This window comes from Cupressus sempervirens, chromosome 5, assembly GCF_028749045.1.
Source record: "Cupressus sempervirens isolate cs-2001-9-10 chromosome 5, ASM2874904v1, whole genome shotgun sequence".
In the NCBI taxonomy this organism is placed as follows: Eukaryota; Viridiplantae; Streptophyta; class Pinopsida; order Cupressales; family Cupressaceae; genus Cupressus; species Cupressus sempervirens.
Genome location: NC_143122.1, coordinates 269,881,234 through 269,953,322, shown reverse-complemented (window position 1 = coordinate 269,953,322; position 72,089 = coordinate 269,881,234). Strand labels below are relative to the sequence as shown.

Here is a 72,089-nt window from a genome sequence, read left to right as displayed (position 1 = left end):
ATATTTACCTTTGGATTTGGTTTTCTTTATACAATTTTATTTATCGTAACACTTTCCTGGATTCTATCTAGTGCTCCCATAATATCCTCTATGTTGTCCAGTTGTTATTTGTGTTGTGCAATCTCTTTTTGAAGATGCTCCTCCTTCTGGTATATTGTCACAAACTCCCTCATGTCTTAAATTTTGATCAAACTTCTAAATATCTACCTCTACCATATCTAAAATCAACTTCACATTGTGTTGTAACTCTAGCATAGGTGTTTGATTCTCAATAGATTTCATTTCAGCATTCAAATTTTCAAGATTGGTCAACACCCTCACATGTGGACATCTCATGTCAAGAACTTTTTGTATTTTTTCAACACCATGTTCTTACTTCTGAGATAACAATTCTTTAGGTGCATTTTTATGTAAAAGATTAATTTTATTGAACAATTGTAAACTCTTAGAAAATGCATTCTTGTTTTCTATTACCATTGATGGGCTTCCCTTTAACAAAATCAAAAGGAAGAGGCATAAATACACCAAATTTTTCTTTCAAAATCATATGTGCATATATAAACATTAAGTACAACATGTCCAATATTTTTGCAAAAATACATATTAATTACACCAAATCTTTCTTTCAAAACCATATGTGCAAATATGAAAATTAAGTACAACATGTCCAATATTTTTGTAGGTATACACATTAACTACACCAAATTTTTCTTTCAAAAACATATCTGTAGATATAAACATTAAGTACAACATGTCCAATATTTTGTAGATATACATAGTAATTACACCATATTTTTCTTTCAAAACCATATATGCAGATATAAACATTAAGTACAACATGTCCAATATTTTTTTAGATATACACAAAAAAATCAATGACAATACAAGTATAAGTAATTCCTATGAAGAAGGATCATATTAGATAATACAGGGTAATTTGATCAAAATAGGGTACCGACAATGGTAATTGTCAGATTTGTCTTCCTCAAGCAAGGAAAATGTAGGAATGGAAGAAGAAAGTGAGACATTTAGTATGTCTAAATCAAGGAGATCGACTCAAGGTCAAAATATCATAAATAAATTCAATAAGCACATGAAAATTTTTCCTTGCTCAAAGGGGGTCATGTTCTTATAATGAGAGTAAAGGTGTCTCCAATGTGCCCTTTAGGTACAATCATCTACAAAAACAATGGGTCCCCAATGAACTTCCTCCAATAAACATTGATTTTGGTGTTGGAGAGAGGATATATCACATAGCACCATCCTCATAACATGGTTTGGAACTATATTCCATGGATGGCATAAAGGTCTCTTACAACAAAGTTGTTAAATTGATGGATTATGTTGGACCTTGCTATGATTACAATAGTTGGATGCAGATTGTTAGATTTAAAAAAAGTATGTGTAGGTATGCACTCGCAGAAAATTATATACAACAAAAAGTTAGTGAACAAAGTAAAACTATAGCTATGTACATTGATGGAAGGTCAAAAGTATCAAGGAATATTGTAGGTTTTATAAATAGTATATGACCTATGTCAACTAAGAAGTGACCCATTCAGATATTTGAGGCACACAATGGAAATCATGTATTTGTATGTGTGATAAAATCAATACATGGAGGCAAAGAGCTTCTTATTGATTACAATTTGAATCACATAGATACAAACAAAACCATTATCATGGGTGAGGTGGTATGTACTATGCACATTTAAAATCAACTCCAATCAATGAGTCCAACACACAATTTATTTATTTTTTATATTTTTTCTAACTTGGAATAATAACACATGTGTTTTAACATGTCTTAATGATTGTATTTTGAAATACAAGGGATCAACGGCCATAGGATATGCACAGTGGTGATGGTTCTTCTTCTCGACAGGTAAAACTCATTGTTGTTGTACAAATTAGATACAAGAAATATGTTAATGCATTTTTATTATTATGTTTTATTCTTCACTACTATTTTGGATTGATTTTAAATATAGAGCTAATAAGATTTCTCTCGCAACCGAGTGCTGAGCAGGATAAGGGAAAGGAAAAAGTAGTTCATGAAGAGGAGCCACAAGATGAGTTGGATGAATTTATTATTGATTTTGTGTCAGTCATTGATCCTATGGCTGCAACAAAAAAGGTGATTCATGCCTATAGGAAGAAGGATAATGCAATTGGCATCAACTCAACCTCAGACTCCTAAATTAAAAAAGCTGAAGGATAGGTTGATGAACCTAGTTTGTACAAATATAATAAGTATTAGTGTAGTTTTTAATTATAAAAAAAGTTCAATAAAGGTTTTTATAGTATACTCTTTAATTTATTTCATTAAATAAAATGCATGTGTTATTTTTATAGAGGATTTTGAGAATGTACAGGGACTATCCCCCGAGAGGATGACACTTAAGGTTGTTCAAGTACATCGCATGTTCTTTCCTACAGTTGTGTTTTTCTTGAACAAACAATCTTGTTTTATTGTGCTCTAATAATCTCATTTCTCAGCTCCTACCATTGATCCTCTATTCACTACGTCGCCTTCTACAAGGAACAGAACCAAAGAGGCACCACCGACTGCAAATTCAAAAACACATACCACGATGACAGATGCGGTGGTAGGGCCTATTGGTCAGTATATTCCTCTTTCTCTCTCTCATTTTCTGTGTTTATTTCACTTGAACTATTATTTCTTAGGGGGCATTTTGTAATATTGGATTCATTTTATGTAGGAGGCGATGAGGACCTTCCTAGCTAGTTAGAAATGTAGATGGTCTTCCCCTAAAAGTACCTCAACTTCTAAGTACTTTAAAGATTGTTCCTTTCTTTCACTATATAATATTATACTCATAATCAAATGCACTAACCTCTTGTGCAATCCCTTGCAATAACTACTAATCCCATTAATACTTTGTAGGGAATAATATATTTTATGAAAAACTTAATGATGAATGTTTACATATATTTGGGCCGACCATATGCACAGGGTATCATATTTTAATTTCATTGCTAGATCATGTTTCCTTTGGTCAATTTCTTCAAGTAAATTAGAAGGTACCTTCAGTTCATTTATGAATCTAACAGTTTTTTTCTTTTCTTAAAAGGTGGAATTTGCAAACGAAAAAATTAAAGAACCAACTCATTGATGCCATGACAACACTTTTTGGACCTAACGTCTTTCAAAGACTTAGGCTCCTTCAGAAAGTGGGCCAAGCTTTGAAGTATATTAGGCACAACTACACTATCCAAATGAAAAAACCATGTTATGAGCGGCCCTCCTATATTCCTATTATTGAGTGGGAGAATCTTTAAAAGGATGTAATTGAGATAAAAGCAATAGATGATGGAGAAATGGTACCACTAGAGAAAAGAAGGTATGTCATAATATTAAGAATGAAATTATGTAACAATTACTCTTAATACTTATGTGATCTAGCATATTTCAAATTTCACATAGGTTATCTGAAATGTCAAAGGAAACCAAAGCAAGAAAATAAAAGCATGGCCAACACAAGCTCGGCTCGGGTGGATATTCAAAACTTGCTAAACGAATTGCAAGTATAAGTAAATGAAAAATTATATGCAAATATTTCTAAATTATAAACAATTTGGTCTTGATGAAATTGATTAGAAAATAATTCATGATACCAAGCAAAAATATAAGCCATGGATTTATAAAAAACAACTTCTCAAGAGGACAAGAAATTAGGCTACACAAAAGGTTATATAGTCATGGTTGAATGACTTTGAGCAATGAGCGTGCAAGTTTCTTCTGCTAGATCCATCAATTAGGTAAATAAATCAATTGATTTTTACTAAAAATTGAATACTTCAGCAATTATTGTATTTGATATTGAGTTCCAAAAATATAAGTCATTATGTTTGTTTTAAGTGAGGATTATATGTTTGTTTAAAACTTTAAAGTGAATATATTTATATGTATCAAAATCAATGATTAAGATTTCTCGCTATTTATCTTGTACACACACACACACACACACACACACACACACACACACACACACATAGTTGATAAATGCACTAATTATTTACATTGGATTGCAGTCTGCAATTCCTGATACATCAGTTGAGCACTGTGGAGGCGGCGATTCGAATGTGGATCCTAGTACTCAAGGTATATATTTTCTATTCAAATTTTGATTTTTGAATTAGTAGTGCAAGTAAACATTTTAAATTTAATTTGGTGTAGTAATAAAAATTTAACTATGTTATGTGTTGGGATTAAGAAAACATCTTTTATTGTAGTTGCAGGGGATGTAGAGGTTGTTCCTGATGAGCATGTTGAGGTCCAAGACAATAGGCAAGATGATGTGGTTGGACAAGGTAAAGAGCACTACAATGTTCTTTAAAATCTTTAAAGTCTCAACTTCTAAAAATTTAACCCTTTTATTTGTTATTGCAGAGGACCCACCTTTGCAAAGGATAGCGAGATCACATCCACGAGTGAGAAGAAATATCAATGACGACATGGATATGCCTTTGAAACAATATAGGGAAGGACAAAAAAAGAAAAAGAAAATGATTCATGTGAACTTATGTAACTTATTTGATAATGACTGATGTTTATGTCTAGATATTTTATTTACATTCTATTGAATGTTCATGTGAAATTTTTAATGAATCTTATGTTTTAATGTTAATTTGAATTTTCTAATGAAACTTATGTGTTAATGAATGTTCTCATGTGATAATTCATGAATGTTACATTTTATTAATAGAATGAATGAATTTTAGATGTTAAAAAGGAATTTAGATGTTAGGGGGTGGGGGTGGGGGAGGGGGTGGGGGCCAAATGAGCTTCCACCTTCATGTGGATGACCGTGATTAATAAAGAATATTAAACTATTCTCTAAACCAAGTGAAACTCAACATTAACCTATGATTGCATGACAACTAACTATGTGAATGTCTTGGTTTCAGGCAATGCAGAAGGATGCCATAGTCAAGCTCAATACATAGAAAGATCATGTTCATAGCTTCTCATGAGACACCATTAATGTGGAGCTTGGAAATAGATGAGATTGGAACTAGTCATTGTGCTTCAAAGGTAGAATTTTTTTCTTGTATATTTAGATCAAATGGATCTATTTTTCTAATGGAAAGAAAATTAAATGATCTTATCCTTTCTTATTTTGATGCAAGGGAAGGTTCTTCTTATATGTCAAGAGGTAGTAGACTTAAAGGTTGAAACTATATCATCTTAAAATGGAAGCCCTTCCATGTTAAGAACATTTATTCCTATGAGTAAGTGGTCTGGGGTCATGTCAAGTGCCTTGAATTGGTCTTTGCATGGATCTAATTGTTTTCCCCCTATTCTGCTTCTCTCTCTATTTACAGCCTATTTATGATAAAGTACTCTATGAAACTAAGGACTTTGGCCCCTGGGTCAAGGTCAACTTCAACCTTGACCTAGGTTAAGGATGACCTCAGCCTTGACCTAGGGCAAGGTTGACCTCATCCCTTACCCTAGGTCCTATTTTTAATTTCTAGAATTTTCAGGATCTCAAGCTTTAGAAAGTTGCTTTTCCTGCTTCTGGGTCACTTGTTTTGGGTTTTAGAATGGTGGAACCTTAAATTACATTTAATCTAGGTCTATTCCTAGGGGTTAAGGTTAAATGGGATTTACCCTCATTTTGAATCTATTCATACACACATATTGAAAAGTTATCTGATTATAATGTGAGCATCTACCATTCAAGTGTTCAAGCATCCAATTCATCAAGGATATCCATTGTTAGCCATTGAGCGATTCAATCTCTATAGAGCCCTCTTGTTGAAGATTTCTTTATCGACATTAATCCAAGCTTTCTTCTATGCAAAGATAAATTCGAGATTGGTGTTGAAGATCTAATGACATTGATTTGAGACATCCCCCATACTTTTGGAGCATTTGTACTTGTGGATTCAAGGATTTGAATCCTCCACAAGAATTTCCACAGAAGCAAGGTAAATAGTTCCATTTACTTTGTTTTTGCATATATATTGTTTCAATTATATTTCAAAGTTAATTCCAAACTGGGGTTTGACTAAGGCAAACACTGCCCCCCCCAACAAACAAACCCTTTTTCTTGCAGATATAGGTGTGGAACAACGAATTGGAGAGAAGATTCAGATACCCTTTTTGTTGAACTTGTGAATTCTATGAACAAAAAATTCATTGAAGAAGTACAAGTCGAGGTCAACTTTTCGGGGTACAATTGTGCTCCAAGGTAATAGTGTGCCCCACCAACAGGGTCAAGGTCAACCTCCCTTAAAAAATAGAAAATATTTCTAGATTTTCTCTATCTTGACATTTTCAATCGGGATATGGATGCAAATTTTCTAGAAACTTCATACAAACATTAGAAATCAGCATTTTCAAGATTCAAGGTGAGTATTTGTCTTTTATTTATTTTAGGTCTTTGGCATATACTCTCCCATAATAGAAAGATTACACACACCCGCCCCCCCCGCTTCCCTGCCCTTTCTCCCTATTTTTCATCACTTGATCCATTTCTACGTTGAACACCTTCTTGTGTTTAATCAATTTGGATCTTTCCTTTTGAAAATTATAGTTGTGAAGAGGGTTCCCATTTTCTTTCTATTTAGAAACAAACCTTCTAGGGTATATGAATACACCATAATTCATGTGTTTGTGCATTCTATTGTTTCACAGTGTTCTCATGAACTATTCTCATTATTTCTTTTGAGTGTGGTGATATGTTGAGTAACATTACAGGGAGGAAGTAGAGGATCCTAAAGTATGGTCAAAGAGTTGTCTTCAAAACATGGCCAAATTAACAAAGGAGGCCACCACATTATGTTGTGTACTTGAACCTATGTTTCATTTTTTTGATAGTGGGAAACATTGGTCCCTTCATAATGGACTCACACTATGTGTTCTATATGACATGCAACACTTAATGGAGAAAGCAGGTAACATTTATAATTTCACAATTTATAATCCTTGTTGCAAATTACAATATGCAAAATTCAAACTTCATTAGCTACATCTCTAGGTTTATATATGATATCTACTTATTTAAATTTTGAATTTTACTTTCAAAATACTTTGGTTAAATTATAATTTATATGTGAATATTTCAATTACTATTTCCAAATGCCAAGTTCACCTTTTCATTTTAATATTTTATGATATTTCATGCTTTTCTACTAGTCAATTTGTAGGCCATTCTACTCATTTTCTATTGTTCATTCTCATTAAACATCTTGATCACAATAATGTGGTGCAACAACCTCAAATGCAAATTAATATTATTGAAATTTCTACTATCCTTGCACAATAGTCAAAATCACAAGCTTCTACAACAATGGTTGGTGCCATGTCTGATCTGGCAAGGCATTTATGCAAGAGCATGCATTGCAATTACAAAGCTTCCAATCTCAATGATGATATAAACAAGTGGAACAAGTATTTTTAGGCTAAATAGGAGTGTCTAGTGCAATTTGCAAAAAAGGTGATAAACTTAATAGTTCTTTTCCTTTCTTGAATGTAGATGTTTTTAGACACATATGAAATTAGTATTATATATCCACTAATATGTAGAGTTGGTCAATATAATTGCAAAGTTCAACTTGTTTAGATACAATCCTAAAGAGGTGCCAAGAAATTGTTTAAAAGAATATTTCTCTACAGGAACCTACCATGGCATCTTTGATTAAATTTTGGGTTTTCAAGTTGGTGATGCTGGTCCAATTCTTGACATGATGGTTGTCTCATTGGAGAATCTTTCTACAACCACTGTTGTAGCCAGAAAACAATTGCAAAAACATATCTTATTGCACATATTATATCATATATACCAAATCAGTCATATTATGATAAGGCGTGTCTTTGTTTCTTATATTCCTAGTTATTGCTAGCATCACTAGATAATTACTCAAATTTTTGGTCTTTTCTTTTTTTAGCATTTGAGGCACAAGGGTTCTCTAGACATAGGATCTCTCTTGTCTGAGCTTTTTCAAGAAAAAAGCTCTCTAAGGTTGAGCACACATCAAATGGTGCTTTTACTTTCCTCACTATTTACTTAGGCAATATACCTTGAAAATACACCATCAAATTTTGAGGTAGTTAGAATACTTATAGTCTTGCATTATTGTTCTCTTGTGTCAAGGTAATCTATGGTTTAACTTTTAAGTTATATGCCTAACTTGCTTTTTAATTGTGTCAATGCTTTGTTTGAGGAATATTGCTTACTTAAAATGATCATGTTTTCCTTTACAAGTTATTTCCTAAGTATATTGTGCATTTCTTTACTTGGACATAAAAGTTGGATTATGGAAAGTGCTTTCCTTGGGAGTTACATTATTTATCACAACCTTGTAAAGGTAGGGTCAAAATTGGTAAGTTGAAGAAAATGGATATCTATTTGTTTATACTAATTGATGTTAGATTCTAAATGTGTGACAATGATTACAATGGGTGGGATTCATCAATAAAGCTATACTTATATTCTTGTTGACCTATAACTTTAGTACAACATATACGTATAAGTTAGAGGAAGAGATGTACAACACTGTACTTGTGCCCTTTCCATATGATAATTTAGACATTTTCAGTCCTTGGGATACCACTTCCTCCATTGGCACAATTAAGTACTGAAATAAGAGTATTGCATTTTGATTAATTTTTATGATTTGATTTCAATTAGCCTTTGTTGAATATTAGTTTGATCTATATTCATTCACTAGGGCAAAGACATTTTTATATTGCTTAATGAGGTGTGGATGTACATGGAACTATTTTGAATGAACTATTATAAATTTATGACATATAAAAGATAGCCATACGTATGGAGACCAAGAAATCATTTCTTGAGGTGAGTGATTTTGAGGATGGGGTGAACACTATTTTGGGAAAGCCCGAGGATTCTTGTGTTGTATTTTATTTGCCAAAGTGAGGCCATGCTCATGTGGAGAACAGAGCTTATGATTATGTCATTCAAGGCCTTAGTTGTAATGTTGATAGGCATGTAAGGCTTAGGAATAGTAGGTTGAATGTGGGTAAGGATTATGTGTAGCCTTCTTTGGACTGGTTAACCAGGGATGAACCTTCTCTTGCTCTTTCTCTCAAGTTGGATTACCAACAGGTTCTATCTTAGTGGTCTAGCCAAGGTTCTCTTTATATTGATGATGCCCACTACCACAAGTTTGAAGATGATCAAGACTATCATGCTGTGAGTTATTTTTCAATGTTTTTTCGAAGCTTATTGAATTAAAATGTTAAGAGTTTTTTCATACAAAGATTCAAATGGATATTTAATATATAATTCATATTTTATTATAGTTAGTTTCTATGTGGAGATGGTTTTTAAATAAGTGAATTTTTAAGTTGTCATTCTGGCCTTTTATAGATGATTTTCATTTTTAAAAATGATTTAGATATTGGATGTTGTTTTCACAAGAGTATGGATTAGTTTCATGTTGATGCTCATTGATGCCCATTTGAGGAGATAGTTGGCTTCTAATATTTAGTTGATTTTTTATTTCTAATATTTTTTATCAAACATATAAATACATACATACATACATATATACATATAAACATATATAGATATACATGTATGTATGTATGTGTGTGTGTGTGTGTGTGTATGTATGTATAAAAGAGCTCTTTTTTAAGGTGCTAAGTGACTTACCTCAAAATCCTACACAAAAATAATTTTGACTAGGAAAAATGGGCAGATTTCACAAGAAATTTTATAAAAACATGTCATAGTAGATATTTTTAGAAAGAAACAAGTCATAACCCAGTTAAATGGGTCTAGTTGTTAATTAGTTGATTTTATTACAAATTTCTGTAGAGTTGTCATCAGATTAACTACAATAAAACAAATGAGATGCAGAGATCACAAGGTTAGGACAAAAAAATCCTAGATCTCCATTGATATATACATAAATACATACATACATACATACATACATACATATACATACATACATATAGATATACATACATACATATACATGTATATGTATGTATGCATGTATGTATACAAATAGATCCATTTTAAAGTGCTTATTACATCTTAGCACAACAAAAAAATTGATCCAACTGCATACATATTCCAAAATCCAAATAATAAAACAATAAAACTCACTCAACCCGTGCTAAGTGACTTACCTCAAAATCTTGCACACAAATAATGCAGTGTTAATGGGCAATCTATGTGTGTGTGAGAGGGAAATATAATTCCCATTAACAATGACATTAACTCAACCCATTTTTCTTGGTCTGTATATCTATGTTTATACATACATACATACACACACACACATACATACATACATCTGCATCCTTTGCATGGTTTAAAGGTAATGTCATTGTGGAAGCAACTTTTGCAAGGGAAGGTGCCTCATGATTAGGGCATTTACACAAAACAAATGGAGAATGATTAATGTTGTGTTTTCTTTTCTTTTTTGTTTATTTTATGTAGTCATCCATATGGCATTTACATAGAAGTGGAACTTGCTTCTTCAACTCCTTACACTCAACTCTTCACTGAAGTTATTCTTCTAGCAGTAAGAAGAGCTACTACAAATTCCTAGGAGCCAAGGGCCCTTGAACCTATGCTACATTTTCTAGAGACATGGGAGGAGTTTTCATAAAATTCTGGATCATATAGTGATGCTCATATTAACAGCAACAATAGATACTCAAGATCCTTACAAGGAGAGCATGCCAATACATACATGGTTACATTCTTGGCTTCCACTATTGGGCCAATGTATGGAGCCTTTATTTCTATATACATATATACATACATACATTTTTTTTATAATATTTTTTTTGGTAAAGCTAAGAGTTGTCACAATTGCGATGTCTTGCTTGACGGGAAGCCATCACTCTTATAACATTGTCATCGCACACCATCGCACCTAAGATGGTAACTATCGTTGGATGATTGTCACTCGAACAACATTGTCATCCCATGTTGATGTTGTTGTGACATCCCATAACAACAAATCTGTCACATGTACAACAAAATACTGAAAGTGTAGGTCATCATAATTGCCACTGTTAGCTGTCCAAATTACAATAGCATGAAGATGTACTCTTCCCCTTTCTATTTTCCAAATTGTAATGGCTTTAGGTGTCCTAATTGCAATGAACTAGCTTTCCATCACAATTTGTTACAACAAAAGTTTGATGTCTGTCTGACAAGGGCCAATTTATGCTACCATCGCTCAGGCGATGGTAGCAACAGGTAGCCATCGCAATTTGAGCCAAAATGTGCCAGTGAACATTTTTCTATGGAGAATGTTAAAGCTGTCAACACACTTTTACCTGGTCATTTGAAGTTGACTAAGGAGATGTGTCCAAAGACATAAGAAAAGGAGGATAAGATGTATGAGGAACCTTATGCTTTAGCTACAAGAAGCTTGATGTATGTTATGGTATGTACAAGGCAAGATATTTCACATGTAGTGGGAGTTGTTAGAGGTATATGAGTCATCCAGGAATTGAGCATTGGAATGCAGTCAAATGGAATCTTAGATATTTGAGAGAAACATCTAGTAAATGTTTATACTTTGGGGGATCTACTATTGACTTAGAGGCCTATGTTGACTCAAATTTGGCAAGGGATATTGATACTAGACAGAGCACAATAGGTTATTTATTTATTGTTTGTGGGGTAGTAGTGAGTTGGGTTTCTCAGTCGTAGAAGGTTAAAGCTTTATCTACTACAGAGGCAGAGTATGTTGTTGCTATAGAAGCAACCAAGGAGATGATATGGTTTTAGTTCTTCATGAAAGAATTGGGACATCCACATAAGGGTAATTATTTTTCACAAATAGTTAGAGTGTCATTCATCTTGCCAAGAATTGAGCTCTTCATTTAAAGACAAAACACATATAGTTGCGATACCATTTCATTTGGTTAGTTTTGGATGATGGACAGTTAAAGCTAGAGAAGATACATATAGATGATAATCTAATGAATATGTTTACCAAGGCAGTGACAAGGGAGAAGCTAAACTCCTCTTCAGCTTTGGTTGGTCTTCTACACTAGACGGGATAAAAGACAAGTAGAGTCTAGGATGGTTTGATGTTTGAGTGAGAGCTACAGGTTTAATGGTGCTATGATCAGTCTCTAAGTGGGTGGTTATTGTTGTGGAATCTGATCAGTCTCCAAATGGGAGATTATTGTGAAATGGAGCCTAATTAGACTCAAAGGTTTATTCAAGAAAAGCTTGTATAAAAAGGTTTAGGGTTAGGGATTTCATAATGTATGGCGATATTGTAGCTTCTTGCGATAGTATTGAGTTGTAAGAGATTGTGGATTGTAATCATTGGATAGTAATAATATTGGACTTGTTGTTGTTGGCTTAAGCCCAGGGATTGGGTGAACCACTTTAAATCTTTGTGTCTTGTGTTCTCTTATGTGCAATCTATTATTTTATGATATTCGTTATATTTACATGTAACTTTTATTTATGTTTGTGGTCAATCCTAACACAATCTTGATAGAAATCTATCTCAAAGGTACCAAGACACAAGTAATACATAATTCTAGAGGCAAGAAAGACACATAGGAAACCTACTATGCATGAGGGCAAGTGTCATCACATGAGCCAACTCTAAGGTTTCCCTAGAAACCTCTCTAGACTTCAACCCCCTAGTGACTCTAGGTGGCTTCAGTATCCTTTCATATAGACAAGGCATACTAATGAGGCAATGTCGCAACCAAGCATCCTCTCTACTCCCATCCTAGCATGTACTAGCACTCAAGGCATGGGCAAGGTAAAAAATTGACTCTTGTCAATTCATTTTAACCCATTTAATGAAATTTTATCGCTTATTAAAATGACTTAAAATGAATTACCCAAGCAACCTCTTTGGGGCTCTAGGCTCCATTGCAATACACTTCCCAACATACATATAGATAACCTACCCTAAGCTCGTAAAAGTTCAACTTGTAAAATCACAATATTCACCTTAGTCATATAAAAGGAACTAGAAAGCACCAAAAGATAATTAATTGAAACATCATAGGTTACATCAAGAAAAACACAATATTCACCTTAGTCCTATACAAGCAACTAGAAAACACTAGCAAGTATCTATTCAAAATGCATCACAAAATAATGTGAATGCATCACAATGGTTGGGAATAAAAGATCATGACTAGAATAATAAACATAACATCATCATAGATCAAACAACTCCCAAGCCTCTGGCATACATACCTAAATTGATCAACGTATTGTTAGTGAACAGATTGTCCTTCAAGAGAATATGTGGAAATCTGACCCTGAATGCCCAAGTGAAAGGACAAACCAGCACCAACAGTTGGATAGGTTATCATGGATTGATAACCTTCCTCTGATTTTTTTCGGGTATAGCTTCCCGTGGAAGATTTACAGTGAATTAAATGTGAGTGCTTTTACCAGAAAGCACGAAAGGATATCTAACATCTACCTGTAAACACAGAGTAGATGCGAAACCTAAGAACCAAAAAGAAAGGAGACAGAATAAAATAGATTACACAAAGTTAACCTGCTATATAATGCATTTCAAAGGATAAAAGTTAAAGAACAATTTCCATTCTCCTGAGGAAAAATGAATCAAAGCTTCCAGAAGATCCTGATATCAAATGCATATAGAAAACAACAAATCTGATCCACTTAAAGAAAACTAAAAGTTACAGCAACATAACCATCAGTGGAAAGAAAACTACATGGACTCAAAGTTCCAATTTGTAGATTTCTTTCAAACCTCCCTTCTTTAAGATGTAAAAGACTACAAAGATACTTTTACACATGCAACAGAAAATGAAAACCATCTCTCCTACATTACATTTCAAAATCAAAAGCCTCTTTAATCACTAACACAAAGTTTAGCAAATAAGCTCTGTTATGTATTCCTTTCCCTCAGGATTGAAAAATCTCCCTCTGCCCACAGCACACAGTCTGTAGCTTTCGGAAGCCAAAAAATGGAACCCTCTTTAACTGTATTCACAGTTCTCCCAATCCTACTGCTGCTCAAAGTCTCGTAGCAAAACTCTGAAAAACTGGAACCCCCTTGCTAACAGCACACAGTCTGTAGCTGCTGGAAGAAAAAGTGGAACCCTCTTTAACTATATTCATAGTTCTCCCAATCCTACTGCTGCTCAAAGTCTTGCAGCAAAACTCAGAAAAACTGGAACCCAGAAGATGAAACTATTCTGTCAAAATTTCCTCCTTCCTTGCCTGAAGCCCAAAGTCTGCAATTTTGGAAGTTGGAAGAATTCGAAACCCCCTCCTTCACTTTTTGTTGCTTATTTATTCTTTCTCTGTCAGTTGTGAAAGTTGTTTCATTCCTCCCTCTTCCGTTATGAAAACCGATTCTTTTATTTATCATTCTTTCATCATAAATTCCTTAGGAAATAAGCAAATGTAACTGATAACACTTGCCACATGGAAATTCTTTATGACTTCCTGCAGATATACGTTGTCCTTATTTCCCCATATTACATGCACAACCTATTACATTATGAGCCCGAGTAGCCTTATGACATGCTATGGACAGGTGGCATCTAACTGTCGTGTTTGCAAGGTTCGCATAACTGATATTGAGTATCAATATCCATTAATCTTATATATGTTTAAGATACTCAAATTTTGGCATAAGAGAAAGCAATGCCAGTTCCACATTATAACATGCCTCTATCTTTTCTGGATAATCAACATTGTTGATTGCAGATATCACGGTCAATAACTTGATGCGGTTTAAAGTAGGGTCTCCATTCCGTTATGTAACATCAGGTGTCCATTATCTTTTTCTATATGCAGTTTCCTTGTAAACTAGACCACAGAGTGTACACAATATTAAGATTGTTGGTTTTATTTCCTTGAATGGAGCTTGCTTTTGTTGGTTGTGCACAATCCTCTAGAAGGGATTCAATCATATCATCTATTATCTTTCCCTCACGTATTCTCACATCTACGTGTGTTGAAGATAGCTTATCCACATGGAACCAAATATCCTCCGTAATGCCATATTTGATGAGCTCTTCATTTTTATGTTTATCGAGACCCATGTAAACATTGTAATCTCCTACCTTGGGCTTGGTCTTGAAGCATATGAAACTTTTAGATCATCACCCGATGAAGACATGAAAATCTTTGTCAATGCCTTGCGCTTTGCCAACTCTATGTTCTCCTCCATTATCATTTTGTTCATTCCATAGCAACTAATGCACCAATCTGCACATGTTAGTTAAACATTTCAAAGCACTCGTGGGCTTATTTTCTTCAAAGATTTATTCAATGATTGCACTGCTGCTTTTGATCTGAAAGTTGTGGTTTTTAATTACGATATTTCCTATAGTGGGATCCTCTAATCTTTATTTGAATTGGATCTTTCAATGAAGATATATCTTTTTCAACTTCCCACGCACATTCATTGTATTGAAGCTCTATTCATTTGACCACATATTCCCATATTTTATCAATCATTCTATTATTAATAATTCTACCCACAGTTATCCACAAAGGTCAAATTGGAAACCAATCATTTTCATAGGGTCCATTTGCCGATGATTGATAATGAATCATTCTAGTAGTATTTTGTGTTTTTCCTCATCTTTGTGGAATGACTGGGGTTTTTTATTATTTCCGTTCACCATCTGAATTGTGCATATTTGATGTTCATCATTAACCATGACTTTATTAATGTCACTACATTCCCTCAATGACAGATGTGAAGCTGAAATATGTGAACTCGAAAAAAGGATCTCGAATCTTCGATTATCTGAATCAACATGACCTTTGAATGAAACCTAAAACTTGAATGAGGAATAGAATCACCAGGCAATAAGACAATCTGCTTAGGACCATTATGAACCATTGAACCAGTTATACCCCTGCATCGGATCATCAAACTTGAAGAGCCTAAATCTTTTTTCTTGTTTCTCGATCTGCATGAGCATATTGAATCATTTCAAACCTCTGAAAAGAACTTTGAAGATTCACTATAATGGTACTTTATTCCTTGACCAAGGAACATCTCCAAAACATGGCCTCTGAATCTCTATACTGAACCATTGAACTTTCTAACCAATCTGTGTTTTGAACCCATTTGAACTGCTTTGAAGCACTTTGAACTAATTCAAACTTCAGTTCGAAGTGGTTCAAAAACTCTAAACTTGAAGTTTTGAAACTGTGACCATATCAGGTACTAACAGGGGCTCTAACTGTGGGACTGATTTTGATGCAAAATTAGAGAACTCCAGCAATCTCTGGGAAAAGAACAGTGCCTTATCCATTGGGCAAATAGAGTCAGCAAGAGAATACCGGGAGCTGCTTGCAGAGAGGGCGGAGGGGAGCAGGGAAAAACCAGCAAACTCAAACCAACCATAAACCAAAACTACCAGCAAACCTGAAGCTTGCGCATTATTCCAACTACCGCTATGCACCACAAAACTTATTTACAAAATGTATACAAAGGTAGGAAGAGAACCTACCATGAGAACCAGAAGAAAGGAAAGGGATCATGCAAATCCATTTACCGGTTGGGAGAAGTAGCATCCTTTCCGGAACAGCAAGTCATGTCTCATTGGAATAGCTCCAAACCATAGCGTGTTGACGACTCTTTCAATGCCAAACTTCAAACTAACTGAGTGCATGCATATGCTGATCCAACCTTCTTTTCTGAACAGCCACAATTCATCATACTATTCTCCTTCACCTAAAAATGGATCTTTCATGCTAGCAAAATTTGATTCCACCTCAAGCTGAAAAACATGATATAAAAAATCCTCACCAAAAGATGATATGCAATCCTCAGAAACATTGTCATGTAGATTCAACTCTAGTGTATGGTCATGATCATCTCGCAGCCATAATGACGCCTCCTTCAACATAGGATCAATCCCTGGATATATGTTTTCTCTATTTCTTCCAAGGAACCAACTATCATCAAACGTGTCGCAAATTCTATTCTTTTCTTTTCCCAAAATGTCATCAAACTTTTCAGCATTTCTGCCACAATCCCAATCAATAACAATATGCGTAGATGGATGAAGAGGAAAGATATCAAGAAGTGTTTCATTCTGAAACTAATAAAAATAGGTACCTACGATATTATTAAAGTACCCTGGATTGAGTGATGACAAAAATGTGTTTACGACCTCCTCTTCTTCATCAAGAATTGCATTCTTTAACGCATATGCAGAATCACTGCTAGATTGAAGGTCAGCTTCATATTTTTCTATCTCAGCGAGAAATTCAGCAAAGGTGTCTTCATCTAGAGGTATCTTTTTCTCGTCTCTATGGAAGAATGAGTTGCCATCAAAAGGACTATTTTGAGAGAAATCTTCCGGCTGAAGATATAACAAGAATTTGGCAATGGTTTCTTCTTGCTGATCAAGTGACATTCCTCTCCATGCTTCAGCAAGGTAGTTTTCAAACTGAATACTTATTTCAGTATCTTCATGCATTTTCACCTTGTCATAGTTACATATTTCATCATCAAATAAAAAAAATCTTTGCAAGAACTCATCACTGGTTTGTAAGCACAAGGAATCATCTTCATTCTTTATAATGATAGGAAGTTCATTTTCAGATTGCATGTTATTCTGGATTCTTTCATCAAGAAGACTTTTCAAAGAAAGATGATCAATATCAAAGGTGAAAGATTGAAAATATAGAGGCAAGTTGTCTAGTTCCTCATCAATAGGAGCTTCTGAAATAGGGAGACTGTCAACATAGTTAAAATTAAAACTCTCAAGATGTGGAGAAAAAGATTTGAATATACCTCCATGAAAATCAGCATCATCCACAGGGCTTGCTGCTGTAAAATCTTCAGAAGGAAAAGTTTCAAGGATATGATCTCTTCTAGCGTTTTCATTCAAAGAGCCAATGTTTTCACAATTCCTCATGACATCTAAAGATTCATTTACGAGTAAAGCATCACTAGACAACATTCCAACAGAATCATGAAGCAAAGAACGAACACCGTGTTCTTTTACTAAAAAACTTTCTACATGGGATGAAGACAAATCTTGAGATAAGATTTCATCATTATTGCTTAACCCTGTTCCACATATATTTTCATCTATTGAAACTGGATCAGCATGAGGCTGGAGTCGCTCTGGCTATACTTCTTGATTACTCATGACAAGAAGGTTGAGATACATGGGTGAGATTGAAATAACGGGAGGTCCATCATCATCTTCTTTCAAATGCTCCTTTAACCAAGCCACTTCTTCTTCGAGGTTTTGCAAGTGTTTCAGCTTATGAAATCTTTCACAGAGGCCTTTCCATAGCAGCCAAGAACTTGTATCATCTTCAAAACTCAGATTTTTCTGGATACCTTTGGAAATACTCTTTCTGAAACTATCCATAAAATCATGTAACACTTTATCATCAATTTGACAAAGCTCTAAGAGAGAAGGATCTGGCCTTTGTTTTCTCATGACTTCCATGTCCGGCATGGTCTTCGCATAGAGTCACCAATCTCCTGCACACGGAGATAATTATAAAATTGAGGAAATAAAGGTAGGCACTTAGATCTTTACTTTGATTCCCAAGCAGAGTCGCCAAAAATCTGTTAGTGAACAGATTGTCCTTCAAGAGAATATGTGGAAATTCGACCCTGAATGCCCAACTAAAAGGACAAACCAGCACCAACAGTCATGATAACCTTCCTCTGAATTTTTATCGGGTACAGCTTCCCGTGCAAGATTTACAGTGAATTAAATGTGAGTTCTTTTACCAGAAAGCACAAAAGGATATCTAACATCTACCTATAAACGCAGAGTAGATGCGAAACCTAAGAACCAAAAAGAAGGAGACATAATAAAACAGATTACACAAAGTTAACCTGCTATATACTGCATTTCAAAGGATAAAAGTTAAAGAACAATTTCCATTCTCCTGAGGAAAAATGAATCAAAGCTTCCAGAAGATCCTGATATCAAATGCATATAGAAAACAACAAATCTGATGCACTTAAAGAAAATTGAAAGTTACAGCAACATAACCATCAGTGGAAAGAAAAACTACATGGACTCAAAGTTCCAATTTGCAGATTTCTTTCAAACGTCCCTTCTTTAAGATGTAAAAGACTACAAAGATACTTTTACACATGCAACAGAAAATGAAAACCATCTCTCCTACATTACATTTCAAAATCAAAAGCCTCTTTAATCACTAACACAAAGTTTAGCAAACAAAGCTCTGTTATGTATTCCTTTTCCTCAGGATTGAAAAATCTCCCTCTACCCACAGCACACAGTCAGTAGCTTTCGAAAGCCAAAAAATGGAACCCTCTTTAACTGTATTCACAGTTCTCCCAATTCTATTGCTGCTCAAAGTCTCGCAGCAAAACTCTGAAAAATTGGAACCCCCTTGCTAATAGCACACAGTTTGTAGCTACTGGAAGAAAAAGTGGAAACCTCTTTAACTGTATTCACAGTTCTCCCAATCCTACTGCTGCTCAAAGTCTCGCAACAAAACTAAGAAAAATTGGAACCCAGAAGATGAAACTATTCTGTCAAAATTTCCTCCTTCCTTGCTTGAAGCCCAAAGTCTGCAGTTTTGGAAGTTGGAAGAATTTGGAACCCCCTCCTTCACTTTTTGTTGCTTATTTATTCTTTCTCTGTCAGTTGTGAAAGTTGTTTCGTTCCCCCCTCTTCCGTTATGAAAACCGATTCTTTTATTTATCATTCTTTCCTCATAAATTCCTTAGGAAATAAGCAAATGTAACTGATAACACTTGCCACGTGAAAATTCTTTATGACTTCCTACAGATATACGTTGTCCTTATTTCCCCATATTACATGCACAACCTATTACATTATGAGCCCGAGTAGCCTTATGACATGTTGTGGATAGGTGGCATCTAACTATCATGTTTGCAAGGTTCACATAACTAATACTGAGTATCAATATCCATTAATCTTATATATGTTTAAGATACTCAAATTTTGGGATAAGAGAAAGCAATGCAGGTTCCACATTATAACATGCCTCTATCTTTTTCGGATAATCAACATTGTTGATTGCAGATATCACGGTCAATAAATTGATGCGGTTTAAAGTAGGGTCTCCATTCTGTTATGTAACATCAGGTGTCCATTATCTTTTTCTATATGCAGTTTCCTTGTAAACTAGACCATGGAGTGTACACAATATTAAGATTGTTGGTTTTATTTCCTTGAATGGAGCTTGCTTTTCCTGGTTGTGCACAATCCTCTAGAAGGGATTCAATCATATCATCTATTGTCTTTCCCTCACGTATTCTCACATATACGTGTGCTAAAGATAGCTTATCCACATGGAACCAAATATCCTCCGTAATACCATATTCGATGAGCTCTTCATTTTTATGTTTATCGAGACCCATGTAAACATTGTAATCTCCTGCCTCGGGCTTGGTCTTGAAGCATATGAAACTTTTAGATCATCACCCGATGAAGACATGCAAATCTTTGTCAGTGCCCTGCGCTTTGCCAACTCTATGTTCTCCTCCATTATCATTTTGTTCATTCCATAGTAACTGATGCACCAATCTGCACACGTTAGTTAAACATTTCAAAGCACTCGCGGGCTTATTTTCTTCAAAGATTTATTCAATGATTGCACTGCTGCTTTTGATCTGAAAGTTATGGTTTTTAATTATGATATTTCCTGTAGTGGGATCCTCTAATCTTTATTTGAATTGGATCTTTCAATGAAGATATATCTTTTTCAACTTCCCACACACATTCATTGTATTGAAGCTCTCTTCATTTGACCACATATTCCCGTATTTTATCAATCATTTTATTATTAATAAGTCTACCCACAATTATCCACAAAGGTCAAATTGGAAACCAATCATTTTCATAGGGTCCATTTGCCGATGATTGATAATGAATCATTCTAGTAGTATTTTGTGTTTTTCCTCATCTTTGTGGAATGACTGGGGTTTTTGATTATTTTCGTTCACCATCTGAATTGTGCATATTTGATCTTCGTCATTAACCATGACTTTATTAATGTCACTACATTCCCTCAATGATAGATGTGAAGCTGAAATATGTGAACTCGAAAAAAGAATCCCGAATCTTCGATTATCTGAATCAACATGACCTTTGAATGAAACCTAAAACTTGAATGAGGAATAGAATCACCAGGCAATAAGAAAATCTACTTAGGACCATTTTGAACCATTGAACCAGTTATACCCCTGCATCAGATCATCAAACTTGAAGAGCCTAAATCTTGTTTCTTGTTTCTCAATCTGCATCAGCATATTGAATCATTTCAAAACTCTGAAAAGAACTTTGAAGATTCACTATAATGGTACTTTATTCCTTGACCAAGGAACATCTCCAAAACATGGCCTCTGAATCTCTATACTTAACCATTGAACTTTCTAACCAATCTGTGTTTTGAACCCATTTGAACTACTTCAAACTTCAGTTCGAAGTGGTTCAAAAACTCTAAACTTGAAGTTTTGAAACTGTGACCATATCGAGTACTAACACGTACTAAGTTAAACCCAAGCCCCCCACAAAAATAAATCGTACATCTCATCAAGCATTTAATAAGTGTAGTTTCATAGTTCATTTGATTTGAAATGATAAAAGTTTGATTTTACAAATGGGTTCAAGTTTTTGCTTTCAGAGTGTCATATTTGATAAAGTTTTTGAGTTCAAGAGTGTTTCAAAACTAAACCATGTAAACAATTTTGAGTTTTATTAAAATAATCAAACTCCCTCAATTAAAAAATAATTGAAATACAATTTCCAAATTGTGTGTGTGTGTGTGTAAAAAAATTCACAAAACTATATTTTTAAATAAAATATTGTTAAAATTTACTAATAACTAATTCTAGAGGCAACAAAGACACGTAGGAAATCTCCTATGCTTGATGGCAAGTGCCATCACATGAGCCAACTCTAAGGTTTCCCTGGCAACCTCTTTGGACTTCAGCCCTCTAGTGACTCTATGTGGCATCAATATCCTTTCATATAGACAAGGCATATTAATAAGCCAAGGTCACAACCAAACATCCTCTCTGCTCCCATCCTAGTCTATACTAGCACTCAAGGCATGCCCAAAGTAAAACATTGGCTCTTGTTAATTTATTTTAACCCATTTAATGAAATATTATCACTTACTAAAACAACTTACAATGGGTTACCCAAGCAGCCTCTTTAGGGCTTTGGGCTCCATTGCAAGCCACTTCATAGGATACATATAGATAAACTATCCTAAGCTCATAAAATTATAGCTCGTAAAATCACAATATTCACCTCAGTCTTATACAAATAATTAGAAAGCACCAAAAGATAATTGATCAAAATCTTATAGGTTACACCAAGAAAAACACAAATATTCACCTCAATCTCATACAAGCAACTAGAAAACACTGGCAAGTATCTGATCAAAATGCATCACAGAACTACGTGACTGCATCATAATGGTTGGGAATAAAAGATTGTGACCAAAATAATAAACATAACATCATCATAGATCAAACACCTTCCAAGCCTCTGGTAGACATACCTAAACTGATCAACATACTAAGTTAAACCCAACCCCCACACAAAAATAAATCATACATCTCATCAAGCATTTAACAAGTGTAGTTTCATAGTTCATTTGATTTGAAATCATAAAAGTTTGATTTTACAAATGGGTCCAAGTTTTCATTTTCAAAGTGTCATATTTGATAAAGTTTCAAGTTCATGAGTTTTTCAAAACTAAACCATGTAAACAATTCCAAGATTTATTAAAACAATCAAATTCCCTCGATTAAAAAAAATTGAAATACAATTTCCAATATATATATATATATATATATATATATATATATATATATATTCACAAAACTAGATGTTTTAATAAAATATTATTAAAATCTACTAATAACTAATAAATTACTAATAATAACAATTATTAAATTATTAATAATTAATAATTATTTATTTTTAATAATAATAATTACTGATAAATTTATTATTATTATTAAATCTTGATTTAATAAAATTATTATTAAATAAATTAAATATAAACATACTAAATTAAAAATTAACTTACCTTACCATATATTTTTCAAGCTTGTAAGTTGCTCGACTGTCGTGATAGGTCTACTGAAGCAATAGTAGAGTACTAACTACAACAATGCCTGTTGCTACGGTAGAGAGTTTGTCATGTAGTAGGCTTGAAGCCCGCTAGTAGCTCATGTGGCTGAGCATGGAGAGACAGAAGGAGAGGGGGTGGGGGTGGTGGCCCTACTTGCCCAAAACATATATTATTATTTTTTATAGTATTTTTTTAAAGAAAAGCAAAGCCTCCAAACAAAAAATGAAATCATTATATATTTAAATACAATTACTACTGTACTTTTTCAATTACCACAATAATTTTTCAATTACTATGGTATATATATATATATATATACATGCATGCATGCATACATACATACATACATATATATATATGTGATAATTGAAAAAGTATCATGGTATACACACACACATGCGCATATATATATATATAATAGATTTGATAGGGAAACATAATTGAAACAGTCAAAACTAATAAATTAAATCTGGTTTTTCTTTCTTTTTTTCAAATGCTATCCTGATCTTAATTTTATAAAGCAATCCAATTTTCCAATAAGAATTTCAATTGATTTCTCTCACAGTCAATTCAATATAAATAACTAAATTTTTCAAACAAGGGTTTCATCGAGAATTGATCTCTGAAAACAAGATCTACAATCAAATATGAAGTAGACAGACATGAAATTCATTGTAATCTATTGTAAAAATTTTGACAAAACTCCTACCTCAATCTGATGCTAACCAAACGAACTTTTGGAAGTTACTGGAATTTTTGTCTTTTGAAATGCTTTCCAAAAATTTGCTCCTCCAAACTTGTGTATGGAGAAATAAGCTCTAATTTCCTATTAAAGAGATTTCTCCATTAGGGTTTCAGTTTTACAAACACAAGAAGCCTTTTCTTTTATTATTTGAAGTTATTCTAATTTCATGTGCAATTTTTTTGCATTTTAATTAAGATAAACTTTATTTAATTTAGTCTCTCTTGCATTTATTAAATAACAAGATGTGTTTTAAAAGTATATTTATTAATTTAACTAATAATAATATTTAGAGTTCATTATTAAAATGGAACTCCCAAATAAATTATTATTAAATCAAATAAATATAATTACGCCAAATTTGGAACATTAATTAAATTTTTTAAATTTAATTCTTCTATTTAATGAATTTCAAAATTAATTAATTAAAATTAAATTTTGATTTTCCTTCATAAATATTTTGTTAAATTAAATCATTTATTATTCTCCTAATTTGATTTAATTATAATTGAAAATCACAACAAACCCACAAAACTAAATAAGAAAACTCATTTTAAAGACAATACATATTCAAACTCAAGGGTCAAAATCTAACGTCACTTTAACAAATTCGGAAGAGTGAATAACCCTGATACTTGTCCTATTTTTAGGACAATTGGCTTAGGTTTAGAATTTTGAATCAAGAACTATCTTCCCTCTTTACCATTGAGCTACTATGATAGGGCACACTCATACTGGCGATTCAGGGAAGTTGATGTTTGGTATTTGCAATCTGCATAAAATTTGAGCATGTATATATGCATATAAATCTAAACTAAACATGCAATGACAAGGAGTGATGCATCATGTAAACCTCGGCTAGCAAGTGACTATGACTCCCTCCCTCAACCACATCAAAAATGTCAAATATAAAGTAAAACATACATGTACACCATACACATACAAGTATGGGGTAAGTAACCATAGAAAACTGCACATAATTCATCTAATTACAACCATGAAATAACTAAAATCACTATATGAACATACGAATCATCATCATCGAAAGAATAAACATGAACAAATGAAATAACCGAGTATCAAGTAACTCATTAAATATATAAATTGAGTATGAAATAATGTCCAATCAAATTAGGTAACCAATTACCACTAAATCATAAAACATAATAATAAAGCTTGCCTAAAAGAATTCAACAAAACAACATGAAAAGTAAACTAGGGGTAGGCAATACACTCTAGGTCTATCTCTCTCTTATTGTTTAGCTATGTTGCTAACTGATTGTGCATTTAGGTCTAGTTATCTTGATGTGCTTTGTTCTTCAAAGTTAGATTTGTCTATCTGTTGCTTGCTTTGACTCTTCATTCTTTGACTTAATGTGTTCCTAGATTGATCACACATTAATAAGTAGGAACAACAATTACAATACAATCTTAGATATATGTTTTTAAGAGCCTTCACACTATTAAAGGATTTAAAAATAATTCTAATGGAATAACAATGTCTCTCATAATCTTAAACATGTCATACAAAATGAACTACGACACCATACAACTATAAAGCTCAATATGAAGCAGTAGGCTCCCATAATTTTAAAAATCAACTTTAATGCCTAAGAGGTAGTTTGTGTAAAAGACAAAACTATTTTCAATTCTGTGGCATGTTGCACATAGAACATTTCTAAAGATCTAACACCTATCTCATGCAAAATGGTTATCATGCTAGATGCAATACACACTTAACATATAATCCCCCATAACCAAAAATAGGCACATTCCTTACTTGCACCACTTGTCAAAAGTGGACTCAACTATAATACCAACTAATAAGATACCACTCCATTCCAAAATAGAAAATGAAAACTTAGACTCTTTAGTCAAATTAGGAAATTGCTAAATCAATTTCTATTTCAAAATTATATATATGACACCATATTCCAAAATTGTAGAATCTTCCAAGTGGACACCAATAATCTAAAAGATGATTATGCCATGCCATGAAGGATGTCACCTCATTAAGAGTTCCCACAAAGTGAATGACAACTTAGGAAATTTATGCAACAAAATTAAATTAATTAAAATCAAATAACTAATGTTAGGAATCCAAGGTTAAGATACCTTAATCCAAACATTCTTCTACTTTTCGAAGAGTTGTAAAGAGTCTTCATTATATACTACCTATGTGCTAAGGCTCATAGGAATGGTACCCCATATGAACTTCTTAGCAACTACTAGCTTTCTCAGTGCATCTACACTATTCACCAAAAGATCATCATTTCTCCTACTTCATCTTCCATCTTTGACCATATGAAAAGAAAAATGAAATTGTACATAAATATGCTTTGTATTGGCATGAACAGTGGGATTCTTAAATAAGGTAATGGTAGTATAAATTTCAAAAAAAAAAAAAAAAACAATCTATCATACATTAAAATCAATATCATAACACAACCTCTTAAACCAAATGGCTTCCATACAAGCATGATCTTCTTCCACATGCTCTAACTTTTAGTAACTTTAACTTATCACTTTCTCATCCAACTTCAATAGCACTATTAAATATTGTTAAAAACATATACACTGGTGGATCTTCTATTGTTAGATGTTACATAAACAATTTGGATCCAAAAACCATGAATACAAATGGAATGTTAAGGTTCGCTAGATAACTATCAAAATTTATGAAATGCTTGAAGTACCTCACAAATATTTGAACTCTCTTAACTACATCCCAATGTACTCATCCAATATTGGCCATAAAATAACTCAAGAGTTCCACTACTTTGGAAATGTTTAGTCTAATACAACCCATGAAATATATATCACATTTCTTACAAAACTTGCATTTGGTACTTTGGGCATGTCCTCTATCTTGATAGGAGATTTTGGGTAATCCTCAACTGATAGCTTTGTTCCTTGCAAATCAGAAACTACCAAGGATTCACAAGTGACATATGAATCTTTTGAGTGATAAGCTCACATATTTTCTTCAACTCAACCAAATCTTTGTATTAGATCTTATATGGATCTAATATATATCCCCTTGATATCGTTTGCTACACTGATCGTTAATATCAAATTGTGTTAACAACTAATAACTTCAAATCTGAAATTAAATTACAATTCCCAAAATATAGCAAATCATCTATGTATAATGCAATAATGATAACGTGACCATTTCTACTTTTGAAATGCACACAATGGTAAAAGTTAGATATCTAAAATCCCAAATTCAAAATATAGGTGTCAATTTTTTTGGTACTACATCATAGGTGATTATTTCAAACCATACAAATATTTCTTCAACTTACATACCAAATTTTATTTACCTTCAACCAAAAAATGCTTAAGTTGTGACATGAACCTCTTCATCTCAATCATTATCAAGGAATGTTGTCTTCACATGCACATGCTAAATTTGTAAATCATATGTTGTTGCAAATGATAGTAGAAAATGAATTGATATCACCTTTTCTATGAGAGAGAAAATCTCACCAACATTAATTTTCTCCTTTTGTGAATAACTTATCTTGAGTAACCATGCCTTTTTCTTTTCAACACTATTGCCAAGACCTAGCTTCTTTTTGAATAGTCATTTACAACCTATATAGTATAAATCGTGAGTAATTCTAGGAGGTAGATCACTCTTCAAATTTATCTAACTAATAAAAAAATTCATACTGTTACTATCACTATTAAATTTTATACTATCACTACCAAAGACAAATTTTATAATCCCTTGTATCTAGAGAGTGGGATAAATGAATGAAAAAGTGTCAATAGTATCCAAAAATAATCAAGAACTTATACTAGAAACTTAAAAACCTATAATTAAAACAAATAATTTGAGTTTAGTAATAGCCTCCCAATTTCTTGGTGACGAGCTGCAGGTCCTCTTTCCACTTTTCAACTTCTTCCTCCTCTTGTTCTGAGTCCATCTCTTGTTGATTTTTTTTTTCAAGCACTTCCTTATCTTGCTTTTACCTTTGAGCACTTCACCAAAATTTTTTGCATGATGACATAAAATAACTTATATAGAAAGGAAACTTCTATATTCAATTCTTCTAAACTAACAATAAGGAGAACCAACTTCCCAAAGGCCAAGATTCTATTCTAGAGAGTTTCTATGTAGCCTTGCATAGTTGCTTCATTAAACTAACATTCCTTGGCATGCTTGGGGCTTCTCTTTCCAGTACTAGAAGCTATATTAATGGGGATGTGTAACCAAAGTTATGCATCTCTTGCATGCCATCCTCGCTTATCCCTATTTCCACTAGTTTTTTCTCTTTAGTGTCCTCAACCTCCTCCTCCTTATTTATGTACTCCTCATCCTCAACATTGTCTCTATCCTCACAATCACTAACTTCATATTCTTGGTCCATTTTCATGACCACTTCTTCTTCCTGGGCCTTTTCTTTTTCCTTTTTGTCTTTGATCCTAGAGGATCGTCTCTCCCCAAAATTACCCTCCAACTTATTTTCCTTATAGTGTGTCCTCGTTGTAGTCTCTTTTGATGACTCCTCATCTATCAAGTCATCTTAATGCATTTTAGTGTAACTTATACCTTTATTGTTGGTCTTTCTAGCTTTGATAGAGGAAGTTTTTTTTAACAAGGGCCTTTCTTCTACGAGAGGTGGTATGCAACAATGTTCTTGAAAGAAAAAATATACATGGTTTCCTTTAAATGGCTCGCTATTGATGAGCTCATTTTTTATGGAGCTCTGGGGGTTCTAAGAGGCTTGGGGGTAAGTCAAGTAGTGGACAATAGAATTCCTTGGTTTAAAGTATGTTGGTAAAGAGGATGATTTTACCCCTTATCAATATTATTACAAATGAAAGAAAAGAGGAAGAAGAAAAAACATTGATTTTTTCTTCTTGTCAAATGTGGTCCAGCAATGAAAAGTGATATCCATGGAAAGTAGTAAAACAACCCTCTAGACTAAAAAAGTCATCACAAAGAGGGAGTTGACTAGTGAATTAGATGGAGGAGGAAGGGAAGAACTATCATATCCATTTCTCATAGGAAAATCCACAAGTTTCTCATCATACTCATTGAATTTTTGGTGGATTTTATAATAACTGTCGACACTTTTCTTTTCAACGCATTCTTTGGAGCAATTCAACCTAGTGGCTTTCACTATCAACTATAGAGTAACCATTAACTTAGCACTACCATTAGGAACATAACCTTTATGCTATAAATTAATGAATTTCATGGACACTCGGCTATGAAATACCCTCATTGCCAATATGTAGGAAGACAAACCAGCCCTTTCAAAGATATCCTAGATGTTTTCATTCTTAGAAAGCTCTTTGTAGTCGCTTGATTCAACTTTCTTAAGTAGACCCCCATGATTCTAGATTCTAACCAAATTAAAGGTAGAATCTAATGCAGATTTCAACATAACCATGCTCACCTTAACAAAAATTTGACACAATATTGAGTGGTAAAATGGAAGTGCACAATAGGATAGGGCCTCCAATTACCACTAACATTCAATATGCTTCCAAAAATAATTGTCTATATAACCCAAATTAGATCAGCAAAACCCAAGGAAATAAAGGGATGTTAATGCTAAACCCAAATTATATTAAGAAAATATGCAACCAAGTCCTCTTTTATAGAATGTAAATTTGATTAAGGATGTATAAATGTAGAAGTGCAATTGACCTAATTTATTAAATGAGAAGTGTGAGATAGGTTTAGGTGCAAAATGTAAGCAACCAACCCAATTAAGATACGAAAATAGGTCTAAACTAAAAGATGAAATAAATGATAAATTATAAACCTCAAAATGTGTAGAGGAATATGCCTTTTCAATCCAAAAATTGTGGACCTTAATTTGTGAGGAAACTTTCAATTGCACAACATAGAAGCCCATAAGAGAAATACAAATAAAATCCCATAAGAATGTCACAAAATTTACTCTCCCTTAAAGATGTCAATAAATTTACTTGAATTATAAAGAACAATCTAGTGATTATTTATTATCTTTTAACATAGTAAACCCCTCATACGGTATATCATCAAAAGTGATCAAAATTGTAGCCCTAACATGCACTTTATTGTTGCAGTAGTGAAGATTTTGTGGATATCATCCCCGTTGTAGTTTTACTTTCACCTTGGATGGTTTCTGCGTTACCAATTCTTGTATTATGCATTGATCAATTGTTTATGTATTTTATTCATGAAAGTAGAAATTAGATCTAATATTGCATAATGTTTAATGATTAAGGTTAACAAGGAGTTGGTGAATTATTGTTGAGTATGGATTAAGTTTGACATGGATTATTGTGAATTATTGTTGAGTACATATTAAGGTGAATTAAAGTTTATAGAGATCCTAATTCACCCCTTCCCCCCCCCCCCCCCACCACCCCCCCCCCCCCCCCCCCCCTCCACACACTCTCAACATCTCACCTTCCAATTAGATATCTTGTTTTTCTTCAACAAGTGATACATCTAAGGTTATTGGTATCCCACCGATGTAAAAAATAGGTTGCTTTATTCTACTTACAAATTGTTTTGTCTCCTCATCTTCGTCTATCTTTATTGTTGGCTCATTGATGGTTATACCAATTGGTCTCTTCTTAGGTTTTTTATTTTGTGGGTTTGGGACATTTAGCACATATGTGCTTTTTTTATGTTTCTAATTCTACCTCCTTATGCAATTCTACCATTATCTTGATATTTCTCATTTTAGTTCTCAATTTTGGCTTGACTTGCTAAAGAACATTTTGACTATCTTTATAGTTGATTAGAGCACAAAGTTCTCCAACTTTTCCTCCCTTATCTTTATGTCTTCTTCTATTGCTCTTAGCTTCTTCTCTTTAATCTTATTATATAAATGGTTTGGAATGTTTCCTTTTAATTCTATCGAACTCTTGCTAAAGTTCAATAAATGTTTAATCAATGATGCTTCAAGCATACCTTGTTCATCCTCATTGTATCTGCAATAAATTTTTTGTAGTTGATCAATATATCCATCATGCTCCACTCTTGTTGTTACCTTTTCAATATCTAGTTTCAACTTCCTTCCTTTTGCTTCCAAGATTATCTTTGGTCCCTCTACAATTGGTTGCTCTGCTTCTGATTCATATCCTTCTTTTTGTCCTTCACTTTCTGGCTCTTCTTTTATATTGTGATCTTTGGTTTTTTTTTTTGCTAGGCCCATGTGCCTTAGCTTTTGGCCTTTTAGCCTTCTTTGGCTCCTCTTGGACTCTACTATCTTTGTTTCTTGTGTAGCCTTAATAGGTTTCTTTGGTTGATCTTCTTTATTCATAGCATAAGAAGACCTTGTAGACCTTTTAGGTGTGATGCAAACATTAGTTACAACATGAACTCTTGTAATCTAAACTTCATCTTTCTTGATGTCCTTTGCTTGTGTTTCTATACCAATAGCCTTTTTTTTAGGCTCCTTTACCAGGGTATGTCTCGATGGTTCAAGATTTCCCTTAGCATGTAATTCACTTGCCATTTTCTTTACTTCCTTCCATTAATCTTTACTCATCCCTCCTATATCCATTCCATCTTTTCTACTTTCCTCTTTCTAGTCCCAATATATGATTATTCTCTAACTACACTAGACTTCTCTTGACATGTTCCCCCATTTTTTTCCATATTATAACTATAGGTGAATCCAATTTTACCTTGTCATCTCCTTCTAGCATCTCTATAGTGAATGCATATCCCACAAGATGAATAAATACTTGTCTAGGTTTCACTACCTCCATGCAAGTTAATTTAGTTTCCACCATAAAACAAATAGTCTTGGCATATTTCTCAATAATCCCTCTAGGTATCCTCATTCTTTGTTTCATCTTCATCATAAAACCTTTAAGAATTCCATACATATCTATATTAATGTGTGTTCTCATCTGCATGTTGTAATAGTCAAAGATGATTTCCATAGTACACTTGTTTGTAATCCATGTTGAATGTGGCATATTGGGAAATTTATGCATAATGTGGAAGAATAGATACATAACTAATGATCCTAATTCAGAATACATGATTTTTTTCATGCTTTATCCTCCTTATATTATCAAGAACTTACTATCTTAGGATCACACAAACATCAAATTGTTCTTTATCTATCACCATTTTGCATGCAGTCTGAACTACATTAGCTTGCACATAGTTATTCCTTATGTTGTAATGCATTTTACAGCCCATTATTTTAGGGATTAACCTGAGATCTATTTGCCTATCATTTGACATGGTCATGATCTTCTCATTGAAATAAAAGGGTTGAATCTATACATATTCTAGGTTTGAATCTATATCATGATAATGTGGTCTATCATTGATGTATACACCCCCCCCCCCCCCCCCCCCCCCTCTCTCTCTCTCATGGTGAAGAATGCATCTAATTTTGCCCTTAGATGTATACACCACCACCCCCACACCCCTCCCTCATGGTGAAGAATGCATCTAATTTTGCCCTTATATTCTTCTCAAAAGACTGACATTAATTACATGTCACAAGTACAAAAAATTGATAAACAACTTCTAGTAAGCATATACATCCTTAGCAATCATCAATATCTTTTAGTAAGCATCTGTGATCTTAGATTTAGAGTCCATAATTCTTGACAATACTAATTCCAACTTCACATACCTTAACTCATTCATTCAGGGGTCTGGAAATTTACTAGTTAGGTTTTCACCTTTTTTATGTGAAGGTGAATAATTCAAGCTGAAGTAGAGGGCTCAGTGTTGAGCACTGATTGCACATTTCTCTCAATGTTCTCCTATATCTCTTCCCTCCATACTTTCATGTTCACTGATGATCCTTCTCTCACAAATTTCATCAATACTTTCAATCTGTACTCTTCTTATATTAACATTGTTTCTTTCTCCAAAGTTCTTTCTTCTTATATTAGGAGTTGTTGTATTGTTATTGAATCCATTGAGATCTTATTGTATGTCCTAAGTTATTGTAAATGTGAGATGAAATAACTCCATTCACATACCTTGGTCCAAATTGATTAATCTACAATTTCCAATCTCTAGCAATATGTACAATGTTGTTGCATTTGTAACACATAACTCCATTATTGATAATGTTACTCACTCTCATAGATCTACTTGCTATCATGTTAGTCCTTCCATTTTTCCTCACATTTGATCTTTGATTACAATTTTTGCATTCATATGATTTGTGTCCATAAAGAAAGAAATGTAGCAATATCCATCAAAAGGTTTAGTATTCATGGTACCTTTACAATCCTTCTTCATGTGCTCATACTTGTTGCATGTAAAACATTGGACTATTACATCCATATATTGTGTATGTCCTTGTTAGAGGCCTCGACCTTGTTAGGAGTTGTATTACAAATTTACAATGATATACAACTTTACATGTGGTATGTTACCAATAGTGCGACTATGATGATATTCCAAATATTTGATCAGTCTTTGTTCCTTACATTTGTTCATGCATATAACCTTTTCTCTATTTTAATCACCAAAATAGCATCTTTATACATTAATATGACTCCTATGTACCAATCATAACCTCGCAAAAGCATTGACATCTTCATATTATCTGGAAGTTTACCTTTATACATTTTCCCCTTAACTCTCATGTCTTATTAGACTTGCCTTAATCCAACATGTTACCAAAACTCAATATCCCATGTTACGGTGATGAATTGTAACATATTGGATTAAGGAAATGTAACTTTTTAAAATTCTAATGACAAGATTTTTTTATGTTTTTCCATTTTTCATTGCGTAATAAATAATTTGTATATTGGGTCAAACAAAAGCTATAATCTCTATTTTCATGGTAAGGCTATATTCATGCTTTGAATAAAACTATAGAATCTTAGTGTAGGTCCCCATTCGTCTCCTTGGCTTATTTTGTCCTTTTTAGGAGTAAATTGTAGAGCTAGTGGGCCCAAGATCTATATATAAGGGTCCGAACATAATTTTAGAGAATAAAATGTATTGGGAAAGTAGATTTTTCTCCTTGGCTTATTTTGTCCTTTTTAGGAATAAATTGTAGAGCTTGTATGCCCACAATCGTTATATTTTATCCTTTTTAGGAGTAAATTGTAGAGCTTGTGGGCCCACGATCTATATATAAGGGTACGAACATAATTTTAGAGAATAAAATGCATTGGGAAAGTAGAAGCAGGCTAAATGTTTTAGTTCACAAATAACAAGCTCTACAATTTACTCCTAAAAAGGACAAAATAAGCCAAGGAGACAAATGGGGACCTGCACTAACATTCGTCTCCTTGGCTTATTTTGTCCTTTTTAGGAGTAAATTGTAGAGCTTGTGGGCCCATGATCGTTATATTCTGTCCTTTTTAGGAGTAAATTGTAGAACTTGTGGGCCCACAATCTATATATAAGGGTCAGAACATAATTTTAGAGAATAAAATGTATTGGGAAAGTAGATTTGTCTCCTTGGCTTATTTTGTTCTTTTTAGGAGTAAATTGTAGAGCTTGTGGGCCCACGATCGTTATATTTTGTCCTTTTTAGGAGTAAATTGTAGAGCTTGTGGGCCTACGATCGTTATATTTCATTTAAACATATCATTTATGGTAGCCACCAAAATATAACAATCATGGGCCCACAAGCTCTACAATTTACTCCTAAAAAGGACAAATTTAGAGCTCTACAATTGTCCTTTTTAGGAGTAAATTGTAGAGCTTGTGGGCCCACGATTGTTATATTTCATTTAAACATATATAATGATAGCCAACAAAATAAAACGATCATGGGCAATGAAACATAACAATCATGGGGCCACAATCTCTACAATTTACTCCTAAAAAGGACAAAATAAGCCAAGGAGAAGGACAAAATAAGCCGAGGAGACTTGGCTTATTTTGTCCTTTTAAGGAGTAAATTGTAGAGCTTGTAGGCCCACAATCATTATATTTTGTTGGCTATCATAAATGATATGTTTAAATGAAATTATTGATCATAAATCTTAAAATTAAAATTTAGGGAGAAAAATAAAGAACAGGATAAAAGAGAAATCGGTTTGGAAAGCCATGTGCAATTTCGTGTTGATCACGCCCCTTAAAATAGAATTTATACAGCATGGGAACATGAGATTAGGAAATTATTAGAAAAGGTATGGAATATTAAAGATGTTTTAGTCATGAAATATTTTGTACACGTGATCAATTTAAAATGTCTAAGAAAGGTAAGGGGCGGACAGTCGATGATATTTTTTTGTTCAGGCTGCACGGCTTTCCTCTTTTGTCAACAATTATGGGGAGGCCGTGTTCATGTTCTCATTTAAAATGATAACTCCACTGGCGGCAATGTGCACCGATTTTTCAAATAAACCTATTTAAAAGTCATCCACTCACAAGTTTGATGTAGTCTGAATTTGAATTGTACGGACTGCTGTCTTGTCATTCATTTTCATGGACAGACATGCCGTCGCGTTTTTTGAGTCAGGGTACAGCTTCAGGTACTAAACTACACGCACGGTTGATATTTTGGGCCCCAGATGATATTTTAAAATATTCTTTAGCAGACGAGGACAATGAGTAAAGAGTTACTAACCTATGGCAATGGCAGTGGGAGTGGCAGCATGCATGGCAACAAGCACCTCAAGACAATTTGCAGCAATCATCAATAAGAAAGGCACTCAAATTCTGAGGAGGATTAGTACTTGTGCATATAGAAAAGCCAACGTGAACAACGAATCTTCTTCTGGTACTCAGTTATTTGAGGTCTCTTCCCAAAAAGGCTTTCTGCCAGCCGTGAATCCTCTGTTTCGTCTCTCACACCCACAATTCAGTCCATGGGAGGAAACTCTGCACGACCTCCCCAAGTTGCTTGCTGCCTTCGACCATGGCCAAAAGCTCCGCAAAACCATAGAGAAATTGCCTCCATTTTCTTACCAACAATTGTCAGTAGAAGATGATTCAGAGATTTGGAGAGGAATGTTGGTTTTGGCGTTCATCGCACACGCTTATGTATGGGGCGCTCCATCTCCGGTAAGTGTGCTGCCAAGTAAATTGGCAATTCCATTCTGCAAAGTTTCTTCAAGCCTGGGCATGCCTCCTGTTCTCACATATGCCACTTATAATCTCTTGAATTGGCGGGTTTTGGACGAGAATTCTGCAATCGAGCTGGGAAACATAGTCTGTCTTCATAATTTCTATGGTGGTTTGGACGAAGAGTGGTTTCGTCTTGTCCATGTTGATATTGAGGCCAAGGCAGCTGTGGGATTGAAGGCCATGGCGGATGCCCAAGATGCTATTGCCCATCAAGACGTGGCTCAAGTAAGGGAATCTCCTGTATCATTTGTTTATAATTACATGTCAAATCTTTATTTTTCTTGCTGTGGGCCGCTTGTTCAGTCCTTTATAAACAGAATACATGAATACAATACATGTTTATCAATTTTTTGTCGAAAATAATCACACAATCGAATCCACAAGCATAATGTATACAATACATGTTTATCAAATTTTTGCCAAAAATAATCACACAATCGAATCCACAAGCATAATGTTTGATAATTTCATATGAATTGTTCTTATTCTTATAAAACACATGTTTACCTTTTTTTCATTTTTATTTTTAGAATCACACGTTGGATTGCAAATAATCCGTAAGTGATAGAGCACTTCTCTGTGCAAATGGGAGGTTCTAGGTTCAGTGATGATCTATATATAAGGGTCCGAACATAATTTTAGAGAATAAAATGTATTGGGAAAGGAGAAGCAGGTTAAATGTTTTATGTTTTAGTTCACGGATAACAAGCTCTACAAATTGCTGTTTAAAAAATTGAACAATGACAACTAATCAAGATAACTAACCAGTAGCATGAAGACCAATCCTTACTGGCAATGCATCTTAAGCAAATGCATTCAATTAAATGTAATATCAAATATCGATGTGAAGTCAACTGATTGGTACAGAGGTAAGACTACTGTATTTCTAGGATCCTCTATGATGGCAGTTGGATCCATTAATAGTTTCTACTTCAAATGACCTAATAAGTTTGGGCTCCACAATCTCATCAAGGGGACTACAGGACTTCTTTTACAAGGTGTTACTTAATGACTTCAAGAGTGTTTTTGTACAAAAATTGTCCATGTGCCACTCTGAGAAAATATACAAAGTAATCAACCGTAAACAATGTCTGCTAAGAGTAGTTCTCCATGTTCAATTGAAACTTATGTTTAGTGTGTTCTAATAATTAGCTTGTATGGTACCTTTGCTTTTAAAAAATCTGGCCATTCCAATTTGCATCGCAGATATAGCGAGACTGCGAGGCCAAGTATTACAACTCATTTATGTGATATATCAAAGATACACTCGCTTTAGCAAGATCTGGAATTTCATTCAGAATAGTGTTCATATATGGATATGGATATGCACACAGTTTCCTCGATTCAATGATTAATAGGCAAGTAATAGAGTAATTTTTTTCAGAACATCTATGCTTACATCACTGTTTATGCCCTTCTCCTTCCCTGTACTTGAAGGCGGAAAATATTAAAATAAAGTTTCAGAGGGGTAAGCAAGAAATATTCTTTTTTTCTTTGTCTTCAAACGTGAATCTTGTAGGAATTAATTCAAACGTTAAGGCAAAGTAGGGTAAGGCAACGTAATGTAGGATAGGTGACAACTATTTGTTTGGTAAACAAGAGAAAGTTATTATTAGAAAATAATTCTTATACGGTGGTGAAAGTAGGCTTTCATGGAAGGAGGCTTCTTAAAAAGTAGAGTTTGAGCTGCTTACTATCTTTTAGGAATATTTTATATGTAGTGGTTTCATGAATTATGTGGCTACTTCAGCTTAAATTTTTTTAAGGACACTCGTGGTCTCACGAAAATAATAACATTTGTCTTCTCTATTTTGTGCAAAAAAAAAACTTAAAAAGTCAATTTCCTTTGTATTCTTAAGTTGGTGGAGTGATTTCCCGCCCCCAAAACCCCCTCCACCCCCATTTTCACCCCTTTCTAAAAATTAGAGGCTCTTATTTTTTAGGAGAAGATTCCAAATAATGCCACATCAAAATGAAATTTTACTAATGAGACCATCCTCTTCCTAAAATATAGAACTTAAGCCCCTCATGACACTTGGGCCTAAGGAACCAAGGGATGGTAGTGTAGAATATACAAAAGCCCCAAAAGATTTAGAATAAGGGATTTTGCACAAGAAGCGAAAAGACCCTTCACTAATAAATAACTTTTTGAAACAGGAAAGGAAAGTTGTAGACAGAAAACAATGCAGAGACTTGGTCACTCGCTCCTCCAGTGGAGTTCTCAAAAGGAGTAACATGATTTTCAGATTTGTTTTTACCATAGAATACACAAAGAAAGAATAAGAATCAAAAATTTATGGGAAGCCACTAGGGTCTTGACATGAACTTGAAATTACGTAACCCAGAAGACCTTACAACTGGGCATGTTGGATATAAATCTTATGATTATATTGTGAGAAATAACATTATTTTGGATCTAAATCTCTGTGTTATTGTTATTCTTTCATTGTGTGGTTATTTGTTGGGGGCCACGACATCTCCTTTGGGGATTCTCCTACCTTGCACTGCATTAGGAACATACCATTGAGGGAACTTGTTTCATCCTCTGAGCATTCTCCTAGTCATAGAATGCCTTCATCTAGCTTGCCTCCTTCGCCATCTTCTCGCTGTGTGTCTGAATTGGATGTGACTTCCTAACTTATAGTTTGGTTCTTCAAGTCATTTGTATACTTCCATCCTTCTACTTTGATGGAAATGCTATTTATTTTCCAATTGTGATTTTCCTTCGTTGTGACCATCCATCCTCTCCCTAATAATGCATCATATCCTTTCTTTTCTAGAGTGATCACCACAAAGTCTAGGAAAAACTGTTGTGTGCCAATAACTACTTTATGTCCAATTAGGGTCCCTATAAGCTTAATTCCATGTTGATCTACTACTACCAACTGGAATGTGGGTGGCCAAAGAGTTGGTTTCCCTTGTTCCAAGTCTCCCCAGGGAGGACATTAACACCCAAGCCTCCATCCACAATAGTATTTGTCAACTTGCACCCAATTATCTCCATTTCTACCACAACAAGTGTCCTCCCCGTTCCTATGGCAAATAAATTGTTTATGTCCTTCCCTATTTTTTCTTCCTCCTTGGAATGTTCTTCCTTATTGCTTTCTCCTTGTGTTATTGCCACCCTTAGGTGAGGTAATGTTTCCAATAGGTCAGCAATCATCACTGGTACGATGGCCTCTAGTACTTGCTGCATGATGCTAGTTTCTAGTATGGACCTTGTGGAGGGTGGTTTAGAAGTATCTTGGATATCCCTCCTACCTTCCTTAAATCTCACTTTCTTCATGCTTGCATTAGGATATGTGAGTTTCTTGGTTTGCATTCTTGTGATAGCTAATACTTCCCTCCCTAGGTCTGCAATCTCTAGCATGTTCACACCTTTTTTTCTGGGGTAGTTCGCATCCCCATGGTTACTAGGTCCACACCACTTGCAGAACATTCCTGCATTTTGTTCTCCACTCAGACAGTCCTGAGAAAAATGCCCCCATTCATTACACCTCCTGCATTGTACCATGGGACTTCCCCTCAAATCATACTTGATTTGGCTACTTGGTGTATAATTATTGCTATCGTTATTACATTCCCTCCTGTTATTTTTTATATCCTCTGGGTGATGCCTCTATGTTTGTGTTTCGTGGGGGAGTGAAAATTGGTGTGGATTATTCTCCTTACATGATGAATACTTGAGCATTTTGTGCCTTCAAATTATAGGAGCAATCCTTAATTAAATGACCTAGTACCTGACATATGTCACAGAAGGCCTTTCTAGGGCAACATTTTTTTGTGTCCTTCCTTTTCATAGTCAGTACACCATAATTCTTTCCCTTCTTTCTTCTCCACTTTGCTTTCTGCCATTTCTTTCATCATCCTCATCATATCTTTCCTTAATGCTTGGATTGTTTAGACTTGTCTCCACTCTCTTTGGAACTCTTGCTTTTATTTCCATGCCTCCTCCCTTTTGAGATTTTTCTCTCACTTTCTATATCCTTAGCACAATAACAAGTGTCCATAACAGATGACTATGGTACTACTTTCATCTTTTTACGTAAGGACATAGTTAGCCCCTCGATAAACTGTATCTTCTTTAATCCGTCTACTGGCTTTTTTTCAAGTTTCTTGATCAATTCTTTCATTCTCCTACTATAGGCTCTTACATATTCAGTTTTCCCTTGTTTTGTGTTGTATATTTTTGTTACTATCTTATCATCGTCTCGTAAGAATCTAAATTCTTCCTCAAAGGTTGTATGGAGATCCTTACATGTCCCTTTCTTCTTAGCCTCCGAATCTTCGTACCAATCAATGGTGATGCCCCATAGGGCAGTGAGAAATGCCTTTAGCCACTCGTCTTCATTGTTCTCTCCATTATCCTGTCATATTGTTATGCATGTTTTACAATGTCATGTTGGCGTTGGACTATCTACCAACGTTCCTCTTCGAAATTCATGATATAGCTTAACCACCTCCTATGTTGTATAAGTCTAGTAGTTGTATCGGGCATTGATAGGTCAATCTTTTGGTGTAATGGCAACCCTACTCTAACAAGTGGTATCAGAGCTTGGTCATAGGTTCAAATCTCTTCGGGTAGCACTAAGGGGGGGATTGTTGGACTAGCCACCAATATTCCCTTTCGAGATTCATGACATGGCAACAACAACCCTAGCTTGTAACAGTTGGATCTTCCAATCCTTAACCTATGAATCTAGGAATTTTTTGCTTGTTTGTGGTCATTCGAGTTCTTCCACTCCTCCCTTGTGTGTTCCCCCCTGATAGGATAATGTTTCTTCCTAACGGGATAGTGTTTCCTCTTGATGAGACTATTCTTTGCATACTAATTCTAGTATTCCCTTCTCACACAAGTGCTCCTTGAGTACTTGACCCAGTTACTTCTCCTTCCTAATGTTCTCCCTCTTGACTAGAGCTTTATTCTTGGGTAGGACGATGCTCTCTTCATCCTAGGGCTTTTGAGTTCGTCTACCCCTCCTTCCTTCATCATCCTTCCAAAATTGCCAAATTGGCTATTCCCCTTATAGTGTTTCAATCAAAGTTTCTTTTGTTTGGTTTGGTACTTAAGTCTAATTAATAGCCCCTCTAAGAGAGTGATGCCTTTCTTCCTGCTCCCTAGTACCTAGGATCCATCGTAGGGCAATTTCCCCTTCAATTTCTTCTTCTAGTACTCATCTTAGGTCCTTATTAGGAATTAAGGGCATGAATTATTTTATTGCCTAGTTGTCCTCCTAGGATTTTATCGTTCTTGAACTTCAAGTTTACTTTCGGCAAACTGTTGGAGTACTTGGTGCCTTCTTTGCTCTCTTTTTACTTTGGCTCTTCTTCCTCCACTGTATCAAGTTTCTCGTGAGTAACTGAGGTATTTGTTCAAGGAGTTCATACATTGCTAGCATAACCGAAAGTTTGTCCAGTATTGTGCTCTCTGGAACTACTCTCTCTTGAGCTTCCCTTTGCACATACAAATATTCCAAGCTACCACAAAGCCTCATGTCACTTGATCTTCCCTTGTTATTTCTTCTTCCTCCCCATCACTATTTGTGACTTGCACTTGTGGTAGGAATGGTCTACCCAATACTCCATCCCATTTGTCATATGACTTCCAGGTTGTTACAGTGCACTCAATTATGAATTTAATATTATCAATATCAACATAAGAAACCATTACCAATGATAAGCATACGAAATATTGTGAGGGAAAATAGTTTTCTTTATTCATTATCGAAAATAACTAGTACATCATTCATGTTGCAATGTTCTTAAATATTGCTTGGTTGGTTAGGGAGACCAACCGTCACATCCCCTTGCTAGCTAACTACCCAAACCCAATACTAGCTATCTTTAATTTACATTATTATTTTATTACACTCTCCAACGGTGCCATACAACTATTGATTAGGCACAAATAATAATGTAAAATAGTGCTTTGAGAGTATACAATAAATCTTGACGTTGAAAGACAAACTTCTATGAAAATTGATGCCAAGACAAAGAACGCTCATGCTGAGAGGAAGAAGCAGGTACAATCACTAATTCACAATAACACTAGAGAAACTTAGGTAAATAGTACATCTTGCAACTACCCAAGTTCAACAATAGATGAGGTGAAGTGCATATACTAAGTTCACCTTCATTCTAACCAAAGGTATTGATCCCTTCTTCCTTGTCCTTGAGAAACTTCAAGTAATTTGATTTCATTATTTCCAATGCCCTCTTAAGAGTGAAGGTTTGCACTATTGATTCTATTCATTATTCCCTTCTTTTCAATACTATTAATTTTCCACAAGGTTTCTTCAATGTTTTATGGGTGTTATCAAAATGCACTAAGGTTGCAATGATCATATCATCTGAGATACTTTCAGCTTATCCTCCAAATTATACACTCCATCCTTCAAATCAGCCCCTATACTAGCTTCATTTTTCTCTATCTCTTATATTCTAGATTTGAGAACCCCTTGGTTGGAAGGATTATCATTTTCAGCTGCAACCTTTTCAAAATTATTCTCCAACTCAAAATGCGCTGTCTCATCAACTATGACATTATGGTTTTCAAATAATTCTTTTTTATGGAAAGGGTCAATCTCATTTTTGGAAATATCTTGTAGATGGACATTCTCATGAAAAGGCTTGTCAATAACCATTTCTAATTCACCAAATAAGACACTAGTATAGTCCTTACCATCATCCACAACGGGTTCCCTCTCATGGTCTTCATCATGTTGAAGTTGGATTAACGAGTCATTAACTTGCTCAATGTTGATTTGCACTTCTTGAGCTGACTCTTCTCCCATTTGGTTCTTGCTCATTTCTTGGGATCGTACAACCTGTAATTCCCTTACATCTAGCTCTTCTTTAGTCCGTCTTTGTTTGTATTTCTCAATTTCGTGCTTACATTGTTTCAACACCTTGTTGACCAACTTACAAGCAATTTTTGAAGCATCTTGTTCTTGCCTAGACATTGCTATCAACATATGCAAAGAGTCTGAAAATAACACCTATTTGAATGGAATTGCAAAACTCCATTTTTGAGCAAAAATTAGAATACGTATTCATATTTTACTTTGTGTTCCAATTCTAATTTAATGCATCCAAACGAAAAATTCAAAATTTTAGAAATTTACATATGCCTATTCCGCTCGTGTTTCCATTGACAAATGAACCCTAAAACCTCCGCTAAAATTTTCAGTACAAATCCAATATTTCAAAAAATCTTCATCTAAGACTGGGTGTGAGCCCTCCTCACATGCACTTGTGTAGCTCCCTTCTCCACACGCACGACAATTCTCACAAAAATCCGCTCCAATGTGGTCACTATGCAATTGTGTAACGCTCATAGTAACAAAGTTAGTCACTTCCAAATCTTGCCCCCGATATATTGAACAAGACTATAAAGGTGCTACACAAAAATACAGGAGCCCCCATATTATTATGTTTGTGTTTTGGGTTTTGCCAAGGAGATTAGTGTTGGTTACCATGTATCGATAGGCTTCCTGAAAAAAACTTCAAACTGAGGATAACATCCGTAACGATGCCCAGGAACTCCAGATAAATACCTATATGTTTGGAACCTATATGCCAACCCTTTGAAATCAACCGATGTGACTCAATATCTGAGATTTCAACAACAATCTGCAACCTAGTGCTTGACAACAATGAGCTTCAATACCAAATCCACAGTAGTTGTACAACAAATGGGTTAATGATCACCGATAACTTCTGAGAAGGGCCGCTAATGTTTTGTTCTAATACTTCCTCTTAATTCTATCCAAACTCCCTTGGAAAATATTGCAGCAACGTTTGAACCAAATTTAAGTTCCAATCATAAGCTACTCAACCTCTTAGGATTATTATTTCTCTATTAGATTAAACAAGGACCACAACTGATGTAATGTCCCGTTTTAGGATTTAAAATTGTACTGTGCATATATTTTAAAACTATATTTTGATTTGACAAGTCATTGTAAGATCAAATTTCGGTGTATTTTCTAAACTATAAATATATTGTTAGGGGATTGATATAAAGAAATCTTAAAAGGAAAAATTTATATATAAATGGGTAGTAATGGTTTTTTTGTAGTTGTAGGTTCACAATCAAGGAATTGCATAACGTGTGTATTGTGTGTCTGCATCGTGTATGCTTTGTTTTTTCATTTGTCTGCATCGTGTTTGTTTCGTGTTTTTATTTGTTTGCATCGTGTTTTATCTGTTTGCATCATGTTTGCTTCGTGTTTTTATCTATCTGCATCGTGTTTGCTTTATGTTTTCATCTGTCTACATCGTGTATGCTTCGTGCTTTTATGTATTCATGTGACTACTTTTGTCCGCTTCATGTTCTCATTCATTAAGATGTATATCTTATAAATCTTTTAGGCCTTTTGTATGCAAATGCGTTTTGTATTTATGAAAGAGTTTGTGTATGAATGATTTTGCTTGAGGAAAAACAAATTCTAAAGAGGGGAGGACTATGATATCCCTATTTTGACATATAATTTAATAATAAATAAGTATTATACATAAAGTTTATAATATTAAAATAATGAATAATGTACATATAAAATATTATAATTATACTATATCTATATAATTAGATATTTAAATACTATACTATAGATAATTAATCTATATCAACTATTTTAAGAACTACAGTATATAGTAATTACATCCTGATTATATATTAATAATATTATTATAAATAATTAAAACGATTCATATAATTAATATTATATATAATCATATATAATTAATATAATATATATTTTTAATTACCTTATTAATATAATTAATATTAATGAAAGAACAGACTCTATGAATACACTTTTATATATATATATATATATATATATATATATATATATATTTCAATGCCATTGGAAAAGGATATAGGAGAAAAACGAAAATATATGCATAGTACATTTTAAAAATCTAATGTCCTAAAATGGGACATTACAATTGATATAAGAGCATGATCTTGCCATTCTATGAATAAAAATGAATATGTCAGCATCAACATTGGAGTTACTACATTGCCAACCGTCTCTATCAATAGTGAAAGAAATATTGAACGATAAGTTTTACATTCAACATAAGAAAATCATAAAGATTATTTTTGTTAGGAAAGAAATTATTCTCCAATAAAAAATATAGAATCAAAGAATGATTTACCATTGCAACAAAAGAATATTGCTGCCTCCAGACTTTATAATTCTGGGCAATAATTGGAGGAACTGCAATTATAATTTAGAATTCATAGCACAAGCATTGAACATCGAAGGAATTGGAAAGATTCGAATGGAATCGGATTAAGTTTGGCAGATCAAGTTGAGGAATCGATTTCCTATTAATGGTGAAAACGTCCAAGTTCCTGCCAACCTGAGGGACAATAAATATAAGATTAAATCAGGAGTGGCTGAAATGATGAGGGAAAGACAGAGAAAAAAATTGGATTTTATACATGATCATATAAAGGAGGGAGGCCACATAATAAAAATTGGAGAGAAACTACTACTTTCTGATCATTTGAGTTCTTCTTCAGCCTATGACATATGGAGTTTTTGTCTACCATCAAAGTTGGGATTTTACATTATATATTGGGCGCTATTTCAAAACAGAAAAGTTTATAAATGTCTAAAGTTTTATTCAAATATTTCATAGCCGCTAATGATTATCAATAGTATGGCCAGCTATCATTGAATTTTGTGAGATGGGATGCATCATATCAGCAAATAATATTACAAATAACAACAACAAATAAACTTGGTATAATAATCAGCATTTCTACAATACTAGAATATGGAAGAAATACAACATTTGAACATCAATATCTGATCTTACATTGTGGCTTTCAGACATTTAATAGTCTTCAATCCATAACATTGCATTGATTGAAAATACTTGAGGAATGAGAAATCATTCCCAACAAACATCAATACAGACTTAAGTGACCAATAGATCAGAATAGTTGATTAGAAGTTAAATCAGCCAGCTAATAGAATTGAGAGAAGTGATATTCTATCATATTTATAATACATAAATGAAAGAGTTTTTGTGAGTGTCTCGGGTTGCAAGACCATAAATGAAAGGATTCACTATGCAATATGTTTGATCTTGAAGAGCAATTTTGATGACATGACATTTTCCTTTTGATCTTGGCACGATGTCCCATATATCACTTTTTACAATGGAATGATATTCCTTTGACATAGCATCTTTCTATACTTGATATTTGAGAGCTTCTTCGACACAGGATTGGTTCTGATTTTATGATCTCACTCATCAAGGCAACATAACTAGAGAATCTATGAGGTCTCTTTCTTTCCTTGAAGGTTCGCTTTTGTGCTGCATACTTCTCTACTTCTTGAATCATCTTCTTAGCCCAAAGTGGTCTCTTTTGATTATTGTTGGGTTTATCTACAGGAGTAGTTTGAGCTTTATTTTCAATCTCTTTGGGAGTCTCCCTCTGAGCCTCAAGAACATGATCCTCTTCCACATCTTTGGGAGGATCTTGATCTTCTATCTCATTAGAGCTGTTGGATCCTCTTACGGCAACGTCTTCCTAAAAAAATGACATCTCTGTTGAGTTCAATTCATTTTTGTCTAGGTATATGTATATTCTATAGAATTTAGATGTTTCACTCTAACCTACAAATACTCTTTTCCTACCTGAGGGTTCTGATGTAGACCTCTTTTCTTTAGACACATGAATGTAGATAGGACAACCAAAGATTCTTAGATGACTTATATCAAGTTTGATGTCGTTCAAAGCTTCTTCAGGGGTTTTATTATCTAGGAGTGAATGAGGACATCTATTTTGGATGTAGACAACTATCCTAGAGGCTTCAACCTAAAATGAAGTTTTTATGTTTTGATCATACAACATAGCTTTAGTAGCTTCTACAACAATCCTATTTTTTCTTTCTATTACCCCATTTTGTTGGGTATTGTAAGGTGCAATAAAATCCCTCTTAATCCCAACAGTTACACAACTCTTTAAAGATGTCTGAAGTATATTCCCTCCCATTATCCACCCTTAATGTTTTGATTGTCTTCCCAGACATTTTTTCTACAAGAGCTTTGAGTTCCTTTGACCTCATAAGAACTTTTTTAGAATCTTTACATTTAAGGAAGTATATCTAGGTTTTCCTCGAGAAATCATCTATAAAAATTATGTAGTACATGAATCTTTCTATAGAAATTACAAACATGGGTCCACATAAATCAGAATGAATGAGTTCTAGTACATTTTTAGATTTGCTAGCACTATTTTGGAAAGTTCCTTTTGTATTATTTTCTAGGGCACAACCCTTGCATGTTGCTTCACGAGTTTGATTTAGTTTGGGCAAACCAGTCACCATTTTTTTATCAAAGATAGAGCATGAAAATGGAGATGCCCTAATTTTCTGTGCTAGATCTTGTTTGAGTATAAAGTCGCATGAATTGCTGCATAGTTTGTAAAGATATCCATGTCTAATTCCTATCGTATAAGCCTTCTTGATAGTGTAGTTCTTTGGCCATGCCATAACTTTTCCTTCCATAAATGTTATTCTATACCCTTTGTCTTCAAGTGCAGAAATGGAGACTAAATTTATTTTTATTTTTGGCACAAGTAATACTCCTATGAGTTGAAGAGATATGCCTAATTTCAAATTTATGGTACAAGTTCCAATCCCTTTGATTGGGTAGTTTAAATCATCGCCAATAGCTACTTCCTCATCAAAAACTTCTAACAGAGTGTCCAGGTGTCCTTTGAATCCGGTAATATGGTGTGAGGATTCACTATCAATCACCAAGGTCTTGAGTTTGTTTGAAACTTGACTTGATAATGTTGAATAGAAGACAAGTTTACTGAATCATTTTCCATGCTAGCTTTTCCAACTTCAGCAAAGGAGGCTTGTTATTTTGTCCTATCAAGACACTTTATGGCATAATGTCCATACTTATCACATCCAAAACATTGTATTTGAGATATGTCTTTCCTCTTCTTGGGAGAACCTTTTCCATAGGTGGTTTTGTCCTTCTTTCTTTTGAAGTTCTTTTTCTTTCTTTTCTTATGAGAGTTAGAGTTCAATACATGAATGTCTTTATTGATGGTATTTTGATTAAATCATTAATCCCCCTGGTAATCAATCTGGATTCTTCTTGAACACAATATATTTTTGACCGATCAAACTTAGCGAGTTTTGAACATGCACTTGTTCCTTGAATGAATGATTCCCATGGTGATGGGAGTCCACCTGGAGCCATCAATGTTAACTCCTTATTATCAATTTGATGACCAATTGTAGAAAGTTGGTCTCTCAATTCAGTGATCCTCATAAAGTATGCTGTGACAGTTTCTCCCTTATTCATCTTCACATGATGAAGTTGTCTTTTCAATGTGAGAGCTCTATTGGTATCGTTTATTTCATATGTATCTTCAAGTGATTTGAACATGTAGTATGCTATGTCACATTTCGATATAAATTGAACTATATGGTCCCTAAGTACATCCACAATCATTTTCATAGTCTTTTCATTATTCTTGATCCATTGAATTTTTTCTCAACATTATTTTTTCGTTCAGGTATGTTTACTTTTACAAATGAATCTAGTTCATTTTCCTTCAAGATTAGCATAACCCTGAACTTCCACGATACAAAGTTTGACACTCCTTCAAGATTATCTTCGAATTTGATTCTGCTTGTCATTATGAAGAATGGAATGCGATTTCTCTTTTAAGAGAAAAATGATATTCTAGATAATCTGTTATCTCAAATCTAATTGGATCTTCCTTAACTGGGCTATGATACCATGTTAAAATAGATTAAATTTATTGTTGATTAGGAATATAGTTATTTTTAATTTTATTATCTCTAAAATAATGCTCTTACTAACATCATAATTCTTTGCAGGTTGCTGCCAGAATAAGGAGACAATGATATGTCACAAGAAACGTAGATAATTCTGATATCGATAACACTTTAATTATTTCTGAATTTGTATCACAAATTTCTGAGTATAAAAAAGAGAGATCGAACTCCAAATGACTTGCACAAATGATATTGGTACTTGACATTTCATCAAAATCTGATTTGGAATATATATATTTGTTTGAAGAGACATGTCTCCACATATGTGAAGACATGCCTCTCCACCACCATGGCTGCATACCTTTTCATAATTGGTATCTCTAATCAAACTAACATTAACCGATTGTTATCGGTGATACAGAAAACATAATCATATACGAATCTGATATAAATTCGATGCAATTTATACATTATCGGTGGCAGTAATTTATGTCCAATATCGATTAAATTGATACTCATTTAAATAGCAAAGATAATGATATTCAATATTGACTTAATGCAGATGGATAAATACAGATTTATACTTGGCAAATGATAATCATTTATCAGGTTGATTATCATGAATGGTAGTTTAATTCTCAAATAATCAATATATTAATCTATCGTTTAATATTTAATTAAATATGTACATATATCAATATATTCAATGTATATTGGTATACATACATATATACAATCATAAATCATTCTATTGATAATTATCATTCATGTTTATCTGGCCGAAGTTATTAACAGAAACATTCCTAAAGTGGCCTTAGCTGCATGAAAACCCTAACCTTGCCCTAAGAATTTCCTTAAATTCGTGCAAATTCATCTGGACAGAAACTTTATTGTGTAATCTAGTAGAGGGATTTTCCCAATTCTAATCACCATTCACTGAGAGTGGAGAGATTTACACATCACCTAGTTTGCAGACCACTAACCTCGCCATCTAGACTAGCATTGTTCACCTCCTAGAGTTTAATTTTTGGCAGACCTTGAAGAGGAGTGCAGGACAGGCTTTATACAGCTGTGAGCCCAGGAGAGAAATGATCTGGAGGAACAACCAGACCTAGTCAAGAAAATGGCAAGTTTCCAGAGTTGTGTGAGCTGAGTGAAGAGGCAAATTGCATTAACAACCAGATTTTGTCAAGGTTGCATGGGTATTCGCACCCACATCCCTGCTATTCATACCCACGTACCCAAGTACTGGGTACTCGGTGGAGAGCATCATAGCTAAGAACCTTGATTAAGATTTATGTTTTTTTTTCGATTTTTTGTTTGCATATCAGCTTGTTGTTTATCAAGCTTGATGGAATACCTAGTCAGTTTGAAACTTTGATACAATATTGATTAACATTAAACTTTATCACTGTTCAAGTCAGAAGTTTATCATTTGCAATATGTCATTGTCATATGATTTATGATCTTCTTGTTCATGTTTAAAGTCTGCCTTCTTTGTCATGCATCTAATTATTTATCATTTATTATCATTACAAATATATGGCAAATCTGAAACTGAAAATAATACATTACATTTGCAAACTTTATCACAGTTCTTGTTTTGAAAAACCATTGTCGTGACTCTTAATTTCAAATTTTCTATAAATATAAAAGTATAAATAAAAATAAAGTTTTACATACCCAAATACCCCTGTCCCCTATTATGAAAAATAGTCGTACCAGTACCCCAAGTACCCCTGTCTCCGTGCAACCTTGGATTTTGTTGAATATTGTAATGATCCCATCTTTTGGCCTTCACGTTCTTTTAGGAGTTGACCAAGTGTGTGTGCGTTAGCCTTGTTCTACATGGTCCCGAGGGCTAACGAAGGGTTTAATGGGATCTGGAGTGTTTTGGCCTAGTCATTTCCAATTTGGGCCAAAACGAAGTTGATTTACTCAGTTTCAAGCATACTTACTATTTTTAGTAAGTCGGCAGGACACAGTGCAGGTCAATTTTGGTGATTGGATTCAATACTCCTCGGTGAGAGCTTTCCGATGAGCTATCACTCGCATTATTCGGAGTCCGATTGCTAATACATTTTAATGCCTGAAGTTTTATTAAAGTAACGTCTAATTTAATTGTAAAATATTAAAGTGTTACTTTAATATTTATTTTATGGTGATGTGTACCCAAGGGAGACATAAGGGGTATTTTAATATATGTTTTATATATTACACATCTTTTATCCCACATTGCCCATATGAGTTGAGCGGACCCTTGGAAATAGAATAAAAGGAAGCATTTGTGGCTTCATTAGGCAGGTTGAATATGAGAAGAAATTGGTGTGTGAGTTGCAGCTCTATTCTTGGCATTTGAGGACGTCTATCCTCTCTTGTAACATTCTAGACGTCATTCCCTTGGGGTTTGGCCTTTGGAATTCTTTGTTATTGGCTTCATTATCAGGCAGTTTAGTTGCATTTCCGGCTACAGGCAGATTTGGTATTTTGCTCATATCTTCTTCACTACTTGTCCGACACTTATGCCGCTTGGAGGGAATGGTATTATGAAGGCAGTGGAATGATTGGAGGACAAAGTATTGTAGCAGCAAGTTCATAAGCATGGGCTCGAGTATTATGACAATATTGCTGAAGTAATTAGTGAGTTGATAAATCCGCCATGTATTTTGATTCTGAAAATAACATTTTATTAGCAGCAGTTCATTTCCACTTTGCATATTGTTGTAGTTTCTTTCTTGTTTATGTTGTATGATACCAATTCCATGCATGAAACACAACAAACAAATAAACGTTTGATTTCCAGAGTTATAAGGGGTTTTAAGAAGTTGAATGCAAACTGTTTGACATAATTCCTTTCAGCAATTTGGTTTATGTCCCAAGGGTGTCCATTACAGTGGTATCAGAGCTATAAGTCCTGCCATCCTATGGAGATCATATTGATAGCCGGATAAAGATGTATATTAGTCCAGATCAAGATGTGATGTTCAAACAGTTATTGGGTACATTAGAGAAGAGGCAACGTATGCAACAGGAGCAGAATAGGCAAATGGATATGATGTTGCAGCTTATGGCTAGACAGATGGGCATCAACATTGATGATTTGTACGTTGCTCCAGAGCAGAAGGTAGTCGATTTCTCAAGTGGGATCGAGACACGTATAGAGCCAGCCAGCTATGATGTTGGTGATGTGGGCATTTCGACAGAGTCAGTAGAGACATGCGTGCAAAGTCAGGAGACCACATATGAAGCCTTGTCAGGGGATAATGATGTAGCAATAGTGGAATTAGGAGAATGCAAAGGAACTATCATTAGATGGTTCAACTGACATAGAAGTGGTTGTTGATATGACAGTTCCCTTGCATTCTCCTAATTCCACTATTGCTACATCATTATCCCCTGACAAGGCTTCATATGTGGTCTCCTGACTTTGCACGCATGTCTCTACTGACTCTATTGAAATGCCCACATCACCAACATCATAGCTGGTTGGCTCTATACGTGTCTCGATCCCACCTGAGAAATCGACTACCTTTTGCTCTGGAGCAACGTACAAATCATCAATGTTGATGCCCATCTGTCTAGCCATAAGCTGCAACATCATATCCATTTGCCTATTCTGCTCCTGTTGCATACGTTGCCTCTTCTCTAATGTACCCAATAACTGTTTGAACATCACATCTTGATCTGGACTAATATACATCTTTATCCGGCTATCAATATGATCTCCACAGGATGGCAGGACTTATAGCTCTGATACCACTGTAATGGACACCCTTGGGACATAAACCAAATTGCTAAAAGGAATTATGTCAAACAGTTTGCATTCAACTTCTTAAAACCCCTTATAACTCTGGAAATCAAACGTTTATTTGTTTGTTGTGTTTCATGCATGGAATTGGTATCATACAACATAAACAAGAAAGAAACTACAACAATATGCAAAGTGGAAATGAACTGCTGCTAATAAAATGTTATTTTCAGAATCAAAATACATGGCAGATTTATCAACTCACTAATTACTTCAGCAATATTGTCATAATACTCGAGCCCATGCTTACGAACTTGCTGCTACAATACTTTGTCCTCCAATCAGTCCACTACCTTCATAATACCATTCCCTCCAAGCGGCATAAGTGTCGGACAAGTAGTGAAGAAGATATGAGCAAAATACCAAATTTGCCTGTAGCCGAAAATGCAACTAAACTGCCTGATAATGAAGCCAATAACAAAGAATTCCAAAGGCCAAACCCCAAGGGAATGACGTCTAGAATGTTACAAGAGAGGATAGACGTCCTCAAATGCCAAGAACAGAGCTGCAACTCACACACCAATTTCTTCTCATATTCAACCTGCCTAATGAAGCCGCAAATGTTTCCTTTTATTCTATTTCCAAGGGTCCGCTCAACTCATATGGGCAATGTGGGATAAAAGATGTGTAATATATAAAACATATATTAAAATACCCCTTATGTCTCCCTTGGGTACACATCACCATAAAATAAATATTAAAGTAACACTTTAATATTTTACAATTAAATTAGACGTTACTTTAATAAAACTTCAGGCATTAAAATGTATTAGCAATCGGACTCCAAATAATGCGAGTGATAGCTCATCGGAAAGCTCTCACCGAGGAGTATTGAATCCAATCACCAAAATTGACCTGCATTGTGTCCTGCCGACTTACTAAAAATAGTAAGTATGCTTGAAACTGAGTAAATCAACTTCGTTTTGGCCCAAATTGGAAATGACTAGGCCAAAACACTCCAGGATCCCATTAAACCCTTCGTTAGCCCTCGGGACCATATAGAACAAGGCTAACGCACACACACTTGGTCAACTGCTAAAAGAACGTGAAGGCTAAAAGATGGGATCATTACAAATCCGCCCTCCTTGAAATTGCTTGTCCTCAAGCAATTAAGTAACATAATGAACTCCAACCTCCACCTGGATCCCAATTGAAGTAATGTGTGATATCCATATAGACATTAAACAAACTGCAAATGAACATCATTAGGACCAACCACATGTCCTGCAAGTTAGCTCCCAAAACTTGTGCTAATGAAGTATAAGTCTAGATGTCACCAGAAGGCGGCTCCATAGAAGATCTATGAAACCTCTTCCTCTCAACTGCTGCAACACAAAACTGAATTTTTGTAGATAGTGAAAACTGAGCCCAACTCCACTCAGGTGAATGATTAACATCAACCTCAAACATCAGATTGTCATAAGACAATGTTGCATCCATGTTGAACATAGTACTATCCCAAGAGTGAACATTAACACTTTGTTGATTGATAGTATAATATGACTCTGTCACTATATTGCTCACCTCATTAGCAACACTCCAGGATCCCATTAAACCCTTCGTTAGCCTTCGGGACCATGTAGAACAAGGCTAACGCACACACACTTGGTCAACTGCTAAAAGATGGGATCATTACAAATATACAACAACATTGGCAACAGCAGAGTTTGAAGGTCATAATTTCAAGGGCGACTGCAGCGATCCCATGCCCAAGTTTGTAGCAGACTCATACAAGTAGTTCTCAGGAGGAATCACATTGAAGGTTTTGTTGAATAAACAGAAACATTAGCAAATCCGGGGTTTAAAGGTCATAATTTCAAGGGCAACTGCAGTGATCCCATAACGGGGCTCGTAGCGGATCCATTCTACTGGACCTCAGGAGGAATAAGGTTGATAGGATTTGGAGATCAGATTTAGCAAGCCCCTCTTCAAGCAATAGTGGATTTCCAGATATATGGGATATCCGGATTGAACAAGACCTACAAGAAACCCAGATAACACTACAGTTTGACCCAGCAATCAGGAATGAGGGAAACTGACCAGAGTCACTGCTGATTATACTCAGAACTGGGTGCAGCAGGAGACATATAAAGGGGTTTGGTCACAACCAGGTTGCATTCAATCTGTATTTGCACCTGGTATTTGATTCTGTAATAAATCACACTGAAATTTGATTGAAATGAACATATATTTTGTTTTGGAGATGATCATTCAGTTAAAACCATGGTTACCGTTTCAAATGCTGGTACAATAACCTCGTATGTAAATGCATGGAAAATTTGTTTTGGGAGTTTGGATGCATTTGGGTACGCATGTGTTTTATTATACACAAAAAAAAGATTCAAAGAAATATGGACACTAAATATACAAAACAATTAAAGAAACATACAGTCCGGGATGTTCATCCACGTGCATCTAGAATCTAGATGATGCATCCTAGCTGGTATGCATCTGGACCAGATGAACAGGGGCAGCGAATGCATCCCGAAACTGAGGTTAAAACCCTTAAACAATTCAGCTCATTAAATAAAATTAGTTTGTTGAATTTTTAATGAAAATTTTGTATTGGTGAATTCTTATCAACTGAAGGTAGAACTCAGATTTTTCTTAGGGCTCGTACATTAGCCCAATTAATTAATTTATCAGAAGTCTTTGAAAAAAAATTCTTTACAAAAAGTAATATGTAAAATACAGACTTCTCAATTTTGTTTGAACAAATTAGTAAGAAATACATTTGTTTATAAACAACCTATAAGTTTAGTTTTGGCGAGAATTTTAATTTGCCAGCTTGATTTAAATATGGTACAATTTTTGTTGACTGAACAGTGGTTGCACAAAACCATTCTCTCAAGTATGCAATGTATGGATGGTAAAATGATGCATTACAAATCGAAATGTGGTTGAGGCTTCACCTCCCATGATTTCCTGCTAGCCATAGTTTGGTAATTTTGTTGACTCAATTTTTAATACAAAAAAATAGTCAAAAAAGGAACGTTGGTTGTTATTTTATGTAATATATTCATCATGTGTGTTCTTTTCAAATTGAATTAATGATCAGTTTTAAAAATGCTGAATTTATAATGAGGGGAAATTCAAAGTCCTCTGTACAGTCCTCTGATAAGTTAAATTTTTTTTCAAAGTGTGTTGAATTTAATGCTTACTGCAGGTTCATTCAAGCTTGACAAAAATGGCCCATACCTTGAAAATGATGCAGCAGACAATAAGCCGGGTGGGAGAGAAATGTGATCCTCACATATATTACCATCGGGTTAGGAAGTTCATGTCAGGCTGGCGAGGTAATCCAGCACTTCCGAATGGAATGTTTTATGAGGGTGTGTGGAGTGACTGCAAATTTTTCTATGGAGCAACAGGTGCTCAGTCATCTATCATTCCAGCCTTTGATGCTTCTTTAAGGGTAACTCATGCTAGTGGTCCTCTCTCCGATTATTTACAGGTATCATGAATTTGATGTCAAGGAAATTACTGTCTTACTGATCAAATTGCTGCTGCCCTTTTTGATTGGGCAATTTATCTTGACCAAAATCAATACGAGATTTATTTGTGTCTAAAACGTCAATTATTCAGTTGCTTCATCTTTTTAAATGGATTACTTCAATCATTATGATCTAAGTCTGGTCATTTCTTCAGGTCATGCATTTGCACATGCCCCTACCCCATCGTTCTTACATTCAACAGATTGAGAATGGCCCTTCAATACGATTATTTGTCACTGCTCATATGTCAGAGCTGGGTGAGTGCTATGATACATGCTTGACTGAGCTTTTCAGGTTTAGGACTCTTCACATGAAGTATGCCTCAGCATATATCACCCAACCAGGTAAAAAATCTCAAAAAGAGGAAAAAGGAACTGGTGGAACAGATTTTATTCCTTACTTGCTTCAAAATGCAACAACTACAAAAAAACATCTTATCAATGCTAATGAAGCTTGAAGGATGGTTCCTTGTCTGGTTAGCTTTGATGACTTCTACAAAGAAGAAACTGGATTACAAACCAAAGTATCAAACAAGTGTATGCATATTGATTGATTCTTAGTAACTATAACCTGTTACTCTCAAATAATCTACTTAGTATCCTGATCATTCAGACACTCACTATTTAATGTTCTCATTCCTTATTTGGATCTTCAAAGAAGAATGAGTTGAAAATAAATTTTTCACTCATGGTATCAATATCTTGCTTTACAAAGTTTAAGAGACAAGTTCCTATGAATGCAAAAGTTTAGATTATATGATAAATTAACATTTGACAATTAAGGATGAACTGTTCAGATCAGTAAAATTTGTGGAGATCACTAATTCAGAAATTACGGCACATCCCAATTGTGAAATATTTCGTGTGTACTTTAAGGTCCACTGTTTTGCCTCCATAATGACAGAATTCAGAGAATCTTATTGTGCAGAAATGATCCCCACATAATCCAAGGTAAGGCATGCCTTGGCATCTCCAAGTTGGGCGTAGACTCGCAATTCAAGATATTATGAAGAGAAGTCTAGACTTTGCTCCTTGCACTTGGATAGGGAGTTTAGATTCATCATAGGGTCACCTGTAATCAGATTTTTTCTGATCTAGTATTGGAAAAACTGGTTACTGTAGTTCCTTTATGCTCTCAAATTGATGTGTGCAAAGGAAAACTCCAGCAATTGGTCCAAAGTAGAACTACAATTTTATCATGTTTCTCTCAGCGAAATATTTCTTCAGGGGACGCTTAAATCTTGTCCTTTTGCACAACTTCTCAACTTTCAGTTCTATGCTTGTGTCTAGTTAGAACTATTGTTAATTCTTGTATTTTAAAAACTTATTCTACATCCCCTGACTCTATGTTTCCTAGATGAGATTAATTCTGAATTTGGTACCAATCTTGTTCAAAGGAGCTTGCGCCTCTAGCTGCATCAGTATACCCTTGTTCAGGAAGCATGTCAGTTTTTCATATTCTTTCCATATATAATCACATTTCAATGATCCCTTGTAGACAGTTTATTACCAGTTGCCATTCGTAATCTATCCTCGCTGCATTGTTGAATATACATCAATAGTGTTAGTTGTCCATTTCTCTATAGAATCCTTTTCCAATTTCATTTTTTGACGGTATCCCTTAATATTTAGTTGTGATCTTTTGCAGTTTGCTATCATGAAAAGCATATATTGCCAGGCCGGTGTATTTTCATAAGTAAACTTTATCAAATCCACGTAAGTTGTTTGAAGATACAAGTCTAGAGCTTAGTTAGAAATTTGTGTCTACTGATTGGTTTATGACATTTCAAGGATCTTCTGTCGCATCATTTTCCAATAATATTTTGTCCATACTGCCTACATTTGATCTCTTATTGTGTCTATTGGTCTGGATCCTGGGAATTACCATGGGGATAGCTCTATGAATTGATTCAGATGTCATAAGGTAATCAAAATAATTAAAGATGACATTCATTGGCACACCAGAAAATAAAATTAGAATGCAGAATTTTTTTGTTTCTCCACATGGTTTGTACATGGCATTCTCTCTAAGAGAAGAAATAACCATCCTAACTTGAACATCAGGTGGCTTTCCGTTTTTTCAATTTACTTTTCTATTTTATTCTCCCAATTCATGGTTTGGTTTGCACATTGGATTGCACTTGCATAATTTATATTACGCTTTCTGCACACTTTCTCAATGTGATCTTTCATATTCCTTTGTGATTTTGCAGCAGCTAGCGTTCATTTCCCTTCCCTTTTGCGGTCTTCACAAAAGTTCTTTTTAATTTATAATTTTTGAGACAATAATAAACAGAACAGCGTTCCTGATCAAGGTAAAAACTTGAATTTGAATTAGAACAGAGAAGGCGATGTTTCCTTTTCAAGTGAAAATTAGCATAAACATTGAAAGAATAGTTTATGGACAAACTTAAAGATTAAAAAGTATTGAGTTTATCATGACCACCGCATTGATTTTCGCATAAAATTACATTGACTATAAAGCTTCATTTTCCCTTTACTACAAAACTACATTATTAGTTCATAATATTAAAAACTAACACCTATTTATAAATGACCATTAACATGCTGATTTATTATTTATTATCTAATCCGTGCTATTGATGTAATATATTTCCATCATTCATCCCTTTGACATCAATCTGAAAAAGGACAAAACACTACATGGACTAAACATAGTAAATCCGTTTGGAGATTAAGAGTATCTCCATCGATTTTTTCACTCATCAACACACTGAGTAAATGCCTTGATTGTAGAACTTTGTAAACCTTTGTAGCAAATGTGAGAACAAACTTCAATCTGAGCATGTTAAAATCCCTCTAGTGCCTACACGTGAGAGAAGAACTCTCCTTTGAGAGTCCAATTTCCTTTGATGTCAATATCTCTCCCTTTGTTGTGGGGAACAAATCCCTCCTTTCTTATTCAATGAAGAACAATTCTTGCTCTGATAATTCTTCAAAGGTTGATGATGACTCTCCCTAGGGCGATGCTTTTGTTGTTTTGGCAGACCCGGTGGACCCATCTTCACCTCTTGCTGATGGTGCAATCCCCTCTAGCCACGCAAACCATCCTCTAATTGTTGCTCCTTATATTCTCTAACCTTTGGCTGTGGAGGAACAACATTGCCAACATTTTGTCCCTAGTGTTGTTATTGGAATAGCCATTGCTATTCCCAATATTACATGCCTATTCTCCATTCCTATGCCCACGACCAAACGGACCTTAAACTTGTCAACCCTCAGCTTACCCTCATCTACCATCGCTACCACTCAACCGTGAGAATTTCCTACAGACGATAAACTAAAAACGAACCTTGCTCTGATACCACTTGTTAGGATTAAGCCACAGACAGAATTAACAATTACATGTAAATATAAACAATATCATAAAATAGTAGATCACACAGAAAAGAACCAAAAACATCAAGATTTAATGTGGTTCACACAAACCTTGGGTTACATCCACCAAACAACAAGTCCAATATTTTTATGATCTAGTGATTACAATCTGTAACCCCTTACAGCTCAATACCACCGCAAGAACCAATTTTCCTTTATAGCTCAATACTGCTTCCAGAACCAATTTTTGCATCACCTTATGAAACAATCCCTAACCCCGAGCCCTTTTATGCAAGTATTAAACCACTTTAGGGTTATAATTAATAATTATATGTCAGCCCAAAATCTCAGTAAAATAGGGAATTTATGAAGTATGTACAGTACTTCTTTGATCAGTCACCACAAACTAACACTTACTCAACATCCACTAACATTCCATTTGTGCAACATCTTCTAGCATTTTACTCGGCACACATAGAAAATATTTCATACTCGATAGAGACATGAAAAAATTAAAGATTTTTCTTGAATTCATAACAACATCTTGCATCTTTGTTCATGCTTCTATGATCTTTTCAGTACTAAATTCCTTTGGAACTGATGTACAATATAACCTTTAGATATCAGTTCCACATACCTCTTGATTGCTTAGTTTGATGTGGTGTGATCACCTGACCCTTTAGGTAAAGTGGTCCCTTCGTCATTTGATGTGTTGCAATCATCTTTTTTCTTCCATGTCTTCTTCATCTCATCTCTGATGTTTTCAACATCTACCTTGCCTTTACCTTTATCAAACTCACAACTTGGTGCCTTTGACCTTGTTGGAAAATATCTACTGATGTGACTAGTCTTCAAACAACTAAAACATGTGGTTTGACTCAACCACCTCTTGTAGTCACCTCTGAAGTGTGTCCTAATACAATTTTCTGGAACATGTCTATATTCTTGACAATAATGACAGTTATATCTTGTATTATAATCCTAGTTATAAGAGTTGCCATTGTTCCTTATCTTTGTTTGCTTGTTTGATGTTCACATGGGTTTGGATTTGCATTCAAAAGCTCTATGTCCATACTTCTAACAGTTATAGCAATATCCTTCGAATCTTTGTGTATGCATGGTTTTGGTTCTGCATTCATGTGCTTGATGACCTTGCTTTTTGCAATTATGGCAATGAACCATGCTCTTCTGCTTGACATTTTGATTTACAGTCTTGCTCCTACACACATTAGTAGTATGTCCTTTTTTGCCACAATTATGACAAGTAGGTTTGGAATTCTTACCTTTGTTGTTCCTTTCTTCATCATTTTTGGATGTCTCTCTTTCTTTAGTGCTTGTACATCCTCGTCTAGATGTATCATTATTGGATCTAGGGGGTCTCAGTAATTTCTCAAAGTATTTGATGGCTTCATTTGGTTCATTGAAACTTTCAGCAAATTCATCTTCCCTCTTTAGGTCATTTTGTAGTTGTTCATTCTACAACTTCAATGTTGTTATCTCAATGTCCTTGACATTTAGTTCATAATTGGTGCATTCATCATTTGACTTAGAGTATCCAATTACATGTTGGAAATCTTGGTTAGCTCTGTTGACTTCTCTTCCAGTCTATTGGCCAAATTTTTTTATCTTCTTCAATCATGGCTTTGTCTTACATAGCTTTTTTATTCTATTCAGTCATCTCACATAGCAGTATGGCTTGTGATTCTTGCTCTAATTTGAGATTTTTGATTTCTTCTGCTTAGGCTCTATTTCTTTCCATTAGATCTGTAACTACTACATCAAATTCATTAGAGTCTCCATTAGCAAATAGCTTAGTATTGTCCATTTCTCTGTATTGTGTATCATTCTCTGCAATAGCAATTTCTTTCCTTCTCTTCAAAGATTTCTTTAGTTATTCTCTTGCTTCATCTAGTTGATGTAGAATGAGTTGTATTTCAATTCCCTAATTCTCAATAATCTTTCCCAACTTGTAGACTTCATTTTCTAATATCTTTCCTCAAAGCCAAAAAGCTTCTCTTTCAGAGAATAAGGCTCTAATACTAATTGTTCGAATTACAATAGGAAAGGTAAATTTATGAAGGGTGGTGGGGGGGTGAATCAATAGTTTAAACTTGGACCCATAAAAACTTTTACCACACATCCATCTCATACATTTACTAAGTAAAGTAAAAAATCATGTAAAGCATGGACATCTAAAACGTGTAAGCAAGTAAACATTCACACACATATAACACTAGATATGATTAGCCAGAAACCCTCCAATGAGAAGGTAAAACTGGGGTAGGGATGACACCCACAAATCTTCACTACTACAGTAATAAAGTGTATCCAATGAAGGTTACAATATTTTGACCATGAAACATGATTTACCCTACGAAAGGTATGTCCTATTAAAGGCTTACAAAAAATGTTAGGTATCACCCTATTAAAGGATTTTAACACCCTGTTAGAAGTGTGCCTTGCTAAAAGACTTCAACTCACAATTAAGTAAGCACCATGTTAGAGAATTTCAATACAGCTTGTTAGGACTACTTTGTTAGGAGATTTGACTGATTCACCTACTAGAATGATTCACCAATGATCCTGCGATTAGCACTTGATTGCTTGATAAAAGATCACCTCTAAACTGGTGTATTCTCGATCCTTCTTGATCAACTATCTCTCTGTTGTATGGTCTTCCCTTCCTCTGTTCTCCTTTAACTGATTATGTAATGCAATTTCAACTCATAACTCCTTAGCCGCTATGAATTCTCTTCTTGCGCATGCAAACTTTTCTCTTACTCCTTTTCACGCTAGAAAGTTTTGGGTTTGTCCTCCTTAAGAAGACTTAGGTGACTTTGAGTTAGGTATGAATCAACAGTTGTGATTCATCCATTTTTCCACTTAAACCTTCCCTTTTTCTGATTGGCTGCATGCAATGCATTTGGAATTCAAATTAAGATTCATCCTTAACTCAAAATATTGTAATTCTGTAATGAACCTGAATTGATGTGTTTTACTCTATCAAGAATGTTATGTATTAAGCTCAAATAATTATTGATATAATAAATTTTATTTTAAAATATATATATATAATTGTTTTAATCAAATGACTCATAAATTGTAATAAATATTATTATTATTACAGAGAAGTTTCGTACAAACATTAAACATATTATTGTTATTATTAAATATATTAATATTGTCAACTTTCAAAATATTCATTTTACTATTCCAAAATGTTTTCCCTAAATTTCATTACTAAAAATGTTCTTTTAAATTGTAAACCCTAAAATTACGAGAATATGATGATAGCATAAAAATTGGTACATCGATATAATATTAAATAAGTATTGATTTATGAAAAACTATACTAAACTTGATAGTCACAACTTTTCATTCGCACTATGCATGATATATATATATATATCATGATTAGGGTTAGGGAAAAGGCACGGAGATACAAGATATATTACGTTAAGAAAAACAAGCAAGGCGCGAGCAGATAGAAGACCTAATAAAGAAGGAGAAATAAGAATAACACTCCCTGCGTGCAAGTCCATTGCTCGGTGCCTGAACAACAACATTATTACAAAATACAACAAAACCTCCATCTGCGGATATCGCACTGCCATCTATGCAATTAGTACAGCAATTCAGATATACGCACGGTGGATTTCGTGAGCTTGAGGTAATATGTATTACATAATCTCTTAATTGAATATAACATTTTTCTTTCACCGATATGTGAATACATATATTGAATGTAAACAAATCAACTTATGTTATAAAGCAATATAAATGTAGGAATTACATATATGTAGACATCCACCATGATAGTTATTTCAAACAATCAATAATAGATAGGTACAAGCATTAATCATTTACGGGTTCCACTGCTTATATCATTCCTTTCATCAAGCAGGATTGACTATTAAGCTCCATTAAAATAACTCGCATAAATATTGTGTGTACATTAAATTAAATAAGAATATTATATGTTTTAAGGCATTTGTAATATATATATATATATATATATATATATATATATATATATATATATATATGCTATGTTAAATATTTCTATAATGTGTACAACAATATTGAAATATCGTTACATTATACAATCTTAAGGATTACCAATAAAGATGTATTTTTCCTCAACTATAGTCCAGGAAGCTTGCTCTCTTCGGAGTTATGGCATCTTCAGTTAGGGAGTGGGTGGAGGGAGAGACGGAGTAAATTTGAGCACCTGACGGTATCCTCCAGGGAGCCGCTTGTAGCTTGTTTCACGCGCCCTTTGCATCGTCAATCTACCGTCTCCAGATAGTCATAACCCTGAGAGAATAGCTTGCCTGGTGCTATTTAGTGAAACTTTATAAATCAATTGAATTAATTAATCATTGCTCAATCCCTCTATTTTGAATAATAATAAGGATCTAAGGCTATTAACTGGAATGACGTCCTAAAATTATTAAATTTTGAATGATAGGTTAAAGTTTTAAAAAGGGGTCATTACAAATTCATCCTTAAGTCAGCTCAAAAATGGTTTACATAGTTGTTTGTGCCATTACAAACAAATATGTCAAAACTGTGTCACTTGACATCTAAAGTCTGTGATGCTCAGCATATATTATCTTCTATACTATTTCTTGGCATTTGTATCACTTGGCATCCACTGTTTACTCAGCTCTTATGTCACTCGGCATATATTGTTTGCTCAGCACATGAGTGGCTTGAATCTCACTATGAACTCAACATACTCTAATATATACATGTTGTACTTGGCATGTACTACTTGTTTAGCATGAACTAAGTAAATAAATTAAGTATGTTGACACTCACTTGTCAAAACCAATTTGAGATCAACAAGGTCGGCAATATCTAATTGGTCAAAGAGGCTAACTATGCCAAGTGAGATTTGTTTGGTTGTGACTGTCAGATCTCAGTAGATTGAGGGCTATCGTGTTCTCATATTCTAAAGTTGTAAGAAGTTTAATGAAAGAGAGAATGTGACATGTCGATGCATGGAAGTTGGTGGGTCCTATTTCAACCTTAGGGCCGCCAATAGTTCCCTTACTTGAAGGTCCATGGGCTAGTGTTATATCACCTATAGTAGAATTTTTTTCATTATGCTCTGTCGAGTCTCCTCCAATTTGATCGTGTTCATAATAAATCTTCTCTTCTCCAATACTTTGATTTCCTTGTCCCTCTTGAGGTAGTTGAGCCTTTTGCTTGGTTTCTTCTTCAGTTTGTTATTTCTTGGTACTCACAGTGGTGTCTCCTTGCTGTAGGAGCATCTTAAGTGTAAGGGAAATCTTGCATCACTAAAAATATTTCTAGTTTGTCATTTTCAATAAGGGTTATTTCTATATAGAGTTACTATTTATGAAAACTTACTATTTTTAGTAAGTTGGTCATGTATGATATCAAAATGTTTTGATTTTGTACGATATCAAAATGTTTTGATTTCACAGATGGAGGTTTATCTTAGTCCTATCATCTTGATAAGGGAGTTGCATTGTCACACTATATGTATTGTAGAAGTTATTGAGGTTTTTGGGTAAAAAACCCTTGAGCTAAAATTTGAAGGCCTTAGAGGATCCATAACCTTCTTGGTGCACAAATTCACACTACAAATCTTTTACACAGAATTATTGTCACAAATTGTTCAAACTCTTTCTCTTTGATTTTTGAATGTAGAAAATAAAAAAGCCAATATTTATGCAAAAAGGTTTTTTTTTTTACCATTAGGGCACAATAAATGAATTGTACTCCACATTTTTTCATATTTAATGAGTTCAATTACCTTTGGTAGCTCAGTAACTTTAAACTTCCATCATCACTCAGGTGATTTAGAAAACCTGACTCAAACTCAGATATGACATCATCAAACCTTTAGTATTACTTTCTTGGTTGCCACTGGTAGTACTAAGTTATCAAGATACTTGGTAATACTATCTAATTGCAATATTTACCAACTTCATGTAATGTCCTTTTGCATCATGTATTATGTATATATGGACTTCCATTTAATTCTAGGAACTGATGTAGGATTTTTCAATGAGAGTACAATTCCTTACATCCTTATGTGACTTAGTTAGAGGTGGAGGAGTCACCTGATCCACTGGATGAGGTGCCCCCATTTGTTGCACTTGACGTCTAATGTTCTTCTATCTTCCTTGCCCACTTCTTATTCATCTGATAACCAATTTCATCTACACCTACTTTTCCTTTACCTTCAGGATTTTCATCATTGGGTACTAACACTTGGTTTCTAAAATTCTACTTAGATGACTAACCTTGTGAAAATGATAGCATGTCATTCCAAAATTCCTCTAGTTGCTTCTTTCTCCAAAGTATAATTTCATGCAATTTGCAATAATATGTCCATATTTTCTACATGCAATACATTAATACCATATGTTGTCATCCCAATTAATAGCATGACCCTTTTACCTCGATTTCTAGTTAGAGTTCATCTATAATCTGCAATCTTGAGACTTGTGTCCAAATGTTTTGTAAGTATAACATGAACCATTAAATGCATACCTCTTAGGTGTTTGGCTAAACTTGTATTTGCACTCAAATTGTTGATATCCATACTTATTACAATGATAGTAGTAACCATCAGGTTTGGGTGGAACATTGTTCTTACCAATTTTCCTTTTACACACATTTGTTGTCTATCTAGGCTTTCCACAGTGATAGCATGTAGGTTTCTTGAGCTTTAGACTAGTGCACACATTTATTTTCTCTCCTTTCTTTGATGATTCACCTTGCTTGGTTGTGGAGTGCTTGGTATAGGCTAAGCTACATGTTTCTTTTGGTCACCTTTGTCCTCTAAGCTACTCATCCAATAACCTTACACTTTCTTGTGATCTATTCATTCTCTCTATCATTTCTTTCTCAAATGACGATTCATTGTTTAGGCTTTCATTTTTAGTCCTTAATTCAACAATTTCTTCCATCTTCCTTCCAATTTCATTATTTGCATTGAGTAGTTGATTTGTCAAGTCATAGTGATTTTGTCTCAATCTTGAGATATCTTTATCTTTTATATCAAGTCTTGCAACAATTAGTCTTTTATCTTATGCAATCATGTCCCTGTTATCTTCGGCTTTTCTCTTCTACTCCATTAATTCACAATACCTTATAGATTCATCTTCATGTTCATTTTTAGCAATTTCACTTGCTTAGTGAGGCTATGATTCTTCTCAAGTAGATCAATAATAACAACATTAGTCTCACCAAAATTATTTCCATCAGACAATTCTTCAATGACTTTCTCCTAGTAGGTTGTCTCATTGGTTTGCTAAGCGACTTCCTTTCTCCTATTCAAGGATAGCTTCAAGTTATTCTTCGATTCACTAATTTTATTCATATCCATGATCCTCAATTCCAATATATTATTCTTATTGGTCCTATCCAATCTATACTTCGCCATGATTCTGATCTTTTACTCTTAGGTGACAAAGCCTTCAATAAGAGAACAAAGCTCTAATATCTATTTTTGTAATACAAGATAGGAATGATGTTGAGAGTGAGGAGGTGAATCAACATCCTCTAAAACTTTTCTTTTTGATAGACTTAATTCTTTCTTTGCTTCTTCCATTTCTAGGTTAACATTAACATATAATAGTTTACTTATAAAAGAAAGCAAAACTACTAATTCATGATTAACACATAAACTTATAAAAGATAACACATAACACAATCATTTGGTATCATAGAAGCCTTTGGTTAGAGGGGAAAATGTGGTGCCTAGATGGTACCCACAAATCTATCACTATTATAGTAAGAGGTTGCCTTGTTAGGGAGATAATTTTTTGTCACTTTTGATGACTTACTTAGTTAGGAGTATATAACAAGATCTGTAATGATCTATCTTTTATAAGGATTTCACAACACTCATCACTAAGATGGTACCCACAAATCCATCACTATTATAGTAAGAGGTTGCCTTGTTAGGGAGATAATTTTTTGTCACTTTTGATGACTTACTTACTTAGGAGTATATAACGAGATCTGTAATGATCTATCTTTTATAAGGATTTCACAACACTCATCAAGTGTGTACCTGTGATGGGGACACAACCCAAGAACAGAATGGACACAACAGAAAAGGGAAATTATATTAACTGAGAAAATAAGCTAGTACAAATAGTACAGAGAAAATAAACTTTAGAACATGCCCTAAGGGCTTACAATAGCATAAATCTGGAGAATATTTCTCCTTTTAGCACCTCCTCTCAAACTCCACTCCGAACTGCCTTTTACAATGCCAGAAATCTCCTTAAATAGACCCCGGAGGGTTAAGGACTAGGAGTACATTGTAGAAAGTGCTAGTAGGCATCCACTGACGAAATAGAAGGTTTCGGAAGTTGCGTTAGAAGTCGGTGCAAATCTAGAAGAATCCAGAAACGGTAACCAAACTTTCGGGAGGCATAACTTTTGAACCGTAGCTCCGATTGACGAACCGTTTACATTTTCAGAAAGTTCTCGAAGCGCTCTATAGCCCTATGGACGAGCTTTGCTCATCCCCCATTTTTTGACCCTTTTTGAGGTCATTTAATGCCCCAAACCTGACTTTGAAGCATTCTTAGGAGGTCTCCAAAACTCGAAAAACTGCAATAACTTTCAAACCATGGGGCCTATTGACCTGATTCTTTTTCTGGAATGCTCTAAATCATGATTACATTCATCTGGCCAATTCACACCTTCTAGTTTACCGAAATGATGGCCCAAATACATGCTCCTATTTTTTTGAGATTTTCAAACGCACTGATAGTTGAACTATGAGAGTTGGAACCTTTACTTGAGCCAAATGGGTATCCAAAAATGTAAAGACATGAAACAGAAACTAAGTCTAAGTACATTTTTTTGGGTGACACAGGATTGCCCTTATACCTCTGGATGCTCCTGCATCAGACACCCAGGGTAGATTGAAAAGTGACCCTGTCACTTTATGGATGGTAGAGGAAATCCCAAATGGGAAACCTCAGCTGCTGAAATCCAAGTTGAGTCCTCAATCGGCCGTCCTTTCCATTTGACCAAATACTCTTCATACTGCCTATTTCTGGTACTCCTACCCACACGATGATCTAGAATGTCTTCTATCTCCTCCTTCTTAGAAGCAGGAATTCGACATGGCTCTAGAACCAGCTCCTCATCTGCACCATCATCATGATACTCTATTAAATCTGCAATGTTGAAAATGGGAGAAATGTGAATACCATCTGGCAGCTCCACCTCATATGCATTTCCTGAGTCATGTTTCTTCAAAACTTTGCAGGGGCCAAATTTCTTCATTTTTAGCTTGTTGTAAGTACCAACTGGAAATCTTTCTTTTCGTAAGTGCACCATGACTAGATCCCCTACTTGGAATTCCTTATGTCTTCTCCTTTGATCAGCCCTAGCTTTATACTCTTGATTCATCTTGATAATGTGTGCTTGAACCTCCTCATGTAGACGATTGATGTGTTCAGCAAATTCCTCAGCTTCAGCACTTGTCCTCTCCCATTGTTCTATCTTCCTCAATTCTGGTGCAGTCCTTGGGCTATTCCCATATACAATTTGAAATGGTGATTTTCCAGTACTCCTATTTACAAAGTTATTATAAGAAAACTCTGCCTGTGGTAGAATCAAATCCCATCCCTTGGGCTTATCTCCAACTAAACATCTCAGCAAATTGCCCAGACTTCTATTTACCACTTCTGTTTGGCCATCAGTCTGTGGGTGATGCGTGGAACTGAATTTCAAGTCTGTTCTCAACTTCTTCCACAATGTCCTCCAGAAATACCCCACAAATTTAGTATCTCTGTCAGAAACTATACTCCTTGGAAGACCATGTAGTCTTACCACCTCTTTGAAAAACAAGTCTGCAATATGGACAGCATCATGAGTATTGTGGCATGGAATGAAATGTGCCATTTTGGAGAACCTATTAACCACCACGAATACTGAGTCATTACCCCTTTGTGTCCTTGGCAATCCAAGAACAAAATAAATACTTATGTCCTCCCATGGCCTTGATGGAACAGGCAATGGCTGATATAGGCCAGTATTTTGACTAAACCCCTTGGCAACTTGACAAACCTGGCAACTTTGTACAAACTTCTTCACATCCTATGTAATTTGAGGCCAAAAATAATGTTCTCTAAGAATGGCAATGGTCTTATCCCGACCAAAATGTCCTGCCATCCCTCCACTGTGTTTCTCCTTAATCAGATTTTCCCTCATGGAACTCCTTGGAATGCACAATTGACTACCTTTGAACAACATGCCATCCTGAATCAAATAGTCTAACCACTTGGTTCTATCTATAGCAACAGGTTCTTTACAAGCTTTCCATGCTTCAGCAAAATCAGGATCCTCGGGGTACAAATTCTTGAGTTCATCAAACCCAACTACTTCAACCTGCATTGTTGTAAGAAACAACTGTCTCCTACTTAGTGCATCTACAACCCTGTTAGATTTTCCACTTCTATGCTTCAACACAAATGTATAACTCTGCAAGAATTCTACCCACTTCATATGCCTCTGATTCAATTTACCTTGGCTATTTAGGTACTGTAATGCCTGATGATCAGTATACAAAACAAATTCCTTTGGCAATAAATAATACCTCCATTTCTTTAAGGCCTGAACTATTGCATAGAACTCTTGATCATAAACAAAATACTTCTTCTTTGCATCATTCAATTTTTCACTAAAATATGCAATAGGCTTACCTTCTTGGCTTAATACAGCCCCAATAGCGCTACCACTAGCATCACAATCCACCTGGAATACTTTTCTAAAATCTAGAAGTGCCAACACAGACTATTCAGTCACCTTCTTCTTCAGCAATTCAAAACTTCTCGCAGCTACTGCAGTCCATTTGAACTCTTTTCTATCCCCTCTTATTGTATTAGTTAGGGGTGCACGTATGCCACTGAAATTCTTAATAAACTTCCTATAAAAACTAACCAAACCATGAAATGATCTTACCTTAGTAGCAGACCTTGGAGTAGGCCATTCCAAGATGGCTTTTACCTTCTCTGGATCCATTTTGAGACCTTCAGGTGATATAACAAATCCCAAATAGACTAACTCCCTTTTTGCAAAGACACACTTCTTTAGATTAATTAACAGTTTCTCTTCCCTTAGCCTTTCAAGGACACTACGAATATGAAGTAAATGTTCTTCCAAAGTCTTGCTAAAAATTAAAATACCATCCAAATAGACAATAACAAATTTTCCCAAGAACTTCTTAAGTACCTCATTCATGAGCCACATGAAGGTGCTTGGGGCGTTCGTCAATCCAAAGGGCATGACTAACCACTCATAAAGACCCTCCTTGGTCTTGAAGGTTGTTGTCCACTCATCTCCTTCTCGAATCCATATCTGATAATAGCCACTCTTCAGATCTATCTTTTTGAAGTACTGAGCTCCACTCAAGCAGTCCATAAGATCATCCATCCTTGGTAAAGGAAATCGGTACTTGATGGTTATCCTATTTATAGCTCGAGAATCTGTACACATCCTCCACTCTCCATCCTTCTTTGGTGCAAGTACTGCAGGTACTGCACATGGACTCAGGCTCTCTCGAATCAAGCCCTTCCTCAACAACTCTTGAACCTGTCTATTTAGCTCCTCTATTTCAGTAGGAGTCATCCTGTGAGCAGCCTTGTTAGGCAAACTATCTCCTGGAATCAGATCTATCTGATGACTGATTTGCCTTACTGGTGGCAATCCATCTGGAAAATTATCAAAGATAATATCTCCAAATTCCCCTAGTAAATCTGAAACTTCAAATGGTATTTCACTACTACCTTCTTTATCTTTCCTAGGAATCAAAGCATAGCACATATGCTGATGTTTCATGCCATCTAAAAACTTCCTTCCATCAACAAGACAAATCCTAGCACTGCTACATACCTTTTCACCTTCCTTTTTCATGGGCTTCAATTTGTGGCGAACTCCATCCTTTGTCAGAGAGTATGTGTTTGCATGTCCATCATGTATTGCATGTCTATCAAACTGCCATGGTCTACCCAACAATAGATGGCAAACATCCATCGAAATAACATCACAGAGAACTTCATCATGGTAACTCCCAATTTTGAATTTTACTAAACATTGTTCACTTACCAGGACCTTATGATCATCTTTTACCCAAGAAATCTGATAGGGTTGGGGATGTTTCTCCCTCTTGAGCTTTAGCTTAGAGACCATCTCTTCTTATACCAGGTTATCAGTGCTACCACCATCAATGATCACGTCACAACATTTATCCTCACACTTGCATCTGGTACGAAACAAACTCCTTCGTTGTCCTGGTTCATTCTCGCCACTTAGTAGGACTCTTTAATTTACCAAGGTCTCTCCTCTTTCTGCATCCTCTGAATGTGATGATTGTGCATCCTCATCCACATGAGCAACCCTAGCTTGGCCCTCAGCTCTCCTATCTATCCTTCCTTGTCATTGAGGGCATTCAAAGGCACGATGACCTTCTTCATTGCAATGGAAATAGGTACCACGAAAGCCTCCTCTTCCTTGTCCACGTCCTCTACCTCTTCCTCTTTGATTTCCAAAGTCTTGACCATGGGAGTGGTTGAAACCCTCATTCCTCTGGTTTCTGCTAGTACCCACATCTTCATTTTTCTTTTGGGTTTCATTGCGGCCTCCAGATGATCTACCGCTTCCCCTTCCTCCTTGATCATGCCCTCTTTGTCTTCCTTCAAACCTTTTATTCAGCTTCTCTTCAACTCGTAGGGCAAACTGGTATGCCTCTTCAACACTGGTCATTCTTACCAGACTTAATTTCTCCTGGATGCTAGGTCGCAACCC

The 72,089-nt window shown here is 34.7% G+C and overlaps 1 protein-coding gene across 1 annotated transcript; it reads left to right on the top strand.

Annotated features, from left to right (window-relative positions):
* Positions 1-35,356: 35,356 nt before the first annotated feature.
* On the top strand, positions 35,357-56,396 carry LOC149555604 (uncharacterized). Its single transcript, XM_089833659.1, has 3 exons — positions 35,357-36,073; positions 55,611-55,898; positions 56,093-56,396. Exons 1-3 carry the CDS (start codon positions 35,357-35,359, stop codon positions 56,393-56,395), a joined length of 1,308 nt encoding a protein of 435 aa, XP_089689785.1. The 3' UTR covers position 56,396.
* Positions 56,397-72,089: the final 15,693 nt, after the last annotated feature.

Excerpts from the sequence above, each read along its gene's own strand:
- LOC149555604 (XM_089833659.1), top strand. The coding sequence starts at position 35,357 with ATGGCAGTGGGAGTGGCAGCATGCATGGCAACAAGCACCTCAAGACAA. Across the intron at positions 36,074-55,610 it reads CCCATCAAGACGTGGCTCAA|GTTCATTCAAGCTTGACAAA; the intron begins GTAAGGGAATCT and ends TGCTTACTGCAG. Across the intron at positions 55,899-56,092 it reads CTCTCTCCGATTATTTACAG|GTCATGCATTTGCACATGCC; the intron begins GTATCATGAATT and ends TCATTTCTTCAG.